General features: G+C 39.4%; 4 protein-coding genes across 4 annotated transcripts; 1 reads left to right on the top strand and 3 right to left on the bottom strand.

Annotated features, from left to right (window-relative positions):
- Positions 1-21,197: 21,197 nt before the first annotated feature.
- On the bottom strand, positions 21,198-26,877 carry vrtn (vertebrae development associated). The gene is made up of 3 exons (XM_041804469.1): positions 26,701-26,877; positions 24,050-24,381; positions 21,198-23,898 (listed from the first exon to the last, which is right to left on the bottom strand). The coding sequence occupies exons 2-3, from the start codon at positions 24,359-24,361 to the stop codon at positions 22,132-22,134; spliced, it is 2,079 nt and encodes a 692-aa protein (XP_041660403.1). The 5' UTR covers positions 24,362-24,381; positions 26,701-26,877; the 3' UTR covers positions 21,198-22,131.
- Positions 26,878-30,209: 3,332 nt separating this feature from the next.
- Positions 30,210-35,498, bottom strand: LOC121521652. The gene is made up of 7 exons (XM_041805776.1): positions 35,423-35,498; positions 35,066-35,335; positions 34,350-34,646; positions 34,207-34,266; positions 32,240-32,338; positions 31,828-31,874; positions 30,210-31,742 (listed from the first exon to the last, which is right to left on the bottom strand). Exons 1-7 carry the CDS (start codon positions 35,478-35,480, stop codon positions 31,629-31,631), a joined length of 945 nt encoding a protein of 314 aa, XP_041661710.1. The 5' UTR covers positions 35,481-35,498; the 3' UTR covers positions 30,210-31,628.
- A 1,922-nt stretch (positions 35,499-37,420) lies between these two features.
- On the bottom strand, positions 37,421-49,512 carry slc25a29 (solute carrier family 25 member 29). Its single transcript, XM_041805997.1, has 4 exons — positions 49,082-49,512; positions 43,659-43,702; positions 43,051-43,134; positions 37,421-41,051 (listed from the first exon to the last, which is right to left on the bottom strand). The coding sequence occupies exons 1-4, from the start codon at positions 49,107-49,109 to the stop codon at positions 40,281-40,283; spliced, it is 927 nt and encodes a 308-aa protein (XP_041661931.1). The 5' UTR covers positions 49,110-49,512; the 3' UTR covers positions 37,421-40,280.
- Positions 49,513-49,805: 293 nt separating this feature from the next.
- Positions 49,806-55,695, top strand: slc25a47a (solute carrier family 25 member 47a). Its single transcript, XM_041804644.1, has 6 exons — positions 49,806-50,087; positions 50,514-50,557; positions 50,652-50,723; positions 51,961-52,134; positions 52,308-52,572; positions 52,666-55,695. Exons 1-6 carry the CDS (start codon positions 50,051-50,053, stop codon positions 52,977-52,979), a joined length of 906 nt encoding a protein of 301 aa, XP_041660578.1. The 5' UTR covers positions 49,806-50,050; the 3' UTR covers positions 52,980-55,695.
- Positions 55,696-72,089: the final 16,394 nt, after the last annotated feature.

Below are 72,089 nucleotides of genomic sequence, written 5' to 3'. Positions count from 1 at the left end.
TTTTCAGTGAGCTCTCCACGTTTTACCATTTTCAACAGGAATGAGGAATTTCAAACTGAATTCACCTTTTTATACCCAAGGTATTTATTAAAAAAAACAGAAACTTGAAACCCATCCTTAATACTGACATATGCTGTGCAAGACATTTAATAGGATGGTGCTGTTTCAGCTTCCCCCTCAGTTGGTCCACATATTGGTGACATGGAAATGCAACTCCACTGTGGTGTTAGTAGTAACTAAGGGTGCACTCACACTAGGCCATCCGGCCCATTTCAACCTAAAGTCTGGTACGTTCGGCGTGGCACACTTCACGGCCCCGGCACAGATGGACTAGGTGGGCCTAGGCATGGCACGGATGCAAATGAAGGAGCACAAGCGTGGGAATGTGACGTAGCGGGAAGTAACAACAAGAGGACCCGCCTCAGAGAGCCCACCAGGCAGCAGCTGCATGCTAAAGACAGCAGGATCCCAGTCCAGTCCACATTTCTGACCAGTTTCGAGCAAAGTCAGGCTTTAATGACCCTAAGAGGGTTTTTGGTTTGTAAAATAAAGCTTCTTCCCTTGTTTTAGTCACAAACAGCAGCTCACAGGATAACAAACACCTTTCATCCTCCCTGCGTGAAGGAGAGTGCCAAATACTCGGACAAGTGTGTGCCGGGGTTAATCACACAGCTGATTTAACCTCTCTTATTAAAAAATTATTATGCCAAACTATCATCCACTGAATTAACTTACCTTTAATTCTATTTCATGTCACCAAGAAGTGAAAGTGGGATCTTGATTGCTGACATTTGAATGGAGCATCGTTTATCAATCCTAAGGCGTTTTCACCTCAAGCTCTCATCAGATGGTTAAAGTTGCTCTCGTCACGGTAAAAAAAACTTTTAACTGAACATTTAATCCTGCTCTGCACACATGAGGGCTTGTTTGGTGCATCAGGCATCCAGGATTACGCTGAGAAAAGGCACAGTTCATGTCACATAAAGGAATGCCAAGGGGATTCAGATAGTATAAGGACACGCAGAGGAATGACTGTAGGGGCTCATACGAGTTAAAAAGTCCGGGTTTCATTCAGCAGAGCTCTGATCAGGCTCCAGATTATATGCTGTGAGCGATAATTCTTTGCTATGAACTGCTTTCTCTCTCGCTCTCTCTCTCCTCACTGTACTCTGTACAGTTAACGCAGCTGCTGGTGCCTCAGCTGAAATAACTCCGGTGTATATAAATCTGTTGCTATGTTACAGCATAAAAGACAACACTTGTAAATACTGAGTCATCAACACGTATAAATTCATCAATGGTGGACACTTCTTGTGATGACGTCAGCGTGTGATGTATCCGTGCCCAGGCCTGGATGCGTTGAGCAGTGTGAGTGCGGGCCAAGGGGGGGACAAATGGGCTTCAGCACAGTTGGAATACGGCACGGTATGGATGGCCTAGTGTGAGTACACCCTAAGTTCAGAAACAACTCTTTCCTCCAACAAATATTGAAGGTTTGTGATTGAAAAGTTTTTTAAATTGCTTGGTTGCTTACCTTTCATCAGCAAAGCCAAAGTCAAACTTTGTATGTTTGTTGTATTTTTTGGTTTTGGAAAGGATGATTTTTTTTTTTATAGGGCTCTTTTGAGTGGTATGGCTCACAATAAAAGGCCAAGTACTCTGCTTTACCTTGGCAAGAAATCCAAGGATCACTTTGAAAAGGCATCGTAGAAAACTCGTCCTTTTTCTGCCGCCTTTTGGCAAAAATAAAATTCAAAATCTGAGCCAGAGTAGCAGACCCATCCTTCCCTCCCCAGAACACATCATCTAGTATGAGAGGCCTCATGAATATGTAGACATTTTTCCTACTCCTCACAATAATGTCTGCAATATGAGAACAGGAAATATGGCCAGATAATGATCATCTGGCATTTCTAACACAAATAGTTTTTCTGGGTGTCTTATCCAGGTGTTTTAACAGTCAATAGGAAACAACTCGATCAATTAGTGCACACTCTCTGCTGGTACAGCCTCTCCTGCTCTGTTCACTGTGACGGAAACACACTGCTGAAAAATTCTCTTTTCTATGTATCTCCTGTGAATATGCTGGTTATTTTTAGACCTCCGCTGTGTAATGTCAGCTTGGGCTGCTGTTTAGGAAGTGCAGCTTTGTGACATTAGCACATTGGTTTTGATTGTTTTTATATTCCCCTTAATTAACAGTAAGTGCCATCCTCACGCAACTTATCCACTGTCTCAACAGATCATGGTTGATAGCAGATTAAATCTGGAGCTGTGTTTTAAGGTGATTTAATGAAACAATTGAGGCATAGAGCCAGTGAACAGACACAAAGTAAAGAGTAAGCTTAATTTAGAATATAAGCTGTGGATCCTTAGCCTTGAACCTTTGCAGAAGCCTATGCACAAACCAACATGGACTTCCTCAAAAATGTCCTGTGACTGATTCAGTGGGCAGCACTTTGTCTGACCAGTTGGGCTTTACACCTAAGAGGTCTACACATCCAGGCACTTCAGGTCCTCACTCAAGAATTCAACAGAGGGTTGTTTACAGCCCATGTTGGCTTCAAGAATGTGTTTGACTCGGTGAGTAGAGATGTCTTCTGGAGGATTCTGGAGCTCCATGGGATCTCACATTCACTCATCCAGCTATCTGCCCTGTTTTCTATGCACTTCTACTGGCACCTGGAGTGCTTTCCTGAACCTGATCAAGCTCAATGCATACCAGGTGCCCAGGCCCGGCGAGCTGGTCTAGACGCCAGGGGCTTCAGTGTGGGTCATGGAGGTGCCAGCTGGGAAGACACCTGGAGAGACAGGGCATGGGCCTGGCTCAAGCTGGGAGGATGGCCATCAGGAGGCCAGAGCAGTGCAGCACCAAGGTCTCAGACCTGACCTGACAAGGTCCTACCAGTCTCGAATTTCCAGCTCCTCTAGTGTTTCCCTTTACCTGCTGTAAAAGCATCTATTCCCAGTAATTATCAACTCCAACATAATACACTGGGTTTTGGTTGCCATGGTTTCCTGTGCACAAACAGAAAAATGCTGCTGAGGAAACAGAAGTAACATAAAAATCATAGAACAAAGTAGGGTTTTGATGTAGGACTACAGGGCAATGTGGACATGCTCAAGAACATGGTGCTCACAATGGTGTAAGCCAGTGTTTCCTTACCATTTTTCCTTGAAGCCCCCCCCCCACACATGTACCTATGAAAAGCAGAGATCCCCCAGGACCCAAGAGAGAAGAAAAAGTGACACACTGCCTTCAAAAATCAACATAGTTTTGAAATGTTTCACTGATAAAACCCTAAAAAGGGAATATGCATGCTTTTCTTATTAAACAACCTTTATTGTATATGAACTACTTAATAACTGCTTTATCATGTTTTTTTGTCAATATTGCAAATCTAATTTTGGCAGCCCCAGAATAGACAAAGCCTCGTGCCACCCCTAAGATCTTTAGCGCCCAGGTTGGGAACCAATAGTGTAAGCCACAATGGTGTAGACTGGACACGGAGGGATAAACCTGGCATAACTCCCTTGTTTCCATTTTATAATGGTTATGGAGGTGAGTCAACTAGATGTCCATTCATTCCTATTAGAATCGTCATGATATTCAGACAGCCTGTGAAACTCCTCCCCTGTGTAATATTTATTTTTGTGCCTGGCCTCAACTCTCAAAACGCCAAACCTTGCATGGACTTTAAAGTGATGCCTCTAAAGGGTAAGGGGAAACAAAAAAACATCAGGGCAAGCTGGTGTATGAAGAGATGGAGGTTTGTGGGGAGTCAGGGGAGAGAGAGAACTGGAATAAGGTAAGCACATTATTTTTAATCCAGTGAAACAAACAACACTTAAAATAACCCACCAAATACAGTGATATACTTGCAAACATTTGGTAGATGTAACAAAGCAAAAAGGCAGAAAATCAAGCCACTAACAGTTTATTTATGAATTAATGTCAGAAAATGTACTTTTTTGTTTGTTTGAAGTTGCTTTTGTTGGAAGACACAGGAGTTTAGATTCTAATAGTAGGACTTTACAAGCCATCCAAGGCCGACTGTTGATAAGCATCCCCATAGCATGATGATGCCACCACCATGCTTTACAGCGGGGATGGTGTGTTTGTGGTTATATTGTGTGTTAAGTTGAAGAGACTGTTTCAGGTAAAGATTTTTTGTTGAAATCTTCTCGTTTGACTTACACTTTATGGACAAAAGTAGTCTGCAGTCTCTGTTCCAGTCTATCCCAAAGGTGCTCAATGGGGTTGAGGGCAGTTCTCTGTGTGGCAAGTCAAGTTCTTCCAAACTAAATTCCTCACAGCATGTCTTTACAGTCCTTGCTTCACTGTGGCACAGTCATGTTGGAATATAAAAGGGCCTTCCCTAAATGTTGCCACAAAGTTGGAAGTATAGCATTGACTAAAACTTCTTGGTATGCTGAAACAGACCAAACCAAGCCCAGACCAAACCCAAACCAGTGTTCTTCCGCTGAGTTGCTGTTGTTCCTAAACGCTTCCACTTTCTAATAACGTCACATAAGAGTCGACAATGGAATATCCAGCAGGGATAAAATTTCACAAACCGTCTTATTGCAAAGGTGGCATCCATCACAGCACCACTCTTGAAATCACTGAGCTTTTCAGAGCAACACATTCAGTATCACAAATGTTTGCAAATGGAAACTACTTTCATTGCAAATCAAAAGTAAAAAATGGGCTGTAAATTTTGTGTGCCTCTTGGACCGTTGCTAAGGGCCCCACTTTGGACAATGACAGCACTGCAGAATAGTTTCTTGAGAACTAAACTGTGCAAAAAAGGAGTATGACAACACTTTCAGGCTGAGTGACCATGACTTTTACCGTTTTATGCCAATACATAGTGTGCAGAGCATGCAGTTAATGGACCTCTGCTGCACTGATGCTGATGCAGCAAAACCAGGGCAGCCCCTGCATCTTTATCAGCTGCATACACCATCTTTCATCACTTATTCTCCTAATTTACACCATTATAGTTACAGAATGAAGTCAGATTAACTGGATTACCTTATAGACAGGAGCATGTGCTCAGCAGGAGATCTAACCAACAGGAATCTTTACTTTTATCTTTAATATATGGAGTTGTTGGCCCATAAGCACCTCTGAGCGCCTTGCTCTTCTTCCTTGAATGTGTTTGGAGTGAGCTCTGAGTCCCTAAGCAGATTTTTAATACATCAGAAGTATCACAAGCTCTCCTAAGGGTGAATTTTCTTTACCTGTATTACATAAAAAGTTTAAGTCTTTGTCTTCCTCCTTAGCGATTAGGAGAAACAATACAGCCCAATTCTCCAGATACAATCAAAGAGTTGTGCTTTAGAGCAGGAGGATGAACAAATGCTCCCAGATGGAGGGATTTGGGACTCCTCTGCATTCCTGTGAAATATTACACAGCTGATTGGAAGTGACACAGCTATAATTCAGCGTGGTGAGAGGGACCAGCCTTGGCTCTCGCACGCTCCAACTTCCTCTCTCTCTCTCTGACTCACACACGCACACACAACACACACTTGGACACTCATAAAGGTACAGCTAATCTCCTCACCTTCTCATCAATATATATCTACAAGCTTATTAGAGCTTCAAAACCACATGATGTCCTATTTTACAGCCTGTTGGCATAGTGAAAGTGAAATATTATGAGAAGTGACTTATGGCTCATGTTTTGAACAAATAATTGCACAAGGTTGTTTCTGTACATGTTTAGACATGGATCAGAGGTGATGGGAGATAGAAATATAGACTTAATGTGGAGAAATACATGATTAACTCATTGAGCTCCACTTGCATTAGTCTTCTTCACATCTATCCTTGTTGGTCCTTTGAAATCTGTCTCACCATACACTAAGTTTAGATACACTAATCCATTGATCACACTGATCCATTTAACTAGACATAACCTCCAGGCTTAACAGCTCATTTTGGAGTGCATAGTTCAAATGATAGTCTGTAGCAGTATGGCCTTCAGAGGATTCTAACCCCCCTTTATCCTTTGAGTACTGCCCTGTATCTTAGAAACCTATACATCTGCATCAGAACTAACTGATTTAGTATCAAATGTTTCATCCTCAAATTTAGATTTATGAAGAGCAGACTGCTTTGCATCTGCTGTTTAACCAACTCTATGTGTTAAATCTTCTATGTGATAACGGGAGCCACCACCTGTTTCAGACTTATGAAAATTTCATGCTCACGTATAAATCATAGGTCAAAATATTTCTTCAGTTTGGCTGATTTAATGAAGCCAAAACAAAACTATGAATGAATTCCCAGCACTACAGAGTGGAGATTATAGGGTATGCACAGCCCATCCACAGAGTTGGGTGGGCCCTGACAAACCCCAGAGAATGGGCCCGACCCAGTTGTGATTTATAGTATCAATGCAAATGTGTTGGATCAGTTTTGGTGCAAGCGTTCTGACTAAGTTACCTCATCCTGGAGCTGAAAACTGTCAAATTATTATAAGGTTGTGATGTTGGAATTATTTACTCATGCTACTTTTTAACACATTTCACCATTTTACTCAAATATTGCCAGATTTTTTTGCTACCCTCAACCCATTTTTGCTGTTTTCTTCCAGCACTTTCTTCCTTTAAACACTTTTGCCCTGTTTGCAGGCTTTTGGTCAAATTCTGCAACATCTTTGTGCCTAGCCACCTTTTGCCATTTTTGCACTTTTTTGTCTAAATGTCAGTATTTGCCTATTTTTTTTATTTTTTTTTTTTGCCATTTTAATGCTGCTTTTTGACCATTTTTGCCACTGTTTGCTAATTTTGTGCCACATCATGTCAATTTTTATGGCTTTTTTATGGCTATTTTTTGTGCCACTTTTAGCCTATTTTACCAGTTTTAATCCCTTTTGACACTTTTTACCCATTTTGGAAATTTCTTTTGTCACTTTTGCTTATTTCTGCAACTTCTTTTTGTCACTTTTCATGCATGTTTTCACTGTTTTACACTATTTTTATCCATTCAAGCCACTTTTTATCCTTTTTTGCCACTTTTACAACTTTTTGCCACTTGCCACCTATTGTTGCCACTTTTTATCCAATGTGTCCCACTCTCTTTTCACATTTATTCTATTCTTTTCCAAAAATGTTTTCTCAGTTTATCCTACTTTATTTTCTGGCATGCTGATGTTTGTGTACATTTTGGCCTAGCTATAAACTCTGACATTACTTTCCTAATAATTTAGTTCATTGTGCCAGTCCAGATTGTTAATATCACTAATTAAAAGTTCATTATGTTTTAAGAAAAGGGGTTTACACTTTGAAAAGGCTATCATACAACAGCATAAATAAATGACATTATTTTGTTTTGTTGCTTTGACAAGAGTGGCTATTATTCAGGTTAAAAATAAAATATGACTTTCCTGACCACCAGGGGCCCTCCATTTGGCTTGGCCCCAGATAGCTCCCCCCTTTATCCCCCCGTCCTGGTGTGTAAGCCAAACTTTGAAGAATTTGATTCAGCACAATTTCTGTCAGACAAATATGTTTTATGGATTCTAAAAGTCCAGTTGTTGGCATGCTATCATAATTAAGTCTCCAAGCTGTCTTTTAAGTGACTTCCAGCCAAGAGGAAACCTCACTGTACGGGGGTTGAATACTTTGTACCACGATCGTTTCAATTGAGGAAAAACCTCATTGTGGACTGATTGGCATGTCTCATTTGATTGAAAGATAGCTTGACAGGCAGAAGCTACGTTTCTGTCAACCAGAATGTTTTCAATGTGGAACCCACTGCAGATTGGCTTCAAGAGCTGTTTGAGTCCGCCTATGGTAAGCAGACAGCTGACGACACGGGGTTCATCCAGTTCTTTCTACTGATGTGTCCTCGGCCTGGACACTTAACCCCAAACTGCTCCCAGTGCTGCAGGATGAATGTTTATGGTTGCATATGAATGGGATCAGTTTAAGCTGATCTGTGAAACACAGTGGACATAATGTCATAGCTTCTTCTGGGACAGACTCATTAATCTATATTGATGATGTAACACATGATGGCAGCAGAAATGAACTCAGAAGTCAACAGAAACAGAGAGGAGAGGAGACTGAAGGGAGAAACCGCCCCCCAACATTAGGTCTGTCTGTTCCTATACTTTCACGTACTTCTGTGTATCAGATCCAGATGTAAATACCTGGAAATAAAAGCTGAAATGTTATGTCTCGTCTCCTATTCATCTTTTAATTTCAAACCCAGATTTTTTTAGTTCACAGCAAAAATAAAGGACTTGGCCTCACTATTCAAATACTTTTGGAAGAAGGTATGTAGACTGTTGTCAGTTCAGTTTGAGAACAATAATGGTGGACATGAGTTTTGTTTGGGCTTTGTAAACAATTCAGTCATACATTTTGAGCTGACACCCTAGCATGCCATTCTGACAGTCTTACAATGTACCCCAGCCTTAGGATTTACACTGTACAGTGCACAAATACGATGAACAAAAATTTGTGTATTTTTTTCCTCCTAAAAGGCTAATTTTACCTGTCTGACTGAATTCATGCATAGATTTAGACTAAATGAGAAAGTTCTTATTAAGAATTAAAAAGCTATAATTCTCTTGAATGCAGTGAACCTAATTTAAAGGCCTTTAGTTGCATAAAATATCACTTTATGTTTTTCAATGCAAGAAATTTTAACTGAACGTCCTTAATCTCCTTGGATTAATAAATAATTATATCTAATAAATGGACCAGTTATGGCTTTGTGATGGATTGTGCTTCAAGGACTGTAAAATAAGTCTTTTTTTCAGGGTATAAATAATCTATGACCTTGTAAGTGTGAAGAAACACCCCATACACTGTGCCTTGCACATACACATCACTTTGGGAGTAAAGCTCTCACAAGGGCAGCTGTGAAAAATGTTCAGCTTGTAAGTGAAATGAGTTTCTCCAAGTACAAATATAAGCTCCTCTTAGCGTATTATATGATTATTAAAATAATTAAGTCTTCTAATGACAAAAAAAGCTATAATAATTCAACAGAAAACGACCTGCAAAGGGCTCTTTATTTGTCTTGATTTATAGCACATTTTCTCTTATCTTAAATGTTGGTGCTGAAAATCCAGATAGTAATGAGTGAATCTTCAAACTTTACTATTCTGGTGTGACTGACTGATAGTAAAACATCACATTTTGCTCCTGGCAAAGATTGGTCATTTGAGGATTCACTCACAGGCTTGAAAATGATATAATAGTGTCTTATAATAGTTCTTTTTAAACCTTTATCTAGGCCATATCTACTCATACTCTCTGGCTGTTAAGAGCTGGAGGTTCAGCGAGGAGAGTTCAGGACCCTAACATGACCTCTTCTGACACACTGAGAGGAATGTATGCCATTCAGGATTATTTCACACACTTAAAAAGAAACCAGAGGAGTAATTTTAACAAGTTTAAAGTTGTGCCTACACTGGCAATCAAAAACTCTACAAAGCTCCAATTTAAAGTGTTTGCTGGCAGTTACTAATGCAGACAGGCACTTATTACCCAAACCCTAATTTCCATCCCTTACTTCATAGTTATCCCTCTGTTCGACGTTTTTCTTTACACCGCTGAAACAAAATCTAGCAATTAGTGCTTATCTTCTCTTTCTGCAGACAATAGCCGAGCTGAAATGAGTTCATGGTTCATGGTCATGCAGCTTTTAATCACAACCCCGGACATTAGCCATTAGCTGAAGCAACACCCACCCAACACACAATGGAGACGTCATTATGGGTGGTTCATTTGACAGGGTGGAGGTTTCTAATAAGGCTATCTCATTAACGTAGAGAAGGAATAAGGCATTAGCTAGGGTATTGGGGGATAGTATTTACATCCTTTTTGTATAAGCAGGGTTATCCAGATTTTGACCCGGGGTTCTGTTAAGATGCTACCTCATCATAAATTCAACCTCAGCTTAATGATAGGAGAGGCTATCTAGCTCACCCGTCAAATAATACTGCCGGTACATAACTTTACATTACACCCTCACTCACTCTATTTGTGTTGTCAGAGCATTAATATCTGCTAATAATAGAATCACTTGAAAACATCACTTGATGCGTAGCCCTTAAAGGAAAATTGAAGCATTTTTTTTACTCTTAATTAGGTTTTCATTCAGATTTCATAGAAAACATATGACTTTAGACACCCATAATGCTTCCAGCAATATACGGAGCTTAGTAGCAAATCCCAGTGAATAACTCTACTAGCGAAAACAACGGCAAGACACATTAAAGGGGTATTTCAGCATTTTTTAAGTTGTGCTGAATAATGTACATGGTAAGATACTGCAATGCAGTGCTACAGATGGTACAGTTGCTCCATGCAATTTAAAACGTTTCAGGTTAAAATGGGCCTAAAAACAATGCTGCATCAATTGTATGCTATATCAAAGTTTTTTGGAGCATTTTTTTTTTTTTTTTATCCAGAAAGCCTCTGTGTTTGGCACATTTTTGCAGTGCAAGCTTTGGCTACCATTGTGTCCTTCTGCCTCAGCATATCCTATCAGCCGGAGCTTTTATGACCTGCAGTACACAGAAGAACAATTTCTATAGATGGAGACTCAGAGAGAGGACAGAAACTTTAGTGGAGACTTAACAGGTGAGACCCCAAGTTACCTGCTGTTGTGGGTGTACAAGCTGTTAGCCCATGTTCATGAACACAGACAGCTACGTTGTCATGACTGGGACATTTCTGATCATGGATAGTGGTTCACAGATGTCTGCAGCCTGCATCACTCTTCATCCAGAGTTCCCTGCCTAGCTGAATGTTGAATGACCTGAAGTGCTGAATGGAGAATTTATCATTCAGGTAAGTTCATGGCTGTTGCTTTATTCTTCTAATGGCTGATAATTAGACAAGCTACAGTTGGCATGATATGTTCAATTCATTAAAACAATGTTTCCACTGAAAACTAAACTAAAATAAATAGTTTTAGTGGAGTTTGTCTGACAAAGCCTGCTGACCCAAACAACAGTTAAGCTATGCTGAGACGGAAGAGCACGTAGCCTGTATGTGAAGCTCATGTTGCAAAATAATGCCAATCACAGCAGCTTTCTGAGTGAAAAATGAAGGCCCAAGAAAACTTTCAATATACTGTACAACTGAGCTAATATTGTTTCTTGGCTCATTTTGACCTTAAACTTGCTAAATTAGGTAAAACAACTATACCTGTCTGTAGCACTGTATAGCCTAGCTTCCCTTAGAACGTCCTTTTGGAAGGGGCACCTCCATTCAATTACTCAGCAACTAGTCCAGATCCTCGCAGGTCTCCTGCTCATCTCATCCTGCAAAGCTTAGTCTCCTCCTCCAAGCAACCTTATTGGTTCCTGGGCAGCTTCTTAGAAGTCTACTCCTCATCTGATCATGCATCTCTCAACATCACCACCAGTATCTAGACTCCATAGGGGGGTATTCTCCGTTTGCGTCAGTATCCTTTCAAATACATGAAACATGAAATCGTGGAGTCTAATCACCAAGGACTTTATACAATTCTCTGTCATTCAATTTGTAAAATAAATACTTGTTAAACTAATATTAAGTCTCTCCTGATTGAAATGTAGTTCAAGCTCATAAAGTAGTTTGGCATTTAAAGAAATATTCTATCTTGCCAGAAGTTAGATAAATGCCAAGCAGTATTTGTAGCTATATCTGCAAGTTTAGGCTTAGCCTGTATTCTTGGCTTGTTAAATTAAATTATTATGGCTTAGCTTGGTTCAGCTTAGTTGATTAGCTTAGTGTTAGCTGCTTAGTGTTAATTATGCTAGGTCTTGTTTAGCATACATTTGCTTTGCTTAGCTTGGCAAGCAAAAAGAGTAAAAGACAATGTGTATTTTTTAGAGTGAGTTATTAGTCGGGTAATTTCCCCAACAGGTTCAGTAACTTTAAAACAATGTTGAAGTGGAGTCACTTCCCTTGTTTTTAAAAAGGCAACAATTAAGATATAAAATATTGCTCTTTGAATGTGCTGGACACTAGTTTTTCATCTTGCTCTCCCAGGGACTGAGCTATACAAGGATAAGCTAAGCTAAGCTAAGCTAAGCTAAGCAGGCATGCTGGCTGGAGCCTAACCCATCTTACTGAGAGCAAGTGTCATGTTTTACATTGTCCATATATCCTGATTTAACCAGGACTGTCCTGTTTCAAGCTGTGTCTCATGTCCAGACAGAAATCCACTGAACTCTCATTTTTGAACTGATTTTAGCAAATTCAAATACCAAAACAACAAGCCATGCCTGCAACACTTTATCTGTCATATGTCAATCATTGTCTTTGTCCAGACTGTTGCTTTTTAATCAATAGAAAAACACTTTGCATGACAAAGCTTAATACTGATTTGTCTGTACATGCATCAGTCTTGGAGTGCTTATCATACTGACAGGGCTTGCTATAACATTAGGAAGGTCAGCTGCCATACTATAAAAGAAGTCTGTTTTTTCCTTAGCACCCCAGGAAAAAAAACGTTCTTCAAAAAGTACAAGATAATGAATATGCTGTGTTTTGCACACACTTCAAATGTTTAAATTCTAAGTCATATCAAATAGCAAATACAAATGTTAGGGACATGATGAAATTAGCACTTTTTCAACTTACCGCAGGTGACATCTAATGTAAATGAGCTGCTCAGGAGGGCATTTTTGCAAAAAAATCTCAGTTTAAATAGTCTTATATTACACCTTATTTAGAGCAGGATTCTATATTGATGACTAAGGCTTAGATAAAGACTAAGTGTCCCGTTTGGAAGGTTAATAATAATATGGTCATCCTAACCATACAGTACAGGTCAGGTCAGGTCAGGTATGGGAGCATATGCCGGGTTGGCACTTAGCTGCGTCATCTTTGATCCTGTACTTTTCTGGCCTCCTAATGGCCATCCTCCTGGCCTGTTCCAGGCCCAAGCCCCATCTCTCCAGGTAACCTCCCAGCTGCCTCCTCCACAATGCTGGTTCAGTCTGGCATCTGGACTGGCTGGATCAGGCTGGGGAAAGCACGGCAGGTGCTCATAAAAGTGCAGCTGCCGTTCTTGTATAGTACAGAGGGAGAACTAAAAGGTAAACTCTTCAAGCTCTTGTGAGAGACCTTGTTTTTATGTTGATTTGTATGACCCCTGTGGACAAGGCCTTACTGTATTTCTTCGCAGATCTTGTCCTCTACATGTGTTAACAGGGTTCAGGACTAAAAAGAAACGTCTTTATGAAGCAGTCTTTTAACAGTTTTGTCAGACAACTACCTTGCAGCGCATTATAAATAACCCTGTAGAAATGAGTCCTGCTCCCGACCATTTTGATTTCTTTTGTTGCACATAAAAAATCAGTATTTGTTTCAATCTCTTTTATAACCTGCTAATAACACCTCTCAGGATTTTTGCAGGAATTCAAACTGGTAAATATTTCACCAAAAATGTGTCAGAGAAGAAAGCAGCCATGCCTGTCTTGCCTGAGATCCACTCAGGGTTTTCCCAGAAGCCCCTCTTACACTTGACATGGTTGGGTGGATGAACAGGTGGATATAGATGTTTCCCTCCACCTTCTTAGCTTCAGATCTTTCTTGTTATGGAGCTTCTCTGTCTGGCATCCCTGACTGTGGGATGTTTCGTTGAAGGGTCATGGCTCTGGCTTTAACCGGCCTGTGTTGAATCAAAATCGAACAGGTGGTGGAACTGTACAAGAGTAATGAAAACAAACAAACATAAAGGATTATGTGACTGCAAACATGGATTACCTATCAAGGACCTTATTTACCTGACCTTCAACCCTGATAATCATCTGTGGACATGTGGTCTGAGCAGCAGCTGAAACAATAACTGCTCTTGTTAATACACTCACAATCCCTCCAGTATATGTCTCTCATACAGACATATACTTTATTATTATCATCATAAGCAATAAGATTTAAAATAATTTATCCAGTGCAAATAAAAGGTGCAGGAAATATAAGTGGTTATGACTCATTGATTAACTTGTCAACGAGATTGTAAGTTTGTCTATGCAGGATAAGTAAATCCTTAACAAACATGAAAAATGAAATGGATTATAGCAATATGAGGCTGCAAAAAGAACAAAATACCCTTCTATGGCGGTCTTCTTCTGCAGGTTTTCATTAACAAAACCCCTTCATGCCGTGCCTTCAAGGTCTGTGCATGCTCTCTTGCCAACATTATACATAATTAAGCATGCAAATTGCACATTATTCATGGAAAAATTCACAAAAAGCTACTTGTCTTCTTAGCTGACATGAAGTATTCAAAACCCCATCTCACAAGCAGACACACCTTGAGTTAAATGAATGCACATCTACCTGATTCTGAGTCAAATAAAGTCGCATTGTCTCTGAGGAGCTGCCCCGCTTTAAAGGCTGCCAAACTTCTTTGTTATTGCAGTAAAATCTTGAAAAAGGTCTCATCTGTTTATGCGAACAAAACCCTGGATGCACTCTGTTTGGTTTTTGATGCTGAATCACATTAAGCCTTTCAGCTGGTGGTGATATGGATGCTGTTCGTCATGACTGGAACTGAGCACAGCTCTGTAGGAATTGTATGAATCAGTGAACAATGAGTGAAGGGCATTTTAAGAGAAAATGATAAATAAAATGACTTTCTCCTAAATAATAATGTTCCCAGCTTTGATTTATGCAAATAAGAATCGATGCACATGTTTGTTGTTAGTGCATGAATCAGTGCTGTAGTTGGGTTTAGCTGCTGTAGTAGCTAGAGGAATGCTAATACATATGACAGCATAATCAATACATGAAAAGTGAGTTTCACTGAGTCTGTATAAATATGCTGCTTGGTCCTCAGCTCTGTAACATTCATTGAGATAAATTTGGCACATATCTGTAGCATTGGTACCCAACCTGGGGTCTTGGACCCATCATAAGACCACCGAAGTTCTTACCCATACCAGTTTCATTCAAAATTACATAATTACTGTCAAATCCACATGATAACATACACTGGTATACAGTGCCATGAAAAAGTATTTGCCTCCTTTCTGATTCTGAGTTTTTTGCATATTTATCACACTTAAATGTTTGGATCATCAAACCAATTTTTATATATCACAAAGACAACCCAAGTAAATACAAAATGCAGTGTCTGAATGATTATTTCATTTTTTAAGGGGGGGGAAAAATCCAAACCAATCTGGTCCTGTGAAAAAGTAATATCCTCCCCTTGTTAAATCATGAGTGAAGTGTGATTAACCACCGTTTTTGGAAAGCTGAGTTTTATTTTCTCTGGCCACACCCAGGCCTGATTACTGCCAGATTTGTTGAATCAAGAAATCACCTAAATAGAAGCTGTCAGACAAAGTGACGTAGGCTACAAGATCTCAAAAAGAAACGCATCATGCCACGATCCAAAGAAATTCAAGAACAAATGATAAACAAAGTGATTGAAATCTATCAGTCTGGAAAAGGTTACAAGACCATTTCCAAGGCTTTTGGACTCCAGTGAACCACGGTCAGAGCCATTATCCACAAATGGAGAAAACTGGGTACAGTGGTGAACCTTGCCAGGAGTGTTCGGCAAACCAAAATGACTCCAAGAGTGCAATGACAACTCATCCGGGAGAACACAGATTACATCCAAAGAACTGCAGGCCTCACTGGCCTCAGTTAAGGTCAGAGTTTATGACTCAACCATAAGAAAGACACTGGGCAAAAACGGCATCATGGGAGAGTTCCAAGGCCAAAACCACTGCTGACAAAAAAGAACATAAAGACTTGTCTCACATTTGCCTAGAAACATCTAAATGATCCCCAACACTTGGAGAAATATTATGTGGACTGACGAGACCAAAGTTGAACTTTCTGAAAGGTGTGTGCCCCGCTACATCTGGAGTGAAAATAACAGCCTTTGATAAAAAGAACATCATGCCAACAGTCAAACATGGTGGTGGCAGTGTGATGGTCTGTGGCTGTTTTGCTGCTTCAGGACCTGGACCACTTGCTGTGATTGATGGAACAATGAATCCTGCTGTCTACCAAAAATATACCAGCAAGTCCACCTCTGAATGACTAAAAAAACAAAAATAAGATTTTGGAGTGGCCCAGTCAAAGTCTGGACTTAAATCCAATTGAGCTGCTGTGGTGTGACCTTAAACAGGCAATTCATGCTGGAAAACCCTCCAGTATGTCTGAATTAAAACAATTCTGTGAAGAAGAGCGGGTCAAAATTCATGTCAAATGTGGTTTTCACAGCTTTACTTTACAGTGGACCATAATTTTCTGACCTGCACAGACCCCCCATTTGGCTTTCCCCTTTGCTCCCCCCCCCCATGAGCGGCCCTGCCTGTATATAAGATGCAGCATGTTTTGGGGGGTCTTGCAGAAACAAAGGACTTAAATCCTCTCTTTCATGTGACTCTTTCCATTGCTTTCAGCAAAGTCCACAGCATGCTGTTTCTGTGCAGGTGGGTAGCTCTTTTTTTACCTCATGTTTTCACTGAGTGGAGTTGGCAATCCTACAAGGTAACACTAGTCCACTCCACTTGTCACTCTCAGTGTTTTTGAGATCTCTTTTCAATCAAACTAGCACTCCACAAGGTTTATTAATCTAACTGTGCACCACTTTTTTCTCTAAATGCACAATTCTGACCTGATGAAGTAGAAAAACTTTAAAAGAGTGGAGTGGCCCCCTGCCAGTCTGGTCTGCACCACAGTGTGTCCAAGCATGTTTTGAACAGTACAGCAGCCCTTGCAAAACACAATGAATGAGAGCAATGAGCAGACAGAGACAAGGGTGGATGGATTCAAAATGAAAGAGAAATTGTGCAAGAAAATGTGCAAATGAAAATAAATGGCATAGTTAAGCCAACAATTTACAATGGCGGTGGCAATGCTTGTGAAATTATTTATTTTGGCTTTACTTTGAAGGCAGCAAAACTTTAGCAAAAATTGAAAGATTTGGTATAGGTTTACTTTTTTGCTGAATTATATGATGGGCCTTGAAGAAATGCTGGCTTACCAGAAAATGGGCAATTCTTTACAGTAATCCAGCACTTTTTCATGTGGATCCTGGAGGAGGGCTCAGATTTTCTTTAATGTGGAGGGGCTGGCTTGGTTTGTACAAAGCACTGACCTAACATATCATCACTAGCTCTCAAAGAAATCCATCTGATCTGCATAAAATATTCAGGTGGATTTTAGGTTTGCATAATCTGCATTTACCCACCATAAATAAAACAAATGCAAGGAAACAGCTAGAAGTATTCTGGCATAAAGCAGTTAGAAGTATCTTTATCATCTTTTTCCATTTTTTTTTTTTTTTTTTTTTTTTTTCTTTTTTAAGATTTAATGGTTTTTCCCTGACATCTGGTTTATTGGATTTAGCCTGCAAAGTTTAAATAAATTCATTAACAGGTTATGATCTCAGAAATCTGCACTAAATGTCCTGAGTCCAGCAGTAAAACATTGATTTTGTGTTCAAATCTGAGAGTGAGTGCCTGAGGGGAGCGTTTTACAGAGGAAAACATGGACACTGTCTTACGAGGCGCAGCAATGCCACCTAGTGGACAAAGATATGCATACAGTGAGTGCTGAAAACTTTATCAGAGCCAATGTCTTGTTGATCATGTGTCAATAAGGAGATGCTACATTTTAGGTAAGAGCATGAAATCATTATCCATGTAGGGTCTAAGTTTTATTTCAGTTATTTTAGTCAGATATTTATCCTTTGTTTTGCTCTCTTTCTCCTTACTTGAGGCTGAGTTTCAGAGTTCTTCTGGGTTCACGTCTCGGGCCCTTACAGAGGATAACTGGCAGCAGACCTGAAGTCTAAAGAGTCCCACAGGTCTGTTTTGTTTACTGAGAAAATCTGGCATCCTTGAGACGCCCCTCTGCTTTCTCTCTCTCTTTCTGAAGCTGCAGTATGCTAATCCTCCAAGACTGCAGCTCCCACCTGCCAACCCTCATTATTTTCATGCTATTTTTGAGATAAACAATGTAGAGTAGCTCTGTGCCAGTGAGGGTTCCTCCTATCATACGGTAATGAAGACGGAGATGGCAAACAGACCCACAGGTAAAGAAAATCACTCCATCAAATGTTTGCTTATGCCAAGGTCACTTTTCTGCTAGATTCCTAAACAACTATTACATGAATCTGGGCAAAAAGTACTTTATAGTTGAATGTGAAAAAAGAAAAGGTTCTCTTTTGACAAATATCCACATGCTAAATCTTAAATTTTAGTCCTTTTGTTGTTTAAAGATATTAAAGGTTCACATTTTTTCAAGACTGTCTTAAAGCATGCACTTTTCAAAGGTTACCAGCAGCCTGAATATAGAAACAAGTCTTGCTCGCTCATTAAAGTATGGCTCGACTTTTTCAGTTTGGTTCAGAGTAATTTGGGATGTTAAACCCTGATCTTGCTTGTGTTTCCATAGCCAATCATGCATTCACTTGTTAAGCAAAGGAACAGGTTAATGGTGATAGCCGTGTAAGCTTAAGTATATCATTGCATGACTTCATGGAGGTATGGCACACTGTAGCCTGCCAAGAAATTCAATGAAGGAGAACACGAGGTCCTCCATGAGGCAATGCTACCCCGACATAACTCACAAGAATTCAACATTACTCTCTTAAAATCCAAGGGATATGTAAACAAGCCACGTTTTCTTTTTGTCTTTATTGTCACTCACACCGGAAATAACACCAGCAGTCCCCAACCTTTTCTTGCACCACAAACCACTGTCATGAAAATAATAATAATAATCTTTTCCCTTTATATCCCTACAGCTATTTAATCAACTTGAAAACAATCAATATTCTGACAGTTTTAGACTCATGTTTGACCCATTTTTACATAAATGCTTCTGTCAGCCATAATTAGTATATATGATGCATGATGAACACATACTTATCATTCAAGTCCAGATTAGATGTGCAGTTTTTGTGTCAACTTTCCACTTGTTTCTCACCAATCAGGACACAGCACTGTAGTGCCAAACCCAATGACAACATAGAAACCCCAGAAATATGGAGCAAAAACATCTAAATCACTTCCTTGTGACTGGCTGCAGTATAGATGACAGGAGCTGATCTCATTGTTAATGCTTAAAAACTGAAAGGAAAGCAAATAATAATAAAATATATTAATTAGAGCTAAATATTGATTTAATGTAGTTCATTTAATAGTCTATCCTGTACAGTGTCTGTCAAAACAAAACCTGTACATATGTAGCTGTTTTAGCCAAACGACTGGACTAAAAGTCATGGGCTGACACTTAACTGATGTGAGACATAATTTAGGAACTGGAATGTCCTCAGTGCTATTTGTTTTTATATCAGAAGAACTAAACGCAGACTACAAGATAGACTATTAGAGCATATATATGCCATAGAGACAAAATGGTGACTGTCCTCAGCTGGACATTACAAAGAAACACACACCAGTGAGGCATCTATCCTGAAAGATAAAGGCAGAGATTATATTCCAGAATCAGTCCACAGAGATGATAGATTTTAACAGCTAAACTAAGTAAGTGTAAGAGAAGTGAGAGAAACCCATTACCATGGCCCTGGTCATTTCTGCTGTCATGATGGATATCCTTTGTCTTGAAAGAGTGGCCATTGACTGTGCCATTGCTTTACCTCTAGGGAGACTGCCCCCTGCTGACCTTGTGTTTTTTTTTTGTGTGTGAAAAGTGATGGGACTGTTGAAATCTGACTCAGATGAATGAAGTCTGACAGTTTATTATTTGAATATATGAATCTCTCCACAGCGTGGACGTTATTTTCCCTACATATGCCTTCTGAAATTTCCTGATGAAGGCTGGACATTTTAACATGTGGATGTCTATGTTTTTAATCATGCACTATTTAAAGAACATGCCAGTACAATAAAGAGTTTTTAGAACGTTTCGTAAAGACAACTTTCTTTGATGTTTTTCTGGACTTGTTCATGCCTTTTACAAAAGAGTATGGTCTTTCTTTCCCTCATTTTTTATGGTTTCAAGATATCCAGAGTTAACTTTTCTACTTTATATAAAAATATCCTTATTACTGTTTCTAATCAGGCTTGCAGCTCTTAAAACTGGACCTATGGAAATAAACTGCCTTGGTTAATCCATGCAGAGGTGGAACCACATCAGGACTAAGTGTATGAAATCTCACCTATTCTTGATCATAGTAGATTTTTTTAATCTAAATAGAAACAACTGACATACAATCCAAACAGTTGAGAGCAGGCAGGCCTTCTCAATAAATTCTGCCTTCAGTGAAGCAGAGTACATTCACTCTTGTAGCTGGTCAAGACAAACCATTCACAACAGATTTTTAACACTGTAAAGTCTACATCAGCTCCCCCTTCCTCCTCATTACACTTCTTGCCCTCCCCCCAGACCCTTGGATGTTCTTGGCCTTATCTCCAACACCTCCATGGCCATGAATACAATTAACCCCTTCCCCCCCTGTCTCTCCAGGTTCCATTCCACCCACCCTTGACCATTACCTTCATTAGCATTGACACAATTGCTAAATAAAGAAAAGGCTGTGAGCAAAAACCACAAAAACAGACCCACAGCTCATTTCTATTCTCTTGCCAAAGGCTCAGTTTAACCTGCTTGTTTGCTCATTTGGATGCCTTTGTACTGAGTATATTGGTTCATTATTTTGTTTCAAATTTTGAACAGCAAACTAGCTGTCCCACCAACTCAGATAGCAACGCCTGCCTTGTCTTTAGGGTCCTGGCATACTGCAGACCTCTGCTGTTGTTAAAGTGTGTAAACTGTCTAATTTATCCCAGAGGAGAATCACATCAACATGCATCTGGTGGGGCAGAAGATTAGAAGTGCTTAGAAAAGGTTTATTGGTATCGCTTCAGCCAGACAAAGGCTAGAAGACTGATTAACTCAGAAAATTACTCAGAGCTTTTACTGCCGTCTGACTTATTGTTATGCTTTTGTGATAATGTGCTGCATAACTGAACAAGCTGAAGATTAGATCTCTTAAATGCCAATGCTTATGGTGAACTTCATTTAGGATGCAGCCTTAAAATACCATGAAATTAAGGCATTTTAAGCCATAATGAAGGCTGTGGATGATGCTGGTCAGTTGATTTGATAATTTAGGTTTCCTTGCCTGTTGTACAGCTATTGATACCCACAGTAACAGTTCCTGGCATGCACTGCTGAAGAAGTAATCATTACTTGTATAGAAAATACATCAAGACTTGAATTTTTGTGCAGAAAGAGGTTTGTTTACTGACAACAATTGCAGAGAAAATAGCTTATAAAAGGTGTTTAGTCCTCCTTACTACAAGTAAATAGGTAGTTTTTTGAAAAAGTCTTAGAAAAATAAAATATATTTCTTGTTCTTCAAGTAAAGATACCTTGTACACGTCTGGCAATGAATCTGCAAACTTAACAAAACAGGGTGCATGATGGTTAAGTAAATACATTTATCAGTGTGATTGGAATGGTTTTAGTGTGACTTAAATAAGACAAATATTACAGCGTACACTGTTCACTGCCAGTAGGGAAAAGCATTTTTAAAGATGGTTAGAAAAACCTTGAGACAGCCACCATGAACCTCTGTGCACAAAGTGAATCCCTGAGGTGTACACATTCATAAATCACAAGGAAATCAATAAAACATTGCATACAACCCTGTAGAGAAATAAGATGTAAACAATATAAAGAAAAATAAAATTTTGGCAGCTTTTTACATTCAAAGAATAAAAAAAAAAAAAAACAATCAACCAGAAATCGCAAAGATCATGCATCAACAATTAAGCCGTTTCAAAAATGTTTGTAAGAAAAACTGAAGGATCCTATGTACAATGCTTAGCTGGGATTAAAGAAATCAGAAGAGAAACTAGCTTTGAACTGCCTGTTGCCTGGAGGGCAGCATGCAGGGTTTAACAGACCCAGGACTCAGTTTCTTTTCACACATGTGCAAATGTCCAGGAGGGAGGAATGAGCTATGGTGGAGGGGTAGAGGAAGGGCTCAATGCATTTAGATGCTAAGCGAGTGTTTTCAACTGCCTTTGAAACATGAAAACATGTGGTCAACAAGTGTAGGTAGTGTGTTAAAAAAGAAGTTTAGGCAGATCAATGAGAGTTTTGGCTAAGTGAAAAGTTCTGTTCAAGGGTTTTACAAAGCCCATTCACAAGGGATCACATTTAGCCATGAACCAGGGACACACCATGGTACAAAGCTCGCTTCCACATGTAGTATGTTGAACGTGGAGTGAAGGGGAAGTAAGACCTGAATTCCTTGAACGTTGGGAAAGATTTCTCCTCGAAGCGCTGCTGCAGGAACAGCTTGGCTTTGGCCTTGAAGTTGGCCAGAGCGACGACATCCATCGTGAACATCTGCTCATCTATGATCCCTTTGCCATGAAGGCTGTGCTTTGAGTGCAGAGCCTCAAAGGAAGGCATCGAAGGACTTTCTAGAAATTTTGGACTCTCAACAATTGGGAGCCCTGGAGGATAATCCATCCTGCTCTCCATGATGTTGTTCGCAGCAACTACTGAGTTCTGCAGACCTTCTGAAAGTTGGATCTCTGGACTTGGTGTAACCATCTTCTTCTTGTGGTTCTGGCCGTTACGCCACAGCCAGTAGAAACATGGGGACAAGGATGGAAACTTCAGCTTAAACTTTGTCAGAGACCATTTTGACTTCTGGACGTGTAGCTTGGCAGCATCCCGAAGCTGTTTTTTGCTTAAATATGCTCTGCGGAAGCTTTTGTGTCGGCGCCTGCAGATTCTTGGTCTTGGTACGACTTGCTGGTTTAAGCTAGGTAGGACTGGAACAAGACTTTTTGGACTCTGGCTCTTGTCAGCATCTGAGCTGTCTTCGCTGCTGCTTGCACTCCCTTTGTACCCTCTGTTGAAGAGCAAAGCTTCCCGCCTCCAGTTGTAGTAGGTAGATCTGGAGATGCCTGGGAAATTTCTTTTGAAAACCCTGAAAGGGAGGGAGCCATTCATGGCAATACAGTTCTGCAGACAACGCTTGGCATCCTGCATATGGGCCAAATTCTGGGCTCGATCCACATCCAGCTTGTCCATGCTAAGGCCAAACATACTGGCCACACTGTCATGGTGGTCTGGCTCATCCTGCTTTGCTTCAGGGGAAGACCAAGCCTCTTGTTCTGTGCTCTCTCCGGGGCTGATCTCTCCAGTGGATGATGAAGCGGAGAAACTCCCTCCAGACTTCATGAGCTCATGCTTCCAGTTGTAGTAAGACGACCGTGAAATCTCAGGAAAAAACTCTTTGAACTGGTGCAGAGGGATGAGCTTGCCCTCCATGTAGCATGCTTGAAGGAAGTACTTTGCCTCATATCTGGCTGCTGACTTCTTGCAGTGCTCCTGTGTCTGCCTCTTCCAGCGGTAAAAGGTCCTCTTGGTGATGTTGTACTTGTCTTTCAGACTTGGGTAGGAAAGATGCGAGTCCTGATTTAACATCTCTTTGCTCTTCATTGGTGACTCTCTCTCTTCACTTTCAGGGCTTCCTAATGCATGGTCACTTGTTTGAACCAGGGCAACAAAGTGATTTGGCCTGAACAAGGACTCAGACTGCAGGTCGCCAGACCACATCACATGGAGGGTAAATGGATCAAAATCTTTGGGCCAGGTCCTTGGACGTATGACGCGGTTAAAGTAGGGTCGAATCTTGGGGTTGAACATGGGGTAAATGGAGTAGATGTTCAACTGTAGGACTGATGACAGGGCATACACATGCCACATGTTGGCATAGGACCCGGGGAAGCAGGATGCTTTGACGTCGGCATCAAAGATGGCCTCCAGGACTGAAGCAGGAAGGTTTAGCATGTCCTCAGACTCATCAGCACAGAGGCTGAAGCGAACTGCCTGAAGCATCATTTTTGAATCAATCATCCCTGACAGGTAGTACCTCTTCCAAAGCACCATTTCCACCACTGTCCGGACCTTTGGATACAACAAAACATGTAGTTATTATCATTAGAGTGTGCAAATGCATGTTAAGAAGACTGTCTGTGTGTTTTTTTTTGTTTTTGTTTTTGTTTTTTTACAATCACATGCTTTAAGACAGTAAAGGTAATGAAACATGTCTCTTCACCTGTAGCTCCAAGCTAAGTCCAGTGTTGCCTACTAGCAGCATGCTAACAGCATCGAACAGCAGGTTGCCTTCTCCCTTGCATTTCAGAGGCAGGAGACCCTTGGGTGCATCAGCTGGGTACAGGCCATGAGCTATGTCATCTACACCAGCCCAGTCAGGGAAGTCATGACAAGGGGTCATGGGTAGCTGGAAGGGAGTGAGGACCTGGTCCACCTCAAGAGCCACTGTGGTCAGAGCATCCAGGCCGGAGCTCTCCGTAGCCTCCTGGAGCTCCCTGAGAACGGATAGCACAACCTCCTTCCTCTGAATCATACCTGGGGATCTGATGAGAGCTGCAGAGAAGGGGGGAATAGTAAGCAAAAATTAAAGGTAAAGCAGGGGGGAGTGGGGCAGTTGTCAGTGACAAAGCAAATGATACTAGAAAGTTACAATATGCATTTAATACAACAGAAAAGGGTTTAAAGCCCTAACTTGATAAACTTATTCATGTAAAAAATATAAAGGTGTTTAATATTGCTGAAGCATTTTGGTGTGCATTGTAAGATGATGTTAAGAATGATTTTTAGGATACCTGTGTTATAGCCAGGCCTGCCCACAGAACTGGCTGGGCCCAAGGCTGTCTATAAGGGGGGATAAAGGGGAGAGCTTTTGAGGACCCAGCAAAACTGTGGAGCCCATGGAGGTCAGCAAAATCATGGTCCTTGTAAGGTTAAGCTGTGATAGGCATAAATTATATTTCAACCTGAATTGAAACGACTCTTATCAAAGATACGATTAATTTATTTATGTTGTGGTATAATTAACTATAGCATTTTTTCAAACTGTGAACCCTTTTTCCTTAAACAGAGGTAACTTTTATAGGTAATATTACCGATGTGGATGGGCACACTCAAGTAAACTATTAGGATAGTTATGTCAAACTTAGTAGCTAAAAGTTGGGGTGCCAGAAAATAAAGAAGACATTAGGAAAATTAAATTGGAAAACTAATGAATTAACAGCAAAAAACTGACAGTAATGGTTTAAAGTTGGCAGAAAACACAGCAAAAAATGTGTTACAAAATTCAAAAATGGTTGGAAATGGTGAAAAGTGGTTAAGAAGTGGGGGAAAATGATTAAACATGACCAAACTGGGTTACACAAGCAAAAGCCTAGTAAGTAGCAAAACCATTTAAAAAAAAGGCCAGATAAAGTGGGTAGTGGTAGTATGTAGGTAGTAAAATGTGTGGACACTGGTGAGAAGTGGTTAAAATTGATGTAGGAAGTTGTTCACTGGCAGTAAACATGGGCAAAAAAAGATTAAAAATGGCCAGACAAGGTAGTAAGAAAGGGTTAAAAAAAAAAAAAGTGGCAAACATTAATTAAACATGGAAAAAATGGGCTAAAAGTTTTTACTTTAGAGTGGCAAAAAAATGTAAACGATAGTGAAAAGCAGTTTAAAAGTGTCTTTTCAGGGGCCCAGCAAATTCTGTGGACAGGCCTGGCTTGGCCCCTGAAAGCCTGCCCCTTTATGTTCCCTTATGGACAGCCTTGGTTATAGGTATGGGTATGCAATTCATGTATAGTCTTAAATTTGATGCACTGGTTCGAGTGACTGGGGATGGTGACTTCCCAGTATGGCACAAAGACACACCCTTTTGGAGATTAAGGTCTTTCTCTAAAACAGATGTTTTTGAAACAAAAATTAACTCACTCACTGCTTATTTGACTGAGTTTGCAGAATATTTGTGATTCCGTGTATATTCTAATGTAATAGGAAATTAAAGGGTTTATCTTTTTGTAAATAGCCATATTTTAAATACATGCAGTTGTCTAGGGTGTCTGTCAGAGGGGGAGGCTCCACATGTTAGTATTTGTTATTGTTGGCTGCTCATCCATCCCATGCTTTCTTCTTTTAGTTATTTTTTTATTTCTCCCTTTTTAGACAATCCTGTGTGAGACGTTTCATTTAATTCCACTTTCACTCTGTTTGGGTGTACTTCTTCTGTATGTCTTTGGTTAAAATCGTGTCTTGGTAAGTTACCTATCTGTATTTTATTTCTGATTATGATACACCACATAATACTTACTTTAATCGCCAGGGAAACTAGCTAAAAGTTCGAGGCAAGTTTAGCTAACTTATGTGACAACTTGTGCTATTTAATCTATGCACGAATGAGCTTGAGCAGGCTGGTAAGTTAAATAATGGTTGTGTGTCTTATTTTATCAGAACACAGGTTTTGTCAATGAAAAAGAAAAATCCACAGCTTAAATACTGCCACTACATAAACATAACGGTTACACTACGCCATGTTTGTTTTACAATGCAGTGAATAATGAAGCTAAAGCGTTTCATGTTTTTATCTTTTATCATGCAAGAAATTATTATATTTCAGATCAAACAATCACATTCAGGTCGCACTCAAAGCCACAGCCAGAAACATTTTTGCCTAAGTTAGTTAGTCGTGATTTTTAGAAGCTCTTTTTATTTCGTGTTGAATTATAAACTTAGTATCAATGTTTGGACCAGATAACCACCGCGATTCAACAGCGTGTGCAGATTAATGCGCCCCTGTTTCAAAGAGGTACCAAACCACTTAAAATACACACACTCAAACGTACCAGTATTTCACCACAGCTTTTAACCTGACTTTTTAAACTATAAATTTCTCACCTGGACGTCCAGAGACTGAGCGATGTGACCCAAAGGAAAGTCTCTAGTTTGCGGCGGAGGTTTCACAGCTGATTCCGTTTATCTCCCTGAGAGTTTCAGTCCATTGTGCGCCTGCAACTCCTGTGTCCTCGGCGCTGGAGATTTGGAGAGTGATAACAGCACCTCCCTGCAGGAAATTGTTAATCGTCCATTCGCCCTTTTTTTGTCTGTGCGAGGAGGAACACCTCCTTTCCTCCCCCTCTCCTCCTCCCCCTCTTCTCTAGGCAGACTAGCCAGGGTCAATTTCAATGTGAAGTGTTAACAAAAGTTAATGTGTCACAGGGTACAAACAGACGTATTGTAGTTTTAAGAGTAGAGATGAGAGTGGAGTCTTTTTCTTCATAAAAAGACATCACCAGGTGTCAACAGGTCACTTTCAAGGTTATACATCAAGTTCTACCAGCATCACCATAAGTCAGTTAATATAGGCTATAAATATGAATTATTCTGATTTTTATACAGATGCACGATAATTTGTTCATATTTTCACTGCATACGGTATGCTTCATGTTTATTTTCAGTGCTGAAGCCTGAATCCTAATGTTCTATCTTCCTGTTTAAAAGTTTTAACCCTGGTGTTTGTTTATGTCTTAGATTTCTATTTAAGCCATTGGTTTCAGCTATTTCTTGCAGGAGTAACTTTAACACTTACACAGTGTAAAGTTTTGCTGTTAACCGTAGTTGCCTAAACAGAACATATGCAAAAACTGTCTCACTCTTTCTAGCAGCATAGCAAATTATTGATTGTTTATATTTTAATCATTACGTATCCAACAGACATTGTAAATAAAGTTTAGTTTTTGTGGATTAGAGCAGAAATGTGCAGACAGGGTGTGGACAGAAGCTGTATGAGTAGAAAAGAGGCCTCCAGCTCTGCTTGTTTTCTCCACTGTATCACTTTTAACACCTCCTCTTGCTGCCTTTTGCAGGATTTCAGTGATCAAGGCCTTTTGTTCCACACACACACACAACAATCCTGGTGACTGTCCCCCAGCCCCCAGCCGTTCCTACTGTAGACCCACACAAACACACACACTCCAGGGGACAGCGGCATTTGGCCCCCGCTGATGTGTCCACTCCAAGCACTTGGCAGACAAGCTGGTGCCTGAGTTCACCAGGGTTCAAGGCTTTGACCTGGAGCTTATCTGGACAATGTGTGAGTGTGAGTTAACAAAAGAAAAGGTACAGATTCACCACTTTGGTTTGTATTCCTGATACTGCAAGCTGAGATAGAGCATCTAGACACCCAATTATCAAAAGGTATGGTAATGTGTCTGAACAAAAACGAGGCAGTCTTGTTCAGGAGCTTCCTTTGATATAAAATCTTGAAAAGTTGCAGGCTGGAAAAATAACTGTTATACAATACTTATTCCCAATATCTTGGACTGTTTTTTTAATGAGTGATGTGATCTTTTTATAGATGGAAAGACCAATTTGTCAAAAATCTCATCTTAAGTAGTGAGTGTAAGAGAATCCAAATTCAGTCTGTGTAAATACTCTTTATTTGGTTTCTACACTATAAAATCAAGAGAATGGAGATATACTTAAACCCACTTCCTTCTTATGTGATACATAACCTATCCTGTTTGAGTCTCTTTACATTATTTAACTCCCCCGTTCTTGTCAATGATTGTCTTCATCATCTCTTCCACCCCCTCAGATGCCGGGCTGTAGCCAATCACACACCTTAGGTGTGTAGATTAGCTGTGCTGCACTGCACTGTGAACACAGTAGTGGGCTGGCTGTGAGTATTTAAAATGCAAATAGGGCAACACCGGGGCCGGCTCCGGCAGTCTGTCACCTGCTGTGGCTGACTATGTGCATGGAAGACTGTGTGTACTGGCAGAGAGAAAGTGGACAGAGCAAACTAAAATCAATCCAAACTAAATCTAATTACACATGATTGCATTGGAGTAAATACAAGGTTTGTATTAAAACAAAGCGTTAGATTTGGCTTTGCCACTTGGCAGTAACTAAAACAGCTCCTGTTTAACTGGAATCCCTAGTCCAGGTCTACCCTCTTTCTTGCCCACTACACTCAGTACCTCAGTGAAAGGTGCCTAGTACTTCCATCACAACAGGGCCTTAAGTCACTCGCTCGACTCCTCTCTTCTGTTGTCCCTCAATGGTGGAATAAGTAACGCAACTCCATTTGATCTACAGAGTCCCTATACTTTCAAGAGAAAGCTAAAAACCCAGCTCTTTATAGAAACCTTTGCACTCAGCTAGACTTCTCCCCGCTGTTGTCCCCAGTTGTAGAATGAGTCTCCCAGCTGCAGTTGGCTCGCACTGTCCTGCTTTACTTCTATTTGTCTACTTATTTGTTGGTGAAGACAATTCAGCCGATGGCAATAATATGAGGGCTTAAGATAATGATTGGTTGTTGTAACATTGTAATCAGTGCAATAACCAGGGTTCCTGCAGATACTTGAAAAGTCTTAAAAAGTCTAAAATTGCACATTTGAAATATAAGGCCATCTTTTTCCACAAATAGTTGCAAAAATTTTATACATAATTTAGGGAATTCAGTTTTGAATGCCTTAAATTTCCCCAGACCCCTTGCTGATTTTGTCTGACTCACTGTGATTTAATAAACTCTGTACTGTTGTGAAATTCCAGTCCAGTTCTCAAACCTCTTAGGTTGCCCACTTAAACGTCCTTGCAGCCCACCCTTATTTAACAGGTCTTACCTGAAAAAAAACATTATTTGGCTATTTAATAACTGTGTAGAATCAACTCAGCACACCTGCAAAAATGCATTATGAGAAATATAACCACACGACATGTTGATAGAATAGAGGCATTACATGTGCCAGAAATCATAATATTTGGTCATATAGTTCCCAGAAAATTCCTTTGCCCTTCACCATTTGATATTTCATAAACCATTCCATAAACTATATAAATTTAGCCCTGGTCCAGAGTACCAACACATCACACACCCCTTTTATGTTTAACTGTTCTTGTCCACAAAAAGTAGTATAAATTTTTCTCAGTTCAGGCCTTAAAAAGGTCTTAAAAAATTCAGTTAGATTTTTAAAAGCATGTAGGAACCCTGAATAACAGTTTATACACCATAGACTTTGTATGTAAATTCCACCACCAAGACACTCCAATTCAAAAAATAAAAGATGCAGACACACTGCTCAGCTTCACCCACCTCTGTTTATGGCTTGTTGAGACTTAAGAACTTTTCACAACTAACCAGTTAGTCACCACTTTGGTTTCATGGATGAATTTCATACAGTGAGGGAGAAAAGGTGTTAAAAGTTGCCTTTTTGTGCATAGTGCAAACTAGCCACTAAGTGTTTTGAAATCAGAAATCCTTGGGGTTACAATAGATAAAAAACAGCTGGAAATCTCACATTAAACATTTACAAAGAGTGTAAAGAAGCAGTGCAGTTTTAAACGCAGTAAAACAGGTGCTAGATAAAAAATCACAACACATTATTTACTGTTCACTGGTTTCACCCAATATTAACTACTGTGTTAATAATAATAATAATAATAATAATAATACATTTAAAATGGCAATAAATTTACTAAATATCCATAAAAAAGAGCAATATAGATTATTCACAATGTTTGTTATCACGATCATACTAACCCATTATTCCCTCAGTTAAAAGTATTAAAACTTTCAGATCTGGTTGAATTTCAAATCATGCTTAAAGCTAAAAAAAATAAGCAACTTCCTGCAAAATTACAAAATATGTTCTCTGAAAGAGAATATAACTGCAACTTAAGGGATCCATATAACTTCAAAACTGTTTGTGTGCATACAGTGAGGAAACATTTTGTGTTTCTGTTTGAGGGGTGAAACTGTAAAAATGACTGAACGTGGATCTCAATGATAGCACAGACGCAAACACTACATTAGAGCGTAGAGCATAATAATCAGGTATTATTGGCAATAAGTTCAATACTGAAACTAAATAATTGTTTGCCTGGGTAAGAGGGATGTTTAAAGAAATAAAACATCAAAAATGTTAGAATAAAAGTATTAAAAGATGAGACATACATGTTTGAAATTGAAGTATTTTTAAAATCTTTTTTTATGGGGGTGGGGGTCTATGACATAAATAATTTTCTCCTAGGGGAGGCTCTCTTTCCCACACTTTGAACACCAGTGATGTAGACATTTCAGAGAAATGTTCCCTAACAGTACCACTACACAGAGCTGTGGCTGGCTGTGATTTTTACTCAATTCACTTTGCAAGGTATGATGCAATTTTCCCAGCCTGACACACAATATTAAGTCATCTATTTGCAGTCAATTTACTACAATTGGTTTGCAAAACTGTACTAAGTTTCAGTCTTTCCAACTTTCTAAATAAACCTGAAATCTAATTTTGCTCATGGTTACTCCTGTCCAAAATTTACTGAAAAAGACATGCTCAAATGTAATTTTATTTTGTCTTTTACCTTCAGATCACACAAAAACATGGTACAGGTGAATAAAATCATATTATATAACAGAAATAACGCAACAAGGTGAATATCTGAAAATCGAACCCAAGTTTAAAGTAAAGTTCATTGTAAAATAGTTTGTCTACAACATCCAAAAGATTTTGTTTCATAGAAGGAGATAGTGGAGGTTTCTTTTCATATTTCTTGATTTTTTATAGACTTGAACTGCAAATACATTCTGTGTTTGATTCTTCATCGGACAGGGATCAAGTCAAATGTGAGTTAAAATACTGAGGTAGACTGTACAAGAACATTTTTTGGTTGTAATGCAAAACAACAGAGTCAAAGAGCTGTAGGGACATGTGGTTTTAACTACAGCTACAACACAATAAAGGGGTTTTGAGTGGAGAAAATCACAGCATCATAAAGCATAACAGAGAAATAAAGGAAACAACGCAGGTTATATTTCATTCGCGAGACTAGTTATACCGCACACAGGCATACTCAGTGGATTCACACTCATGGACCAGAACTCTTTCAGAACCAGCAGGGAGCATAATTTCAGCGTAGATCACATCGTCTGCATTTACAACCTAACAAGAAAACATACAAAGGCTTGTTGACTGGTTGAAAGCATAAACACTCAAATATGTGATCTTTTCAGAGCAGTTTACTTACATTGTTGCCACTGACTGTGTGAGAAGACTCCTTCAGAAGCTGCTGACCTAGAAAAGATACCAAAGTGTATAAAGTCTTGTCAGATATACTCTTTAGGATTTCTCAAATGCTGCGACTAAAATAACACATTAATCTGTGTATCAAAGCGACTGATTATTACATAAATGGTGACGACATAAGGTAGGTGTGACTCAACATTTCCGTCATGTGTAGAACAGTGAAAACAGAACTTGAAGATATTGGCACATCTTATTTGCCAATAAAGCGTTTGCTTCAGAGACCAGGAAGAACAGTTGTGTAAGGTGTTGTAAACATGTGGACGTATGTCTGGAAGTGATTGTACATGTAAAAATTTTCCATTGTTGTGGTTTCCACAGAGACTTTCTTGAGTTCAGAAAGTTTAGTAACTTACTTTTTCTTCTTTTGTTCACAGCAAACGCTGCTACCAACACTGACAAAACTGCACATCCAACCAACCCCACAGAGAGGCCTACTGTGTCCTGGCTGTCACCTGAAATTAAAAAAAGAAACTATTTAGTGTATAAAATCATGTTTTGTTAGGCTCCAGCCTCCTTAAATCTATACTTAACCTGTTAACTTTTTAAAGAAGTTTAGTAATCGCTTACGTAAATAGCTACAACAGCTAACAGTCAGTTAGCTCAGCTTGTATAAAGCAGTCAAAGGGGATTCTGTCTTAAGTAGCAAAAATGCCACCATTTCTAAATCATGCTGTATTAGAGAAGACTGAAAATATTAGAGTCTGAGCTTTTAAGTCTATAAATCAACTGAGAGGGGAGTTTTCCCTAACTGATTGTATAGAATTGAAGAGGACTAGACTAAAGCCCTATTCACACAGGACCAGGATTACTTAGGGATAGGGATCATTTGTGATAATCGTGCAGGATGTCTGTATTTTTAATCCCATGCAAATCGTCCATATCTGTAATTTGCAGGGTAAAAATTCCAGGGCAAATTACCTACCATATTTCAGCACATACGTAGGTGCACCGATAATACAAATTCCATGCGAGTGGAGGGGGGAAAAGTAACAAGTTACATTCAACTCAGTTACTGTAACTGTGTAGCTTTTTTGTGCCTGTACTTTTAAGTAGTTTTTAAAATCAGTAATTTGACTTTTACTGAACTTAATCTGGGCTATGTATTGTGCTTTACTACATTTCAAAAAGCAACAAGTGCTGAGTAAATAAATTAAGCTCTAAAAGCGAAAACAAGGGGGCTCAAGCTCTCTGCCAATAATGTGAAACTGGCCAGTAGTTCAGCTTTGAGAACACATGATGGTGAAAGGAATTATTCCAGATTTCATTCCAAAATAGCTCTTTCATTTTACTTCAGGTTAAGGCACACCTTGTAATAAACAACCTGGTTGGAGATAAAGATTCTTCTGTTGCACATTAAGGAAAGATCATATTGTTTTGTGCAAGCTGTACAATAGCAACTTAGTTCCTTGAGTTAAAATTGGATGGTCTTTTTTACTTTCTTTTACTTTCTCTTAAGTAGATTTATAAACTTTTACTCAAGTAAAATTGAAGTAAAGTAACACCACTTTTACTTGAGTATGATAGTCTTATACTTCCTCCACTTCTGCGGATAATAGATCTTTGATGATAATAACGCTCTTGAAAAGTAAGGCGAGGTTTATGGTCTATACTGCAGCCAGTCGGTTGGATGGAGTTCCAATTTTATTTAGCTTCATTCCTAGGCAACGGTCTTTCCATCTGCATTAATGTAGATGAGCTGTCAAAGGTCGGTTTCAACTCTCCAGAGTGACCATAATCCCATTCCCACAGTGGTATGTGTCTGTCCATAACAGATTCTTTAAACTGGCTTACACAGTAACATTTTAAAAGTTAAGATCAAACTCACTTAACATGATTAAGTACAGACATAAGGTATGTGATGTCAGTTGATGACATCTCTGGTTACAAATGGGGTTGTTGGAGACTCATATACTGTGTATCTAAAACTTTGTTTATTCTACAGTTGTATCAAGCCAATCTTAAAAATCATTTACTTCACTGGCCATGGGATTTGGGCTCCTGATGACCGTTGAGCTGAACATTTTTTGTAGTGGATGCTTTTAAACCTTCAAGTACACTGTCCCTCATCTACTGTCAAACATTTACATATGGTAAAAGGTTTTCGTCCTGAAAAAGGCAGTGCGTGCATCTTTGGGCAAAGCTCTGGTTTTACACAATCAGAATGGCCAGCAGAGGTCGCCCCTGTTGCTCATTCTACTCCAGCTTCATTTTTATAACCACAAGGCTAATAAATACCATTAAAACAACAATTTTCTCTGTACATAGGCAATCTTGAGGGACAATTGGCAGCTAGCTGGTCTGTAAGAATAATACTGTATACCTGGATTTTCCAGTTCTGATCCTTGTTCCTTAATGTATCCTCTTCCTCTCCCTCTAGGAGCTACAAAGAAAAGAATATTTGTCACCGATGAGTGCTTACATCAGACAAACATGTTGCTGCTGCTAAGGATCGCTTATACTGACCGAGGACTTGTACATGAAACTCCTGTGAAGTCAGGACTTGATCATCCACAGTCGCCTGGCACCTGAACTTCGTGTTTATGGGACTTAGACAGGTGACCGTCAGAGTGGTGTCGCAAGTAGACTCCTGTTTTATGTGATGTTGTGCGTCTTCTTGTATCTCTTTACCATCTTCATCCACCCACATCAGTTTGATATGTCGTTGTTGCTGTGTGTAGCAGAGTCCCTGCTGTATGTAGGTGAGGAGGACACACTGCAGGGACACTGTTTTTCCTGGTGTGAGGTTTAATTGTGGGCTGGCTGAGAAAGAGAGAGAAGAAAGAAAGAGGGATAAAATTATAGTTCTAATAGCACACATTTACCTCTTTATCTGTTAGTCTTCTTGTGATCAGGTAAAAAATTTCTGCACCAACCAACAAAGCAATGACACCTTATTCATCTATTCCCTTAGCAATCAGATTGTTCTTTTCTTCTTGGTTTATCACTTACAAGACTGAACCTTTAATCCTTTATGACACTGATAATTTATTGTTTTAATTTTGTCTGTTTGTGTGGACAAATTGGGAACATTTATCTTCTTACTGATCTTGTCCTGTGCACAGTTAAGCAGATTTCTGACATTTTTTAATTTTAGATGTCTCAAATTGAATCTTAGGCATAGAGATTGTCAAAGGGACTCTTCTTGCAGTTGTTTGATTGATAATTTTAGTGGTACTCACTATTGTAAGACAAGAAGTTCAACCTTCGTTTGCAGTAATGGCGTCCAACATCCTTTTCTGTGGGATTGTTGATTTTCAGCATGCATTGTGAGTCCTTGTTTTCCAACACTGAAGCTGCCTGGATCTCTCCGTCCCTGACTATGGCGATGTAATCATGTGTTGCCTCTGTGCTTAACTGCCAAACATGAAAGCAGACCACGACTTGTCCACATGGATGTTTAATCTTGTACCTGGGTAGGGCAACGGTTTGGCCATCCTCTTCACCTACACCTGCAGAAAGAAGATGAAGAAAAAACCTTACTGTTAGATGTTGAGATTAAAGTTTTAGTGGTAGGACTGGGCTGAGATTTCACTCACCTGTTCTGACTAAACTTAACAGCAGGAGTCTAATCACAGCGTGGACGATGTCAGCCATCCTGTGTGCTAATCTGTGAGGCACTCTGTGGTTCCCTTAGTTAACAGAAATGTTACTTCCTTTTTTCATCAACACCCTCAACCTGTCAAAGTGAAAAAACAGTCTGTGGCTCTGAGTACAGAATGTAATATAAAGATAAACCATCTGAACACCTTCAGTAGTGACAAGTCTTTCATATTCAGTTTATATATTCATTCACATATTGCTGTTTGTTGTGTAAAGTTTCAGTTTAAGCTTTGTTAAATAATCTCTCCCTGCTTACTTTTAACAGTAAAATGCTTTTTGAGAATTTTTAACAGTAGAGAATGTAAAGAAACAAAGGTGTTTCTGCAGCATGCATTTTATCAGTTTGTCTGGTACCAACCTCTGGTTTCTGACATTAGAAAAAACAGCCATCCTGCTTTAGATCTAATAGAGAAATCAGCATTTATTTTATTTTATTCAAACCCAGCTAAAACTCATCACAGGAGCTTTAAGCTTTTATGACTTTCAGCAATACTGATTTGTACTTTTTCTTTAGTTTCAGATTGACCACTGGTTGATTTCCAGTATTTGTAATGAGGTCTATTGATGAGGACAGACTGTGAGTCCTGTGGGGAGAGACAACAAAACCATAGAGGTAAATAGGAGGTAGACCAGTTGCTCCCAAAACTGGTGTGCCTTGAGGCAAGTCTGGGCATGCCATGGGAATTTGTACAACCATATTATATTATTACATATATACATCAACAAGAGATACTGCACTGATATTTTTTTTTTTTTTTTTTTTTTTTTTTGTAGATTAGCCAAATTAATATTTGTAAAAACTATTACTCTGTTTTGGTTCAAGAACAAAACAATCAAAGTTACTTAAATTTTCAAGTAGATTCAACAAGACTAATTAATGTTTAAGATAATATTTCCTTTGAAATACATGTAATTTCAATTAAAGAAAAATAATTTTAAGAATAATTGTGTAAGAACATGGTAATATCTAAAATGCATACAGAAAGATTGTCTCTTTAAAATTTTGTGTGCACTGATCCTTTACTATATTGCTGCAGTAACTACTGCTCATCAACAGATGGCAGCCAAACTCAGGCAACCACTCAATATGTTTCAACTCATTCCAGTACACCTTCAGTGGACTACTCACCGTCTTTTTGAATTCAGATAAATGCTGCTACACCAACAGTTGTTTTTAAATCTTTAGGAAAGCTGCTTTGAGATATTCTAGGGTTTTCAGCAGGCTGTATACCCACATCAATGTCTGTCTTCCGGCATCAGACCACAGCTGGATGGCAGAATTAAGTCCTAAAGGCTTATCTGATTGAGATCTGATTGCTCTGGCCACATGGAGGTTTCATGATCTTTTCACTGGGGGACTATGAATGTCAGCATTTACAACTACGGACATATGAAAATGTATATGTGAAATGTTGTAAGAAAGGGTGTGACAGACATCGATACATACATTCCTTGTTTGATGCTTTTGTCAACTTGCTAGTGACAATCTTATTAGAATAATTGCAGAACTTCGCAGATTTATCTGACAATTTAGCTCACAGTGTTGCTATGTATGACTTCTCAGAGCAGCACATAGGACACTGATAAAGGTACAGTGAATGGATAATCGTTCAAATGGTTGACAGCACAACAAAAGAAAACAATTGGTGGACAGTAAAATGAATAATTTGTGAGGGGAAGGAAATACAAAAATCCTGCAATTCATCATTTTTGGAACAACCTTTATGCCTGTGTTATTCATATTTCTCATGATGTATAATTACATGTTTATCTAGTAATGTATCAGTTGTTGCAGAGTTGCTGTATCATGATAATCTCATCAGCCATGTATGGTGTATCATATTATGAGCTACCCCGCGATTCCCAACCCTAGCTGTATACATTTAATGCCAGTGTAGATCAGTCTGGATTAAATACAACAACACAGCTTCCTGAATGAGTTTTATTGATCCATTTGTACAGATCCTTAGTGACAAATGTAGACAAATAGGTTATGTTTGACTATGTAACAAAAATATCAAGTCTGAGTTTATCATATATAATCTCTGCAGTTAAAGAGCTAATGCAAACTGCTCACACCAAGTCTTCAAAAACATTCGGGGCACCACACGACTACTTTGGACTGAAAATATATGTTATATATGTAAATATATTTACATAACCATTTCAATGCTCTATTGTATTAATATTTACATCCTGTACATATTGCATCTTTCACAACAGCTGGACTGAATATTTGTTATAAAACCACCAAGTCTGAGACATAATCTACATCATTGTAACATAGATAACAGTCGCTGTTTGAAGGTGGAGTTATTAAGTTTAAGTAACAGATAAAACAAATATCCCTTTTATATTTCCAACTTTGATTAATCATCACACAGCATCAAACCAGAATGCAGGTTTTCAAGTTTCTCAGCAGCATTTCAAAAAGGACTCCAACATTTAAACAGCAGGGCTTCAGAACTGATAGTGAGTGCATACATTCATGATACCCCAAAAGTTTCAGTGCATCTTTGACTTCATGCCCTCAAACACCCTTTCGGACACTAAATCGCCTAAAGTCAGAGGAGAGATTGTGGTCTTGGTCTCCTTAATGCAACCGGATTGAACAGTATTTCAGCTTTTACAGTTGAAATTTGACATTTAACTTTATATCAGTTGTCCACTGACTTTGGTCATAAAGTGTAGACCAGGGGTGTCCAAACTTTTTCGAAAGAGGGCCACATACAGAAATATATAAGAATGGTGGGGCCATTTTCACATTCCTCGCCTTGAGCGTATTTTAGTAGGACCAATCCACTGTAAGTTCATACATGCTTAGCGATCGATTTTATACACCTAAATGGCTTGTTTATGGCTGACAAGGCAAATAGACAGTCATTTTCAGGATTTGGGAGAGCCTGGGGGGTCCTGTTTGGCTCTGGCTACTACTGGCTCCACCCCTGAAGTGCTGCTGGTGTTGCTATTTGCTGCAATAATCCACCAGGACATTATTAATCAAGATATCTTCTTGTCAAAATGTTTGTTTACAAAATCAACATGGTAGTACCGCCGAGTACTGAAACTTAAAAGTACAAAACAGTTGAGCACAAGCTAAATTTTCTTATTTCATTTTATTTCTAGAATTTGCTGCAGCCAATCAAAAATGGACTGTGGGCTGCATTTGGCCCCCATGCCATAGTTTGGACACCTCTGGTGTAGACAAAATTTGGACATAAATGACAGCAGTTTGAAACTGCTGCTGGTTTTAGACCTGGGAAAAGCTGTCACAAATATAGACAATACATAGACTTTACAGCAAAAAAAAAAAAAAAATCTGACAAAAACACAAAAAAAACAACAGGAAACTAATCATGCAAATGCAAAAAGCAGACATTTCCCACTCAACACCTGCATTTTAAAAAGCAAACAAAGATACTTCAGTCAAATAAATAATTCAGATTAAAGCCAAAGGCTTGTTTAGGTACAGTACTAAGTATTGATGCACAAAAATACATATTTAGTCAAGTTTAGGGAGACAACAATTTTAAAATTCTCCACAGGTACACTCCATGCATGACTTTAAAGATGAAAAGGAAAGCTTCAGAAAAAAAGAACCCTTTCTGAAAGCCTTGAAGGAGCTTTTCTAGCAGACAGGGCCTCAGCCACTCCATCCTTCAGTACTCTTATAAATCACATGGTGCCAAAAAAGTCCTGGGGCTTTTTATGGGTACAAATGCGGGGGTTGTTGGAACTTTTTTTCCAACCAGAATGCACTTAAACGTACTGTGAAAAACTTATTTTAACGTTTGAGGCATTTGTTTGCCCCACATAGCAATAAATAGCCTGAAATAACCATATCATTTTTTATGTTTAAAAAAAGAGACATTTACAAAAAGAAGAGTAGTACAAGTACAGTACCAGATGTAGGGTTTTGTCTGTCTTCAGGACCATGCCATCTATGCAGGCAAGAATGACAAATCTTCACATTAACTGATGTGCTTCCAAGACAGATGGCTGAACAAAACTTGAACTTAAAAGCCAACAACAGTCCTCATTCAAACACAGAGGGTTTACCTTCAAACCAGTGGTTTTCTGTAAATAATAATGAAATGAGCAGTATGGACCATCAGTTCTTCAGTGATTATTAGATTACAGCTGCAGTATGATTTTTGGTTTGAAATACATGCGTGATAAGTAGTTCAAACTTATCAGATGCTACATTCCCTCTCACTTGCTTGGCTCTTCAGAGGAAACAGATCACATGAAGTTAGGTGCTTCAGCTTTCTATCACAAAAGTTTTCATTCATAAGGCAGGAGTAATGGTTCCAACATACAAAAAAATATCATAAAATCAGTCAAATATACAGGTGCAGTTCAATCTGCACTTTCAAGAAAAATGTACGCAATATCATCTTCAAACCTAGCCACACCATCAGTTTAGTGGCTCAGTAACAGGTCTGGATCTGTTTCATAAAATAGATTTATCAAAGATAAAAGCTGCTGTTAGAACTGTTATGAATCTCATAGCTTCAATTTCACCCTCTTATAAGAGGTAACACCATCCTTTTCAAAAGTCTGCTTCATCAGAGGCAAACACTTCATAAAATTCTTACTAAAAAAAAAATTTCACTTTGTTTCCTTTTTTAAATTAATGTAAAAACAGGAGTTTGTATAAACAAACCGGATGTTTTCTGACTCTGAAATGGGAATGACTGGTGAAATGAGGAACAGAGTCAGATGGTACAGCATGGTTTGCACGAATGAGTTGCTCTTTTAAGTTCCCATGTTGCAGGGATGACCTAAGTGCTGTCACAGGCTTGAGGGTTGGGCCTGCTGCTGGATCTGCGTGTGGTGGCTCGGCTGAGCTGCCTCACAGTCTTTAGGTCCCTCCTCCACCCCCCGAGCATACATGAGGACTAGGGTGACCGTGGCGAAGGTGGCTGCGTTCACAGGGAAGGCTCGTAACAGTGTGGAGGTGAGGCCTCGTGTGAACACCATGTAGCCCTCTTTCCTGACGCTCTGTCGCACGCAGTCAGCGATGCTACTGTACTGGTTAACGCCGCCCACCCCATCGGCCTGCAGGCGAGATTTGATCACATCCACTGGGTAGGTGGAGAGCCAGGAGGCGATGCCAGCCATGCCCCCAGCAAACAGCAGTTTTGGGATCATGTAGCGGTCGTCTGGCTCACAGCCGAGGCTGCGCGTCAGCACATCATAGGCCAGGAAATACACACCGAAGCCGGGTGTCTCTCGGATGAGCGTGGTCAACATGCCTCTGTTTACGCCCCACAGACCCTCCCGGTTGTAGATGCGAGCCAAGCAGTCGAGGGAGTTCTTGTACAGCTTCCTAGATGACTTTTTCTCTCCAGTTCCCTGCATTTGCATGCGTGTTTTAGCCAGCTCCATGGGGCAGCAGATGACGCACTGGATGGCACCTGCTGCTGCTCCAGCGAGGAACTGATTCATGGGAGTGTCCTGTCCCAATAGCCGCATGGTGTTTCCCTGAACACCAAACACTATAGCGTTGATGAATGTCAGGCCCATCATGGGGGATCCAATGCCTTTGTACAAACCAAATACCTGCAGATAGAGGATCAGAAAAGCCACATTAGGGTATATGCAGAAAATCTAAAAACAAATTTAATACTTTTAAATCCTTTTTCAAGACTCTCTTCATTTTTTTAGGAACCTATCTAACCATGTTCAATTTCTAAGCTGTTTCATTAGTGGCAGGATTTTGTATTATGTGTTGTACTGACAATAGGATAAAAATGTATCAATGTAAAAAGAAAATGCCAGTAGTATTTCCTATCGCAGCAGAAAAATAGAGCTTTCTCAGAGAATTTTGAAAATATGAGGAAAAATACCTCAGTTAGATGTCATAAGGTAGCTGAAAATTCAGGGGTTTTTTGTTAAATGACCTAATACCACATTCTTATAAGTACCTTTTTACAAATTTTGCACTTCAGCTCCAGTTAGAGACGCAGCAGAGCTTTGAGGACACAGGAGCTCAGCCATGCCAGACTGTCAGATCTGGCATGTTTCCAAAAGAATTTCAGGTGTGATTAAAATAAAATGTACACACAAACACAGAAAAACTAAGGTACAACCTGGTTATGAAAATGAAATTTTGGAAGCTTAACAATTTAAGACATCAAAGCCTTGCATTTAAGACTTTTTAATACATTTAAAAGCCTTTACTTCCATTAACTTGATTTATCCACTTTAAATACTTTTTAACACCCCACAGACACCTTGATTATGAACTCAACAAAACCTTTACTTGGACAGAGAACATAACTGTAGTTTAATCAATTTAATATAAAAGACGCGAAGTGTAGTAAAGTAATTTAATTTTGCGGTTTTAAGAGGAAGTTAAATAACTTGGAGGCAGAAATCTGGCTGCAGATGCTTTGGTTAATTTATAAATATGGTCAATTTTGGTAAATATTTGGATTGCAAATGTGTTACCTTAGACTGTATATCTTCTATTATCTTAGCTGTGTATACCTTTTCTTTGTCTGAAACACTATTAACTGCTTATGAGAAATGTAATCTTAACTAGGTTTTCCTGGTAAAATAGAAGTAAATTAAATAAATAAAATATATGTACCCTTTCAGTTGCATGGCATCAAATGTTTATCCACATATAGTCTTCATATTTTTAAGTTTGAATCCCCAAGTGTCAACATAACAATGAGAAACTCCTTTAAACTTTTCTAAAATCATCTACATTTAATGTGCATAGCTTTATATCCTCTGAAACCAACCTTGGAGAGACCTCCAGGCATTAAACAGTGTAACATATCCAGCATGTTGACTTTTCCTACAAGCAATAAAGGTGGAAGTTTCACAGTGTTAAGTTTTTCCTGTCTTTCTGGCACCCCCTTAATAATTCTATACACAAAATAGTGCTGGACGATTGATTGAAAAAAAAAAAAACAAAACAAAACATGCAGGTCATTTAGCCTGTTGGAAACCCAACAGAAGAAGAAGTCATGTGACCCTACCCCTACACTACTGCATTTCACTACAAATTATTTCATTTATATTATTTAGTAGACCTTGAGCTAAAACATAGTTATCCTTTCCAGTATGGATAAATGGACAATTTAATCCACTAACATGATTATTTAGGTCAAGGAGGACAACACACAATCAAATTTTAAAATAACCGAACAAGTCCAAGTTCAAGATTCAGGCGTATCCCAACCTAACATGTCCTTTACTTTTGCCCCACAACTTAAGGTGCCTCTTTCTGTCATGAGACCAGGAGTGACATAACTCTACTATCAGGTGACCCTGAGCTAACATAGTTGGAACAATCCAAGATGGCTGTGCACGCTAAAGATAGGCTCTGTCCAACATAAGTTCTGCATGGGTGTCAACCTGAGCAGCAGGCTCACAACTTCACAGCCAAGAAGGACTAATGTAAACAGCAACAAGCCACGGAGGAAAACACTCAACTCCACAGACTGGAACACTTACAGAGCACAAATACAGAACCCAACACAAGATAAATGAGGCATCCGTATTATGTCAGATGCATTTATAAGTAGAGGATCTGAATGACGCTTACCGACTCCTGCCGTATAATAGACTGGAAACAGTGAAAGGTCCCTCTGTACAGAGGCTTATCAATATTCTGGACCTGCAGCCGCACCTGCAAAAGAAGATGCTCATCAGTGATCAGTTAAACTCTGATGAATGTTAAAATCTGATTCCTACCCAACAGAGCAATCACATCAGATGAAAAACAGAAAGACTTGACATTGGTGGTTTCCACTGTGTTGAGGAGGCCAAGTGCCTCTGGTTCCCAGTAGCTTTCTGTGTGTCTATTTTATTTTAATATAACTCAATTTTTGTTTTTTTTTTTCTTTTGTTTTTTTAAACAATGCTTCAAATATATTGTATATTGTGATTTTGTTGATCGCTCTACCAGGCAACATCTGGATCATGCTCTTAGGATCAGTTGCTCTGAACAATCAATGCTCCATATGATGTGCAGATTATACAGCTGCCCCGGGCTGATTGTAATTTGTGGCAAAATGTCTGGACTGGATTCAGCTAAATCTTAATTTTGCTTTGATTTGTGTACAAATGTTAATTTAAACAGATAATAGCCTAACAAAGCCTTTGCATTTGTTCATTAATGATAGTGTGTTTCACAAAAAGACCTTTCCTCACCTTGACTGTGTCGAAAGGGTGTCCAACCAAGACTCCAGCAGCACCTGGACATAAACAAAACATTGATTAGGATGATTTATTATTGAGATTTACTACTTCTCTATAATTTATGTATTTCTCTTGTATTGTGACATTCATAAACAACATTGATTTGGATTTAGGTCATAAAACACAGCGTTTCATATTTGTCAATCTGTTTTTTAATAAAGAATATTTTAAGATATCTACACAGAAAATATTTTCCTGTGGTGGTCGTTATTTTAAGATGCACAATTTTAAAAATCCAGGCTGATACCAATGGCAGAGGGCTGTCAACATGGGCTAAACACTGCTAGTGCTGTGCAAATGGTGATCAGCACTGGTCTTTATTATAATAGGCCACATCAGAGAGTACAGTCTACACCTGCCCTCTTAGTAAAGTGTCTTGGGATAACTTTGGTTTTGAACTGACGCTATACAAACAGACTGATTGATTTAAAATAACAATTTAGCCATTGGCCAATACTGATGCTGTTTAGATTAAATCTTTTGGTGCAAGCAACACTCCCACAATAACATCATTTTCTCATGTTTAACCATGAACACAGACCAGAGTTTGCCAAATAGGTCACATCTTCTGCTCATTAATAACTCTCTCCTCTGAATCAGCAGAGCTGTTTCATTCCTTCCTGACTGCCAGTGGCAGTAAACAAAGTGGATGTGTCTCCTCGCACTCCGTGCAGGTCAAGATCTAATGTAGACAAAATCACATGGGTGACATGTAGGGTACTTGACCTCCCCTGCTATAAATAGCACGTGATAGCCAATTTCTGGCCTCTTTGAGCTCCTCGCTGTTAGCCTGGCGTCTAGCGCTGGTTAATCGTTCCATAAGGTCCATGTTGCAGTTCTTAATTCTGCAAGTCCAGGAAAGGTAAGCACGCTTTGTGTTGTTTGGTGTTTGACAGTCTGCCTGTGACATCTGGTTGGTGTAAATTATTGCCCTCTAAGGCGGGGCATGTCAAGCTATCCTTCCTTTCCTGTCAGGAGGTTTTAGCTCACTAGCTAGACGTACTGTTGTAAACACTTTGTTGTGGTAGCGAATTCCTCCAATGCTAGACCCGAGTGCGGTTAGTACGTCTCTTGTCTGGTGTCCTAGCATTGTTTGCTAGACAATCTTGTTAAGTGGCTGGAGGTTTTGATAGCGTTCAGTGGCTCATAGTCACAGCTTGTGTATGGATTACCTGGCTGCATGCATGCTTCGGTGGACGTGTTAGCAGCAGGCTACGTTATATTATATTAGCCTGTGTATCTATTTGTGTCCGACGGAGTGGTAATTAAAGGTCAGGGCTGGAAGTTCTGGTCACGTTTTGTGGCTAACAGTCACATTTCCCGCTCAGATTACCTGGCTGTATACACTTTTTTAGCTGGACAGGTTAGCAGCAGGCTACGTTAGCCTTCCTAGCTATATTTTTTTCTGACTGAGTGGTATTATACCACTATATATCTGATCATGTTCAGTGGCAGATAGTCACAGCTCCCGCTCAGATTTCCTAGTGTGACCCCATAATTTGTATGATGGCCTGTACTTCTTGTGAAGCTCAACTCCATGTTGAGGATGGCCATGATTTGTGCCCCAGGTGTCTGGGTGTGAGTCACCTGAGGGAGGCCCTTTCAAACCCATGTATCAACTGCAGCATTTTGCCTCTGGCAGTGAAAGAGGAGAGGCTGCGGCAGGTGGAGAGTCTCCTGTTTGGGGATGACCTCCCACCCTCTGGGGACACACACAAGAGCACTGGCCCCTGCAGTGAGTGGTAGGAGAAGCACAGAGGTGGGGCACAGGAGGATGGGAGCCCCACATGCAAGAAGGGGAAGGGGAAGGCTACTTCTCGCCAGGAAGTAGAGGTGCCAAGAGCTGAAATTGAACAGCTCAAAGCTCTGGTACGGGCTCCGCCTTCCCAACCAGCTCCTCAGCTGACAGCCTGGGATTCAGGTAACCAAAATGAGGATGCTATGTCAACAAGGTGTCAAAATCTCAGTTTCAGGGCAGATAGGAAAGCATGTTCAGCTCAAGGGGGACCCCTTCTCTGATCAGATCCAGGAGGTTGAACCAGTGAGTGTGGAGGCCAGGGATGGCTCTGAGACTTCCCAGAGGAGCTCTCTTAGCGCTGAGCCAGGGGAGGGAGCTGCTCGTTACAAGCAACACTGCATGCAGCCCTGGGCAGGATTGGGCTGGTTAATACACCAGCGGCTCAGAGCCTGGTTAGCAACCCATTCTTTCGGCAGACACCCGTGGCCTCACTCTTCGGAGTTCCACCCTCACCTGCATTCCTGGAGGAGCTCAGCTGATTGTTTGTACTGTAACAAATTATTCATCTACTTCTTAATTTAGGTAACCTGTGAAAAGATCGCTCTGTGGTTGCTGAATGTGCTCGTAAAACTTCAGGCTGCAGACTATCTTGAAACAAGATAAGCGCACCCAGGATTTTTGACAAATCTAGTTTGATTTTAACACCAGCTGAATTTTTACTTGATTTTTAATGTGAGGAATTCTCACAGTACAGCTCTAAACTTTCATATTTTGTCATATAAACTGTTCTAGACTAAATATATTCACATATTAACGTACCGTTACAATTCTAAGCGTTTCTATACACGTATTCCATCAGCTGATGATCTGTACTGACAGCGGTTAACATCATTAATATGTAGTTATTTTTTTAAAGCGCGCTTTCAGCTGAAATTAAGTTGTTTAATGTGTATTCCATACTGATTTCTTTCACTCATCCTTTCTATAACTCGGCAGCTTGACCAGCAGAGTCGCGCTGCATGTGACGTCACATTTACAGCCCGCCCACCAACAGGGGGCACAGGTGTCTGTGGAAAGCAAACGATATTGAGGTTTAGCGTACCAAACCATACTGAATCAAACCGGACCCCCTGATGCAAACAAGGCTTTTGTTTACTGTCACTGGCAGTCATCCAGAAATTCACAGAACCATAGTTACCTTTGTAAATTCTGTTAGGTGTGCTAAATGTAGAGATATAACACGACAGATACACATCTGCTTCTAATATCTTTCTATGCTGCATTATTTGCCGATGGCTGATGACCATTAAAACTGCCAATATCAGCTAATTCCAATGTTAAACCAAAACATCTCTACCCCCTGTTATGAGTAAATGATTGTAACTCACTTCACTTTTTCTGAATACTGTAAGTCCTGTAGATCCCCTGTCAAGCTTGATTTATCTAACTGTTGTTTTTGCTGGTTAGAGCAGGCTTTGAAGGCTGAAACATCTTCTGCTTGTAAAGTTTTGTGATTTAAGAGAATACTACTATCTATGCCAGAGTAACACCATCTTATTGAGCCAGAACTACTTTTCTGGTCATCATCACCCTGTGAAACTTTCTTTAGCACTCCTTTGAAAGTTACATAACCGCAGCTTGTGCAGCACATGCCCATGTTCTGATGCCAGTTTGGCCTTCACACCTGAGTTTGTGCTGAACCCTGAAAATAGATACAGGACTAAACATACAAAATTAAGAGCTAAAACAAAGAATTAGAAGTTACTAGAGAAAAATTAAATATAAAACTTAAGTCACTTTTCAGAGGCAATGTAACATTGTGAAACTGTTTACATAGAGGGGTAAATATTTCATTTTGGGCGATTGTACAGATTATTATAAGCATGGCTGCTGATGTATGAGAAACACAGGCAGACATGTTTTTTGTCCTTGTTATCTGCATCATTTTGATTTTTCATCTATTTTGTTTGCTATACTACTGGAAAAGGGGTGTCTGCCTGGCAATGTTATCAGTTTATATATATATATATATATATATATATATCAGTTAATGGTTTTAGAAAATTAATTTTTAAAGATCATTGGTAGCAATATGGCACGTTTTATATTTAGAGATGTGTTCTAATGAGTGAATTCAACAGTAATTGAATTATGGCCATATTAATATGAGAAAGAGCCTGATGGGGCATATTAAAATTGTTTTACAATCACTGAATGGATCCACAATATCTGTTATTAAAATCTGATGTTTTAGTTTTGTTACGAAACATAAGGGGAAGAATAAGTCAATAAATAAAAAGACCAAGCTCTGTTTCAATTTGTTTTTTTTTTTTTTAATTGTTACATGTGTTTAAACATTTTTTGATAAAAAATTACAGCTAATTAGACAGCCTGACTGTTATAATAATAAAGTCTTAATAATAAAGACATAATTGTATCATAAACATAAGCCATTTGCCCACCTCCCCACAGAAAACAAACCACAGACAGCTAATCCCACATAAGCACCTGTTGTGTCACCTGACCTATTTGTAAAAAGAGCCTATCAGGAATGAGCCCTCACTGTTCGCCAGGAAAAAACACAAGCAAGCGTGCGTTTGGCAGAATGATCAGCGGTCATTGACCTCAACACACTGGCATGATCTACGTACGGGGAAAACAAACAGTAGAGAATGTTGCATCATTGCTGAATTTCCTCCGTCATATTGGGTCTGAGGGAGGAAGCTTGATCACAAACTTCTCTGGTTTCAAAACTGTTTTTGCTGTACTGACCTCATTTCTAGTTTTGAACTGAGCACAAACTGGGCCGCAAACAGACTCTGATTTCACTGTAGCTGTTTCCCTAAAATCAAACTCACAGTGAGAGGGTGGGGATGTCCCTTACTGTTGGGAAGAGGAAGCATGGGATTGGTCTGTGAAGGGGTGTGCACTGATTCATGTCCTCTGCATGCTGTGTGTGGAAACCTTAAACAGTAAAGCCATCTTAGATAGGAGGCTCCGGTTGCAGGTTGTCTGGCGTTGGTGTGCCTTGTGTTCTCAGCAAGGTTGACAGCTGACACCAGGGAGAAATGCACAAGGTTGGCTCACCCTTTATGAGTAAGCAGTTCTCTGAATCTGACATAAATATTTCCCTCAAATGTAAACAGGGTGTTCTGAACATTGCATACGTGTGATGTGTGAAATTACCTCTAAATTAAGGCTGTTAATGAAATGGTTTTCTGTTAAACGTCCTGATGGATACCCTTTGGGACATTAAAACTAATATGGGAAGTCTATTTATTTCATCATTTTTATTTTAAGTCTTCAGATGACAACTTTGCAGTGATCAAAAGTGAAGGTCTGCCTCCAGGTCAAACACATTTCCCTATATCCCTGTATCTTTATCTAGAGGGCGGACCACAGTGTGCCAACAAGCGGTGGAATTAAGAAAAAGCACTTGTAATCTTGTCATCGAGTTGCATCACTTTTCAAAGAGCTGGGCTGTGCATTTTTGTGGCTTTGTCCTTTTCAAATAGGCAAACAAAGAGGTGTTTCATCTCAGCCTGACTGGGGTATCGTATCTCAAATCAAGGCTTTTCTCTGACAGCTGTTATCATCTATCATATTATCAGATAAAGAGCTATTGTCACTGACTTACCTCCGATGCATCCTGCAACGAAGTCCATCGCCCCTCTTTGCCGTCACCTTGTCGCACGATCACTTTGAATCGCCTAAGCTTAATAAAAACGACTTCAAACTAGTTTTATTAAAGCAATAGCTTCACAAAATCGCTAACTTCCTCGTTTAACGGAGTCTCACTCCCACCTGTTAAATACTAGCTAAATTGCCAATTTCACCTCAGTGAGCGTCTTTTTAAGCTAGCAGGGGTTAGCTATATAATAGTTCCTCTGTGTGCTATAAGAATTACTGACGCTTCCGCCTTCTCTTACTTGGTGTTAAGCTTTTCTTATATTTATTCTAAAAACAGCCACCGGTTGACCTACAGAAACTCAATGAACTGATGTGGCGTTTACAGTCAATGCGGACACCCTCTCTGCTGGCTGTCAAGGAGGTTTATTTCTGTAGCAAAGCAAGCTAGCAACGCAGGAAGTAACGAGGAGAGGGCGGGAATGACCGGCCTGGTAGAGTTTTAACCAATCACAGCGAAGAGGTGACGCGTCAAATTTAATCCTCTTCATTCATTGGCTGGACACTGAAGTCCGCCCAATGTTGAAATGCGTCACTTGTGTCGTGTGGTGTTTTGCTTTTGAGCTGCCTCGTGTTATTGAAATGATGGAGGCAGTTCTCTCTACAAACAAGTGTGGTATGTAACCAAAAGTTAAACTTACCACACCTATTCAAGTCCCTTTCTAAAGTGAAATACAATTTAGAAGTGCCTCGCTCTCCCACGGCTAACCCAGTTAATATGAGGAGAAACACTCGGCTATCTTCGGGAAAACTCGGCACAAGTGTTGTCAGTCGACGCTGTTTGGTTGGCAGCGTGACACGCCTCTTCTACACGTCACGTAACAGTTCCATTCAAGGTTACACGGCTGTACTGTCCATGTATGAGGAGGAATGGGCTCACATATGACCAATATATGCCGGTCACTTTCGATCTGACAGGATGCATTTAGCTGATTTTGTGTCCGGATCATTTGCAGGTAAGAGCTAAAGCTAATCTCAGTAAGCTTTGAGTTAGCATGAGGTTGCTTTACATCTAGCTATCATGTGTGCATGTATAACAACAACGGAGCATGCTAGAAAAGTAGATAACGCTTATATTAACATATGTGTATCTTGTGAATCTTTTTCAACAATCTTTAAAATGTACAGTTAATCTTAGTATGAATTAACTAGTAAAAGAGGTACTTAGGAAAGCTACTTTACCATTCCTTCCAAGATTCATAAGTGCAGATATAATAGCTTCAATATCTCAACTTAAAATTTTAGTAATGGGTGAGAATGCACTGATAATAGTAACTTGAGATTCTGGTGTAGTAAAATTATGAAGAATTTCATCGTTGACCATGATCATAACTGCATTTCTGTCATGCCCTTGATTCACTTTCTTATCTGGAAATCCACAGGAGCATGTGGGGTTGCTGTGGGCTACCCTCTTGACACTGTGAAGGTAGGTGATGTAGCATGCCATGTAGCTGAAACAAGTAAGATGACTGCACTGACACATGGATCACAACTATACATTTCAACACATCTCTTTGTAGGTCCGGATCCAAACCCAGAAGCAGTTCACTGGAATATGGCAGTGTGCAGCTGCAACATTTTCACAAGAAGGGGTAAGTAGAAATGAAGAGCAATTTAATACAAGGTTTCTCAGTATGACTGTTCTTTAAGTGAACTCTGCATATTAAGAAAATTTGATGTTGTTTAATTAACATTGTATTAACAGTTTACAGCTACTGTCTTCTTGATGTATGTGGTACACGAAGCACACTAATTCTAGGTTGTTTTTGTAATTTAAAGATGCCATTGTTTGTCAGAACACTTTGGGTAGTGGTGTCAAAAAGTATTGATGTCAGTGCCCCAGAGTAAGTTTGCCACCATCAATCCACTGTCCTAGAAAAAAAACATTTATGCTTTTTCAAAAGGAATCGAAATGATTTTTTTCTCAAAAAGCAGCATTTTTTTGGGCACATGTGACATAGTCGTTAGGTCACACCCATGTACAGGGATGGCTTGGGTTCAAGTTCAGTCTGCAGCTCCTTTCCCACATGTCTTTCTCCCACTCTTTGGTCCTTGTTTCTGGTTCTACCCACTATCTTCCTCAGTCAACAAAGGCATAAAAAGTACCCCAAAAATCTTCAATAGAAGCAGCATTTCTACGTAGAAGTGTTGATGTAATGTTTTAAGTGTCACAAAGAAAACCAACAATGAATGCTGTAAACCAAATTTTGTGTATCAATGATGTATGAATAAAGGATTTTTATTAGGTGTCAACTGCTGATCAGTCTGACCAATTATTGGCGCCGATATTTGGCATTTTGGCGATCATCAGTATCTGTGTTTTATTCTACTGATAACTGATATTAATTAATTAATTAAAAAGTCAGCTATTTTGGTTTTTCTGCATATGTTTCTTCTTCTCAGGCTCAGCTCCTCCTCACACTGTCTCTATTCTAATGTCCCACCCTCAACACTATTTGATTAGCTAAGACTTAGTTCTAACCAATCAATTCAGCAGCCTAGAGTGGGCAAAATATTAGGAATGCCTTTCAAAAAAGCACTCAAGTTCATTGCAACCACTCACTAAGACTTACGCAATAAATACAAATAAGACTTATCACATTACCAATCATGTCAACAATAACTGAAAATGTTGAAGCTTTGTAAAGGTAGAATCGGTTGACGTATGGTTGACATGTTGGATTGCATTGCTTTGGGGGTCATATTGTCATGGCTCATCATATGCCTGAATGTCTTGAGATTCCCATGAACCTTCATCAGGACTGATGAGACAGTACTGCTGGGTCTGCTGGGTTTTTTTTAATTGTGTTTTTTTGTTTGTGTCATCAGGTGCATGGCTTCTTCAAAGGCATGTCATTACCTCTCACCACAATCACTATGACTTCTTCTGTGGTGTTTGGAACGTACAGAAACTGCCTGCAATGTCTGAGCCAGGCACGAGGAGCCTGTCCAAACACCAAACTAGACGTCTTCCTGTCTGGTTTGGCAGGTGGTATAGCTCAGGTAAGAGGATACAGTTTTTAATATCCTGCAACATTTTCATTAATCATGAGCCTTTTTTTATTCTCCCCTACTTTTAACCCACAAAAATATCAAATATCTTTTTTGCACATGTTGATAGCTCAGGTTTTGGTGTCCACTTTTGTAAAATCAGTTACCCATTATCTCTCTGACAGATATCAGTGATGTCTCCAGGTGACATGGTGAAAGTACGTTTGCAGTGTCAGACTGAGTCCAAACGCGGGAGAGCCAACTCACCCAAACCCAAGTACAGTGGTCCAATTCACTGTCTGCTGAGCATCGTCAAAGAGGAGGGTATTAGGGGGCTTTATAGAGGAGCACTTCCTCTCATGCTGAGAGATGGGCCTTCATACGCCACTTACTTTTTGACTTACACAACCATCTGTGAATGGCTGACTGACAGCGGCAAGAAAAGGCCAGGTGAGCAACCAGTCTTCTGTCAGATTCCATCCTAGAGGATTAAAAAAAAATTTGTTTCAACCCTTCATGTCTGCAACTTTTTACTTCCTCCAGATTGGAGTGGTGTGATGCTGGCAGGTGGTGTAGCAGGAATGGCCGGGTGGACCATAGGCACGCCGATGGACGTGATCAAAGCTCGTCTGCAGATGGATGGAGCACGTGAGATGAGGCGATATAAGGGTTTTTTTCACTGCATCTCAGAGACGGTGAGGGTGGAAGGGTTTGGTGTCTTCTTCAGGAGTTTAGGCATCAACTGTCTGCGTGCTTTCCCCGTCAATATGGTGGTGTTTGTTACATATGAGAGTCTCACTGGTTTTCTCAAAGATGGACCTGGAGGTGTTGACCAGCCTCGTATAGGGCTGGAATAGTCTAGACTACCTCTAAACTTTGTCATGTGCATTTTAATGATGATGGCTGGTTTTACATACACGGTGTAAAAGAGTATTTGTAAAGTAAGAGTTTGATGAAAACAGTATTTTTTTTTTCATATTTTTATATGAAAGAATTTGAATAGTTTGAGCAGAATGTTACATTTATGATATTCAGTTAAGTTTGGTTAAGCTGGCTAAACACTAGACAATTTTAGGACCAGTTCTGGGCCAACCCAACCCCTGACGATTGCCAGATTTAAAGCAAGTAGTTATTTGTCCAAAGAACCTTCGAGTGTTAATTATTTTACTGCTCCTGATAAAGTTAAAGCATCTATTCATAAATATCTACTATTTTGGGCTTTGACTCAATACTTTCAACAGCCAAAGAAAGCAAGCAGACTAGAAAAGTCATTACATAAAGACAGCTGTACCATGAGCCAAGTGGAATATTAAATAGAAGGCCAACTTTGGGGATTATGGCACCAACACAAGCGTCTTTATAATTCCCTGTGTAAGACATAGATACAGTCAGCATCACATCACAGTCTTGGGCAGGTTGTTCCATAGGGGGAGGAATGTTATACCCCAGCCATCAAATAATACACAGAGTTTAAACTCCAATGCTAACGCCACTCAGGTTAATGTCTTATTTTAAGTCACTTCTGTCAACTGGCAAAGAGCAATACACTGATAACCTAGACAGATTCGGACTGGACCATTCAGGTCTTTCTTTGCAGAGTTTGCATGTTCTCGCAGTGCATGCATGGGTTCCCTCTGGGTACTCTGGCTTCCGCAGACCAAAAACATACTAATTGGGTTAATTGGAGACTCTAAATTGGCTGAAGTTGTTAGTGTTAGCATGCCTGGTTGTTTTTTCTGTGCCAGACCTGTGATTGACAGGCAGCCAGGGTGTACCCGGCCTCTCGCCATTGACAGCTAGGATAGGCTCCAGCCTCCGTGACCCCGAAAGGGATAAGCAGCAGAAAATGGATGGAAGGATTATATCAAATATCAACCAACATTCATTCTACCCCTGAAATAATGTAATACAATTTTGAGAGAGGGAACACAATGTTATATTTACATGTAATGAAGTGTTAGTTACATATGTTTGGGTTCTGGATCTCACTGAGTAAGCTCATCCTTCCGCTGGATGGCTTGCAGCTATAGTGCTCTCCTACTTGGCTCTGCGCTTCAATCAACATATTAAACTCAAATAAAAGAGTTTTTGCCATTATCTTATATGCTGGTATTTTTAAATTAATTTTAGCCAATACCGATAACGATATTGGAATAAATATATCAGACCTAAAACTTAAGCCCTTTTGAACAGATTTTATTATATAAGGATGAATAGAGAAAACAAACTTGAGGACTTAAAACATAATTTGAACTTTAAATATTAAGAATGACCAAAGAAAAATACCTTAACAGGCGTATGTCTGTTGGTCAAGCCTAAAACTTAAAATCTTATCAGAAAAAATGGCAAACATTTACAGTCAGTATATGCTGATATTGAGAGCCATAGTATCAATATCGGACTCCAATAATTGCCTTTTTAAGCCAGGGTGCAGAGGGACCCACAGTAGGTCTTTGGCTTCAGTGTAAATTGTTTATTTTTCCTCCTCTGACATTTCCTGGGTATTTACTTTAATCCTTTATGCTGACTCTCATGATGTAATTTATTGATCACTGTATTATTTTCCTTCTGAAGTCACATTTGATCATGCAAGCTTCAGTGAGATCTTGCATCTGTGCAATCACTACTACAAATGGCTGGTGTGTGGTCTCATGGTCCGGCCAAATCTTCTCATGCTTGGACAGCTATAATGCCAAAAATCATTATAATCTGTCCTTACATCTGTGGTCTCCCAGATGTTTAAATTTGGTAAAGATTTCAAATCATCTCGTGTGTAGCCAGCTTGGTGTTTGTCTCAGGAGTAATTCTCAGTAATGTTGGTTCCATGGATTGGACCTGGCCACTCTGACCACTAGATGGCCTCCTTGCCCAACATGCCACCTTTTCCTTTGTTCCTCTACAGTACAGTTTGTTTACAACATGGAAACAGCATGAATGAATGGTATGGTGTGATATCTGAAGAGCAGTGCACTGTGGATCTCAATAGATTTGAGATTACTTAACTTTAGCAATAGCTAACAACACTGAAGACCTTGGAGTTAGATTTATGAGCAAGCTGCAGAACGCACAATTTATATATGTATGTTGCCTGTCCATGTCCAGATATAGGGTTATTATTTTCAAGCCAGTAGCAAGGAGAGAGTTTGAATAAACCGTAATAAATGTATATTTTAAAACTTGATGAACTGGATTTGTAAGGGATTATTCTATAAACAATGTAGAGGGGAAGGCAGCCTCAGGAAGATCAGGGTTCTGAAATAATGCATGTATATCACTGTTACAGACTCCTTTCATGGACAATGCAGGAATTCAAAATAGGCTGTTAAAGATGGAGTATATCTATAAGCTCCTTTGCTTTATTCCCTCTTGCTACTAAGCATTTATAGAACTGTTTGTTCCCAAGAACTAAAGTGCATCAGCCGTGATGAGCGCCATAAGGGAACAAGATAGCTGTCAGGGTGGAGGACAGACTTCAGGGTTCTTTGACAAGGGAGAATATATGTGAATTACATCTCCTGTAATTTATTATTTATATGCATATCATGAAAATTCTATGTGCCTTCCATAATAAAGTCGTACAACACCATTTCTTAATGCTGTTTAAATCATTCAGTCACTTCATGAATGCAATTAACGAATATACTTGTATCGTTACTGAACACTTGAATAACAAAACTTTGACTACTGGCGTACGCCTCCGTGAGGTATACTACAATAAGCATATTGTGTTGGGTCAAGAACTGCTGGGTGGATTTCCTGGTTGTGTCATTCATAGAAGTGTCTTTTAAACTCAGTGACCTTGACCTTTGACCTCCAAAATTGAATCAGTTTATCCTTGGGTCAAAGAGGACGATTAGAAAAAGTCGCCCAAAGCCTTTTTGAGATGTTGCACTCACAATTAAGGGAAGAGCGTGGGGCCCAATGAGCTTGACTACAGGTGATGGTAACCCTCATGTATGGTTATGAACACTGGGTAATTTGACTTGAAGTCAAGGTTCCATCCTTCTTGTATTTACAGTTAAAAGTTACTGAGCCTCAAAAGGATCAGTACCCTTACCAACATCCAGTTCAGTAGTATGACCGTAACCCCAAATCCTAACCCTATCTTCCCCATTACTGTTATACTTAACCCTAAGCTTATAAGAACATCTAACCCTAAGCTAATTTAAAAATAACCCCAGCAGACAAAAGGGTTAACACATCATGCCCCCTTTAATAATGAGTAAATTCATTTACGTTAAATCTTAAAAAGAGACAATTTGAATGTAGTAAGTTAAAGATGACCCCCCTATAAAAATTCATACAAATAAAAAAGTTAAAAGCAGTGCCCCCTGAAAAATCAATACAAAACTCCCAGTTATAAAAGGCCTGCCTGCCACCTCAGGCATTCAGTTTGGTGCTGTCTAACGACAGGACAACATCTAAAAAGCTCACACATAGAAGGGTAAGGGGCATGATTATGAGGCTGAATGACTTTAACATCTGACAAATAAAGTCATTATATCTTTAGAGTGGACATTTTATCAAAGTTTAAGGAAAATCCCTCTAAACGTTCTTGAGATAGCGGCCCATACGGCTGGCCTTGACAAAAGAGCCAATGAGCATCTCCAAACATCATGCCTCCAGCCTTGACTATCCCTGATACTGAAGCATTAAAAGCAAACTTAAAGAGATTTATGCATAAGCAAGAATGAAGTGGTGGTGTCTTAGCACCACCTGAAGCCTTAGTGACATGGAATTAATATTTACATATGAAAGTACTATATTTACTAAATTTATTTACCATTTTTTTACTCCAAAAGTACTGTATTTCATCCATTATAAAGTAGAGGTGAAGATAATGGGATACATTTATATTCACACATACATGATAGTATTAAAATGAATAATGTGCCTGTGAAGGGAAAAAAATGTGTTTATTCTGCTGACTTTTTCATTTGAATGAATGTGTGAAAACCTCTATGACTGATGCAGTTTTATGCAAACATTCTGCTTATTTATTCACAATAAATTTTAAATTCAAGTCGAGTTCCCCAAGATGAAGAGAAAACTGATCTTCAATATTTATTATCATGTATTGAAAAAATAATCAATCCTCTGAGTTGTAGTTTTTGCTCTCTGTCCAGTGACCCCTGCTCCTACTGTTATTAATTTTGATTCAAAGATTATTTTTTGAGCTGCTCCAGAACAGGGGCTGAACTGTACCAACACCCCCTACTGTTGGATTGCCTTAATTCCAGTCACTCTGTCATCCCAATCAAAACTCTTGTTTTCATCTTCCTTTTGTAACTATTACAGCTTTTAAACTGAACAACAAATTTGCAAGATCACAATTATCAGCTTATTTTTACTTCTTTTTTTTAAGTAACATCAAGAGAAATGTGTTAGATGTGTTGCTCTTGAAAAATTAGTGACTATAGTCCTATTTTTATCCTTCTTTACAGGGATGCACAGATGCCACTACCAAGCCTAAGTACTCGTACTTACTCATGGAACACTGCAGATACAGGACTCTGTATCATTTGAAAGCATGAAGTTAGCTTCTTTTTATGTGAGTATGTCATCAAAGTTGGAGCCGTGTTTGCAGTTTGGTGAAATTTTTACATAAATGAGAAAGACAAAAGTAGAGGAAAGTGAAAACTGTACACTAATCAATAGTCAAGACAAGGAATTAATGACATTTGAAGAAAATAAAATCAGATTTCAAAAAATTTTATGAACAGCTGTGGTATTATTTAGTTGTCAAATTTCTACCTGGTACCAGTGAGTACCCATATGTTAAAACTTGTACTTGTTCCAATTAAAAATTTTTATTTTTGCATCCCTACTTGGCTATACTTTAGAAGCTTTTTGTATGATTACCATAGCCTGACATGCCAGATACACTGTTTAACACATCCTTTCCATGCAATATGTCTTAGCCAACTGGGCAACCACAGAACCTTTTAAAAAAATCTAAGCGTGGACTGGACAAACGTTCTGTTCATCAAATTCATAACTGGCCAATCAGAGCAACAAACCAAGTGGGAAGCGTTGTTCTTTGCTTTTCTTTTAATACAGAAATGTTGTCAACATCTAATAAATCTGATAAGATGCTAAAGCGACATCTGAGCTAACTGCCCCTCGGCAGCCATTGTTTAGTGGTCACCAGAATAACTTTGTGACTGTCGAGTTGTAATTAGAGGAACTCAGTGACTGTTAAGTGGTCATCAGAAGAACTCTGTGACTGTTGAGTGGTCATCAGAGTAACTCCAGATGTTGAGTGGTAATTAGAGTTATTCTGTGAAAGTTAAGTGGTCATCATTCATCATTAGCATTCATGTGATCCATTGTGATTTAAAGCTGCAGCTATGACTACGTCTGAGATAATTGTCACCAGCATTTACAGGCTTTTCAGAAGCAGCTCCCTGGCCTGTAGCTATCGCCTCACTTTCCTTAATGACACTGATTGGTCTTGTCCTTCTCAGACCAGGCACAGTCATTTCAGACTTCAGCTTTAAAAGATTGATCTTCCTGAGGACATGAAATCTGTTCCTTCCATCGCCTTTGCAATGTGATGTTACTAATAAACTGTCTTTTGAATGCAACTTTAGACTTAACTAACTTAAATAAAGATCCACAAAAAACAGTACAGTTTGCGTCTGTAAGGCCTGACACATTTCCAGCCAGCATACATAGGTTAAATGTGTTGTGTTGTCCTGAGTTTTTTACCATCTAGTGTATAAATAAAACACTCTCTTGGCAATTAAATCCCTACCAAACTCTAATCCTTTCTTTGTCTGCAGAAGCTTTGCCCCTAACTAGATCATGTCCACTTTGATTATAATCTTCCCAAAAACATGCTCCTTACAGTCCACGATACTTTTACAAATTAGACGGAATTATCTTCAGATTAGTTCAGTAGAAGTTTTAGTGGAGACTGTTGCTTCTTCTGAACAAACCAGTTCCTTGGTGAATTCAATAAAAGCTTGAATCAATCCCTCCTGTGTGCCAAAATATTGTTTTCATTTTGTACTAAGGTCAAGCTGAACTTTCCACAGCTGCAGACTGAGCTCAGTTATCAGTTTTATCTGGCTTGAGGGGGACCATGCAAGAACAATTTGTGGCTCTGTTTGTTCCCATGTAGCCTGAAACTTAACATGTTCCTGCTAAGCTGATTAACAATCAGTAACTAGTGATGAAAGTTTAATTATGAGAAGTGACTTTAGCGTTTTCATTTTTCCCTTGAACCTGTTATGTAAAATACTGACGCACTGCACGCCTTGAATAAATGCAGACATAAAGGTGATTTTTAGTTGGGTTTGTGTCAAAAAAGTTTTCCAATCTGCCCCAAATTCTCAGAAATGTCCCTGCAGTCATCCCTTGCAATGTCTTCTTGGATGTATCGGCCACTTCCTATGTTACCCATAAATTCTAAGTACCAGGAATAAACAGCGCTATTGTTCAGTGGAATAATTAACTGAATCAGAGTATCCCACAAGCAATATCAATTGGAATCCAGGAAATATTTGAGCTGATGGAGAGAACCACCAACGCTCTGAGCAACCCGCTGACATTATTTGTGCAACAACTCTACTACCCCCTCCTCCTTTATTTGGGCTGTGGATGAGCACTGTTAACGTGATATATAGCAGAATGTAAATAAAAAGGAAACCCATTACCATATGTATTAATTAGGTGCTGGGCCACCAAAAGCTGTGGAAACACTGTCAATGTGGCCTGTCATAAACTGACTACTAACAACTGGACGAACACATTTCTTCCCAAAAATATTCTCTCAAGTGGTGTTTTAATGGCTGTTGCGGAGAACACTGCATTAAGCCCTGTTAAAACCAATAAAAACATCACTATGTGGAAAAACAAAGCCCCCTCATTTATTTCAATGAGACCACTGAGTTGACGCAGTGGGAGTGCAAATGCCGAGGGCTCCAGGGGAAAAAAAAACACAGAGTTATCCAAAAAAGATGAACCTGTTTGAACTTTGGCCTTAACTCAACTCCAGTTTTAACTACTTCAAGTGTAACACATAATGGTCGCCTACTAACTATGACATGTTACCTGCATCTTACACATTACCCAGACCTCAAAATATGACATATTTGTGCTGTTTTTAAAACTGAAATCTCAGTAACACAACGGTCCAGCTATCTTCTATAGGTATTTAAAGGACACCAGAGTAATAACCAAATCATTTCTAACCTTGCAAAGCAGATAGATACGCCCGTTCCCTTGTTTTTCACTGGCCAATCTATCTTGTTAAGCTCCCATCTGAACCGTCTGGGCCTGGTTAGAAAGTGACAGGACCAATCAGCGACAAGGGGAAGTACTTTCAGGTGCAGCAGGGTCATGACGTAAACAAGCAGCAGCAAGAGCTGGTGCAGTTATGGAGGAAGAGATTAACGTAGATGCTGCTAAAGCACCAGTTTTATCAGAACTTGACAACATTTCTTTGTTAAAAGAAGAACAAAGAACAGCAGTGAGTTGTTTTCTTTTCAAAAACGACAAAAGTCAAGTACTTACATGTCTATAGTCGCCATGTTTCGCGTTATTCCTCAGTAGCTGTGCACGCGCAGCTTGATAGCGACTACATTACATGTTTTGTTGCTCTTATTAGCCCATAGAGATGTAACAGACAGGACGTTTAGCCAATCACACTCCAAGTTTTTTTCAAAGCCTCCACCTTTTTTCAAACGTTTCCTATTGAAGCTTTCCCCGATGGATGTGTGAAACACATCCATCTGGCTTATCAGGTTAAGTCATTTCCTGATTCATTAGATAATGAAGTGATCTTTAATGCCCCATGTCACTATTAGGACTGTGCGAAGTTAGCAAACTAATGATTAACTGTTAAATTCTGGTGGATTAGCTGTTGTTTGGAACACAGAGACTCCTATTAGTCACTTTGCCAGGTTGAGTTTTACATACATCTTTAATTGCAGTCGTCTCTTTTGAAACCATTAAATATTCTATGAATTAATCAAATTTACCACTGGATCTCTTTTTAATTTATAAAGAAGCTCGTGGCGACATCTAACTATACTATGGAGTACTATTATACAACATTATAAAGAGTTATTTGTCAAGAAAGTACCCTTTGGATGGTTGCTAAATTAAATGGCTATATGTTTAAATATATGATAGACTCCGCTAAACAGAAGTATGATTCAATATAGTTCCTCCATTTTTACGCTAAAATTGCAGTAATTGCTAGAAATCCTGAGCAAACAAAATCTGCCATGACATTTAGCATTACTGTTCATCTTTATAATGTGTAAGTTTCTTCAACTTATCATTGCCAGATATGATATTAGGGCCATTTGTTTGGGACCAAAAGAGATGTAAAACAGCATTTTGTGTGCTCTAGAAGAAACAGGAAGTTTTTTATGTTTTGGGCCACTGCTGATTGGTCAGATGGTGTGATGTCACTTTCAGCGACGTTGACTGATCTCCAGTGACTGCCTGAGAAAAATTATCCTGGTTCTTCTGTATCAGTGTTATTTTGGCAACTAAAACTATGACTAAAAATGTTCATCAACAGCCTTTTTTCCATGGGAAAAACTAGACTAAAACTAGCCAAAAATAGACCTTTGATCACTAAAACTGAGTAAAAGTAAGTTTTGTTTTCATGAAGATAACTAAAATGAGACTAAAATGTAATTTAGTTTCTGTTAGACATTCAAAATACAAGACATTTCTCCACTGCGGGTGAATTTGTCCAAATAAAATGCATAGCCTCTCACCTGTAGAAAGCAGGGATCCCAGGTTCGTCAGTGCATAGAACACACTACCATGTTTGGTACCAGATTCAGGCAAGAGAGTAAATGCTTTTGTCGACTAAAACTATAAAGGGTAGAAATGATTAAAATTTGACTAAAACTGAAAAGCATTTGATTGACTAAGGCTAAAATTAGAAATAGCCATCAAAATGAACACTGTTCTATCTCACTTAGAGTTGTGGGGAGGTCACGACGGAAATCGACCGAAGTAACCATACGGTTTCCTGCCCCATAAAGGGTTAATGCCACATTTCACTTTAAAAGTCTAACAGACTGCTGAGTGGACAAGTCAAAGTCAATTGCACCTTGTGATAAATATAAAAAATCCCGTTTACTTTTCTGCTATTTCTTTTCAATCCATAAAAAGTTTCTTTTTTCTGTAGTCCTAAAACCCAAAATGAAACAAACCAGTTTTAAATGCAAAATAGTATAAATTTGAAAAGGGGAAATTAATTGTGATTAACGAGAGAAATTTGGAGATGAATCACATAGAGAAATTTTAGTCATTTGACAGCCCTGATTAAAATCAGTTTTTCTGTACAGATATGCAGCCTTCCTGTCAATATGATAAACTGTAAAGTATGCTTAAACCTCTGAAATACTTTTCAAATAAAAAGCCTTATCTGTAGGTGAGACTAACCGTGTCTTCTCACAATGTTTTTACTCTCAATTAGTGATGCAGATATCTAGTTTTTAATGTGACTTGGAGAGTTTAGAATAAGACTGTCATAAATTTAGAAAGGCAGCATGCACACAATCAATAAATCAAACTTTGTATAGCACTTTTTATACTAAGTGTTGCATGTTGCACAAAGTGCTGTAAAAACAAACAAATAAAAGGAAACATGACCTTAAACTCACCCCACCAACCCACACAACCCACCCTGCAATCCATACACAACACTGGCAACATATATCATAAATGAAATATTCTGTAATACTGAGAAAAGTAATTGTTATATTACTGTTACCCACTAAATAAAGAAATAAAGTTAGGTGTTAGAGTACTTTTATGTTTCCTAAAATTAAAACCAATAAGCGAATGAAACAGCGTGCATCACAAAATTTGTCCATTTGTTATTTCTCCTGGATCGATCACTAAAAAAGAACACCGTTAGGGCATTGGTCATTTACATTTCAAAGGGTTGTAAATGTAGCACAAGCAAATTCTAGCCAACAAAAATGCAATTTTCTAGCAATAAATCTGTGGTTAGTTAAAATGCTCTATGGCTGGTTAAATTTGGAAAAATACTTGCCACGGTGGCTTGTGATCAAACATTTTTTATGTCAAATCCTGGTTTTCATACTTGCTAGTCAGACCAAAAATTACAAATCAGTTATAATATCTTTTTATTTTTGTCTTAATTCAGCCTTGCAATACCTGTGAAGTGTTGTGGCTGCTGCTGCGATGCTCTACTACCCAGATGTAAACCAGCTCAGTGGACAGATGGCATCTCATATGGAAAGGTCAGGCAGCACTATGATCCTGTAAATGGAGATAAAGTTGTATGTGGGCTTTGTCAGGTTACATTTGCATAAATAACTTTCCTCTAAAGCAATGTTCGTACAACTATGTTCAATACATGTTGATGGGTGGTCCAGAAGTGACATTTTTTTATCCACAGACTCTCTGTTTAGACGTTACATAATTTATGCTCAATTTTGACTCTTTTCTGAATGTTTTGTTATCTTTAGACTAGTCAACAAGGCTGATTTTGAGATTAATTGACTTTGAAATTAGTCACACAAGAACATCCCTTGTATTTAATTTATTCACAGTTGTATTTGTCTCCATTTGCCAAAGATATCTTTTCACTGTTCAACACGAGTAAATTGGCTCTTACTTAACCCGCCATAAGTTCAGAGAGACTTTTTATAGAGAAGTGATCCGTTTTAGTTGAACTGCCTTATAAGAAACAGGTTTATTCAGTAGACAAACAGGGGTCAACTCAGGTGAAACACTCCAGTGAATCTGTTTTGAGTCAATTCTGTGGCAGATAGTTGGACGATGCAAACACAATGCAGTTGTCTCAGAACATATTAATTATCTTTGCTGTAAGCCTCCAAATCCACCTTTATAACTGTCTTACTCCCACTCAAAAAGACATAAGTCGGTGTTAATAAACTTAAACTGATCTAATATAAAGATCATTAGAGGTCTGGTGTAGTTCACAGCTTTATATCCAAAGGGGCTAATGGCTTGGCCATACTTAAGACGGCCCAGGCTTTGCAGAATTTGTGCCTTTATTTGAGTTCCAAACCAGCACTGAGCTTCATAAACCAGGCTTTTATCACAAAGGGATACTTGCTGAATTCTTGGAATTAGAGTCGGTTCTGTGAAACTAGAAAACCCTTGAATGTTGCCTTTGTTAGCTGCTTTTAATTAAACCATGCATGTCTTTCCCCCTTATGCAACAACAGCCCACAATTATGAAAGCATCCAGTTCAGTAAAGTTACAGGCTGCTTCGTCATGAAATGCTTGAATTGAGTGACACCTTAAACAACGTGCAGTGTATTAAAAGTCTCTGTGTTTGCAATATAAAATGCCTGGATAAAGCAAAAGCAGGGCCTTGTAGTTTGGTTGATAATGAAGTTTTAACTGATCAGAAAATTTGGCAACAACATGGCATCACTCCTGCAAAAAACAAACAAAAAAAAAAGCGCATCATGCAACAGAGGATTATCTGAGTTTTGTGCCGGCAGAACTTTAGTAGGCTAATTGGTGGGATGACGTCTACATGCTTCACAGCAGCTGAGCCTTTTATGTCTTCCAACCATTGCAAAGTTCATGATGTTTGGTAATCATGCTCTGGCCTGGGCTGCCCTTGTTAAAAGTCCCTTGTGTGTTATTTGTGTGGACTGTTGTAAAAAGATAACCTTTAAATATCTTCACCCAAAGTCTTGGTAACTTTCCACATTGTCCAAAGACGTACGGAAACACACTGAGCAGGATTTGTGTAGGTGACTAATTAACTGATGGGTGTTCACATGATGTTCGGAGAGCTTTATTTTATTGTCAGATTCAGGCCTCAGTAACTACCACTTGGGCCCCTTTCACCAATTGCTGTTTGGGCTATTTTGGGAGCTCAGCGCTCCCCTGTTAGTGACGTGTGCTGCTGGGTAAATTTGCAGCTCCGGCGGCCTGGGCCTGCAACCTCAGATGGCATCAATTGGGAGAGGTGGGAGGGATGTGAAAGAAGGGCACACATCAGAGGATGCTGAGGGGAAAGGAACAGAGAGGGAGACCTGGACAGAAACATTAAAAATGCACTAATGGAAATGATGATCAACCTGGAGAAAAAAGAAACTACCCAAAATAAGACAAATCTAATTGATATAACGAGGCAAACAAAGGCCTTCTATGTAAGGAGGAAATAGTTTTTGCCTCAGATGAGCAAATCAGATGCATTCATGAGAAAAGGAACTCTTATTCTCACTGATGAGTGACAAATGTAGTCGAGAGTGATGACTGTAATGACAGAGGTGGAGGAATGGGGGCGCTATTGTACTTTAAACTCTAACTGTGGTGAAGAGAGGTGGAAAGAGCACACCAAATAAAATCTTTTTAAATCTCAGAGCAGATTAAGCCTTATATACTTAGCCTTATGGTTTTTCATTTGCATGGAACAATGCCTCCTGACGAGCACGTCCCTATAAACTGAATACTTTTCTTTCTTTGATTCACAATAAAAGAGCAACATTAATTCACCACAAACCAGCCCTGTTGCCTTGAGTTTCTTTCTCAGAGTTGCACTGAAGGTGATGATTTTAGAGATCTACTGAGATCATAAATCTAACACTCACGCTGAGCCACTGATTAATACCATCACAGATGTAATTCAGCAGTAACAATCAAAACTGTCCTCAGAGGAATGAGTTTCATGGTCGTTCCAGTTGTGGTTGCACATCAGTGAAAACCAGCTGAGTGTCAGTATGTTTCATCTGTTTTTATGAGCTGTTATATTAAACCCGTCATACAGGGTTGTATCTTTTAATTAAGTTAAAAGTAAGGCAACTAATTCAAGGACAGTAACTACAATGCATCATCCATCCAAATGAGACAGTCTTTTATTTAAGCCTGTGCTTTAATAAAATATTTGCTTATTTTTTCCTGTTAGATGGTGTAATAGCAAACCCAATGACCCTGTCCAGGCAGTGACAGCCACTCAGTGCTTCTACATGCAGTGAGCATAAGTCAAAATGTGTTAGTGCAACTAAAACTTGGTTTTTGAAATCCACAGAAACCTTTATCTATGAAATCCAAATAAACTGAATCTCTGACCTAGACACCTAAATAATGCAGTTTCAGTCAATAAACTCTATAATTAACATGTATACATCTCAAATGGACCTGACTGGGCTGTTCTGTGTATGCTCCACAGTCGCTGAGAGGGATTTAACTGCAGGCCGTACAGCTCTGATGGCCACTCTCACCAACTATTCATCTAAAACACCACAGACTGTATCTCAGAAAGGAAGTGCTGTAATTTGCCAGTACAACACATTTCTAGTTTTAGATTTTTTTTCTTTCATTCAGCTTTATTCATGAACAAGATCTGGCAGTTACATTAATGAAATAACACCACTGAAACAATACAGACTATCAAAACGTTTTATAAATAAAACAGAAAAAAGGTCTGAGGATTAATCTGGGATTAAATTATGTATAGATCCATTTTAGAAGTAGTAACACCATGGCTCGCTTTAGCTTTGTTGGTTTGAGCTAAAGGTAACATAGTTACGCTAGCTACGTAATTACTTTTCTCAATAAACCAGTGTAGCTAATTTAGCCTTAGCATTGGAGCTTTAGCAACATGGACTTTAGCAAATGCAGCTTAAGCTAATGCAGATACTTAGAAAACCCACCTAGTTAGCATAGCTGCTTCGTAAGCCTAGTGTTAGCTACATAATATTGACCAAAGTATTCACCTGCTTGCCTTGACTCACATATGAACTTAAGTGACATCCCATTCTTAATCCATAGGGTTTAATATGAGGTTGGTCCACCCTTTGCAGCAAGAACAGCTTCAACTCTTCTGGGAAGGCGTTCCACAAGGTTTAGGAGTGTGTTTATGCGTTTTTGACCATTCTTCCTGAAGCGCATTTGTAAGGTGACACACTGATGTTGGAGGAGAAGGCCTGGCTCTCAGTCTCCGCTCTAACTCATCCCAAAGGTGTTCTATCGGGTTGAGGTCAGGACTCTGTGCAGGCCAGTCAAGTTCTTCCACACCAAACTCTCTCATCCATGTCTTTATGGACCTTGCTTTGTGAACTGGAGCACAGTCATGTTGGAACAGGAAGAGGCCATCCCCAAACTGTTCCCACAAAGTTGGGAGCATGGTATTGTCCAAAATCTCTTGAAATGCTGAAGCATTCAGAGTTCCTTTCACTGAAACTAAGGGGCCACCCCAGCTCCTAAAAAACAACACCACACCATAATCCCCCCTCCACCAAACTTTACACTTGGCACAATGCAGTCAGACAAGTACTGTTCTCCTGGCAACCACCAAAGCCAGACTTGTCCATCAGATTGCCAGATGGAGAAACGTGATTCGTCACTCCAGAGAACGTGTCTCCACTGCTCTAGAGTCCAGTGGCGGCGTGGCGTGGCTTGGATGCAGCTGCTCGGCCATGGAAACCCATTCCATGAAGCTCTCTACGCACTGTTCTTGAGCTAATCTGAAGGCCACATGAAGTTTGGAGGTCTGTAGTGATTGACTCTGCAGAAAGTTTGTGACCTCTGCGCACTATGTGCCTCCGCTGACCCCGCTCCATCATTTTACCTGGCCTACCACTTCATGGCTGAGTTGCTGTCGTTCCCAATCGCTTCCACTTTGTTATAATACCACTGACAGTTTACTGTGGAATATTAAGGAGCGAGGAAATTTCCCAACTGGACTTGTTGCACAGGTGGCATCCTATCACAGCACCATGCTGGAATTCACTGAGCTCCTGAGAGCGACCCATTCTTTCAGAAAATATTTGTACAAACAGTCTGCATGCCTAGGTGCTTGATTTTATACACCTGTGGCCATGGAAGTGATTGGAACACCTGATTTCAATTATTTGGATGGGTGAGTGAATACTTTTGGCAATATAGTGTATGTTAGCGACATTATCTATGTAGCTCAGTTATCTACAACTAAGATACTTTTAGCAACGTAAGCTTAAGGTGAACGTGGCTAAAGCTTACTTAACTACACAGATAGCAGGGAAATGTGGTTTATGTAGCTGCTTTGTGAGCTCAGCGTTTGCTGTGTTAACTACATCACTGTGTTATCGCTTATGCAGCTAACAGAGCTATGTCACTGCTGGCTGTTTTACAATGTTTTGATGGAGGATTTTTTTTAAGGTTTCTTTTGGGCATTTTTGTGCCTAGATTGAGGAGGATAGTGGATAGAGTCACAAACAGGGACGAGAGCTGGGGAGAGACATGCGGTAAAGTGCCTCAGGCTGGATTCGAACCCGTGCCGTCTGTGTACATGGGGCACACCTTAACCACTCGGCCATTTGTGCCCCAGAAAATCTTTTTTCCTATAAACAGACTTTCTACATGGCTTTATTAAATGTTTTGTAATCAGGCTTTGCGGGTCAGATCTTTTAACTTTTAAATTCTGGTGTCCAAACCGTTACCTTAACGTTACCCTAAAGTTAAATGGAAGTTAAATCTGATTTTATTTTAAAAGTTTTAGAGTTTATTTCCGCTCTGAGAAGTACACTGCCTCAGATGAATGGTTGTCGAATGAGAGTGGCCGTTCGAATTGAACAGGCTGCAGCCAGGCTGTCTTGCTGTCTCCATGCCAGGCTTAGACCTGGAAGTTGATAAGCATGAATGTTGGTGCTAGCAGCATTGCAGTGTTGTCTGCTTTCAGAGCTAAAATTGCTGTTTTAGATTTTTAAAATTAATACAACTCATTTTTTAAGAACCTCTTACTGTTCAATCTTACAGTGTAGACATGCTCAATAAAATTGATCCTCCAGCTGTGCATGGATACTGGGACAAGGACAGTAGTCTAGAAATACCCTAATCAAGCAATAACCCTGGATCAACCTCACAATGCATGCAAACACACTGAGTAAAAAACTCATTTTTTGTTGACTAAGCAGCAAGCATCATCTACAACTCACCTGATCTAGCCACAGGACCCACCATGACCTCCTTAGAGGAATAGTGTCCCAGATAGCTCAAAATGTTCAACGCTTACGTTTATTTGTAAAATTGTTGTGGTTTGTACCTTGCATATGTTGTATTTTACTCCATTCCTGAGATAAAATTTAAAATTTGGTTGTTTCTTCAAGATTTGGGGGAATTAGAACATTATCCTGGGAAAACCAGCTTTGTTATCACAAAATAATTAAATAAACAAACAAAGGCCTTGAGGAAACAACAAAACTGTACTCTGTTTAATGGTAAAATTGATGTTGGATTAAATGTCTTGATGTATGTCCATTTTGGGTTTCCATACATCACAGACTTTGCTGTATTTTTTCCAGATACACATAGTTGATCCACTGAAATCAGCTCTGAGACCTACTTGTGGATCTCAACCCTTTAAGGCTTCACAAAGAATAAAAAGTATAGATTTTAAAAATCATGTTGCACATTTACTATTTACAAGACTAAAATTCAATTCCTAACCAGATCATTTTTCTTTGTTTCTTCTTTGCTATTTAGTGAGTATTTGTCATTATTGTACGTGTTTGTTATCTGTAATTACATAAATATGTCAATTTTTATGCTTTCTGTTTTGATGTCTTGAGGACTTTACCTGTGAGGGTTCCTGTAGTTTTAAAATCTGTTAATGTCTTATAAGTACCTGCCTTGGGTCCACTGTATTATTTCAATAGATTCAATATACTGAGATATATATACATAAATGGACAGAGAGCTTAAGAAATTCTAAGGACTGAAAGAACAGAAGATGTGAGGAGTGAAGGCAACTGTGGTACCAGTGGTGATCAGGGCGAATGCTGTAACTCCTAAACTGAGAGAGTGGCTCCAGCTGATTCCAGGAACAACATCTGTGATCTTTGTCCAGAAGTGCAGTCCTAGGAACAGCTAAGGAACAACACAGAACCCTCAGTCCCTCAGGCCTCTGGTAGAAGGAGCAAAATGCGAGGATGCTCAGGAAGCTAAGCAACGACTAACCATGCTTCTCTCTTCTCAAACCAGAGTCAGCACACAGAAACTAACAGCCACAGCTAACACAGCTGCATGAGTCAGACTACTGCTTTGCATTCAGTTAGGATTTGGTAACGGCAGCTCTTCTGTTTGCACTGACTCACACCTGCCCTTCCTGTTAACATTTTAAAAAATCAGCTTGAGATATCATGGAGTGCTAGTGTTTTGCTCTTCCACAGCTTCAGAAGTTGTTTGTTAGAAGTAATGTATGGTGACCCAGTGTGGTGCAACAAAGTGCTGTATTGTTTTTATTTATCACAGTCTTTTGACATATCTGCATTTGCTATTTAAGTTTGAGGAGTCTGGGGAAAATAATACTCAGTATAGTTTATATAGATGTCCCAGAGGCATACTGATGGAATGAAACTGAAGCACCCTTAGGGGTAGCGAGATAGGTAAGATGGTGGCAATGTACAGGCAGGGCAGAACAGCAATGTGTATGTTAAACTCCCACTGTAAGTCTATCCCCCCTGCACCGGCATTAACAGGATTTCATTTCATCTTTTAAAACAAAAAATTCAATGCTTTATAAACACTCTCTCACACGTTTTCTAGTCATTTGTTTTCTTTTTACCAATAATTGTGGTATTTTTGCAGCCTTCTCTTCTTCTTTTCTACTGGTGGAGTGGTCTCCACCACTCCAACAATCGTGTTTCTGCAGTATCTTGGCATTCACAGGGCAACAACACTAAAACCAATTTTCATTGGTTAATGAGAACAGGGATAGTTGAAACCTGATGCTTCTCAATGGGCAATGATTAGCACTGTACATTCCAGGTGAGACAGCACTGGCTGTGATTATTTCATAGAATAAAAACTATAAAGACAATAGGTCAAATATAAGGAACAAAAGGCATTCCTTATCAATTCTGTAAGGAACATGCACTTAAGCTTCCAAATAAGAAACAATTCCTTATTTTAAGGAACAGATTGGCAACCCTAAATCAGAGTGACAAGAAAAAATGACATATTAGACATGCAGGCTAGTGCTACCATAGTGTTTGAATGGCAAAGCTTTTCAGTGGCTGAAATTGCATCAGAAGACATGAAAAAAAACGTCTCTGCTAAGAGAAGCTTTCAGTGAGGTTTTTTGCTTTTGTTTTAATCAATAAATGTGGTCGAAGTCTGATTGAACTGCTGCTTTTCTACAGCTACATCCAAGCTAATTGCTACACCGGGGGCAGCAGTAGCTCAGTCTGGAAGGAATCGGGCTGGAATCGGAGGGTCGCCGGTCCGAGTCCTGGTCAAACCATGTCTGGACTTTGGTAGCTGGAGATGTTTTCAGATCACCTCCTGAGCACTGACAAAGTGCTCTTGAGCAAGGCACTGAACCCCCAACAGCTCACGGCAGCGCTTCAATGAGAGCAGCAAGGCCATCAGTCTGTCAATGTGTGTGTAGCATCTAAAACAATAGAGTGTAAACTGTGAATTTCCCTACAGGGATTAATAAAGTATGACTTTACTTTACTTTACACTGGCTTACAGTACAAATCAACCCATAACAATCGCAAACTCTTGCCAGCACAGTTTGACAGAGGAGTGAAAAAATCTTTTTTTGTTATGAAAAGATTTCAGTGCCATTCTTTCTCTTCTTTTAATAAAGAACTGTGATTCAGTTCTGCTAAAACTGCTGCTACACTATAGCTACATCCAAGCTAACCACTACATCAGAGGCTGCCATTGCTAACAGTAAAACTAAACCCCACCCGTAGCTACCGCCTTGTTCTCCTCAAATGACGTAGATTACAAAGGACAGCCTGACAGCTGAATGACAGTCTGGCAAATCTATCTGCTTTGCAAGGTTAAACTCCCATGGGATACTGTACTCCATATAGCCTGTTGAAGGCTGTCAGCACAGCATTTTACCAGCATAGTGGCCAACATACAAAAATCTTTGCATTTCTTTAAGCAACTAGTAATCCTGAGAGTGATGATTCTCAGCCAGCTAGTCACATATATTTCAATAAGGAGAGAATTAATACAAGTTTAACAATTTATTCTTGTACAT

Source organism: Cheilinus undulatus, linkage group 14, assembly GCF_018320785.1.
Source record: "Cheilinus undulatus linkage group 14, ASM1832078v1, whole genome shotgun sequence".
NCBI classification, from domain to species: Eukaryota; Metazoa; Chordata; class Actinopteri; order Labriformes; family Labridae; genus Cheilinus; species Cheilinus undulatus.
This window is presented reverse-complemented; position numbering and strand designations above follow the sequence as displayed.

Coding starts and splice junctions, on each gene's coding strand:
- vrtn (XM_041804469.1), bottom strand. CDS start 24,361: ATGATTCAGAGGAAGGAGGTTGTGCTATCCGTTCTCAGGGAGCTCCAG. Junction 23,899..24,049: donor GACTTAGCTTGGAGCTACAG/GTGAAGAGACAT, acceptor TTGTATCCAAAG/GTCCGGACAGTGGTGGAAAT.
- LOC121521652 (XM_041805776.1), bottom strand. CDS start 35,480: ATGGCTGACATCGTCCACGCTGTGATTAGACTCCTGCTGTTAAGTTTA. Junction 34,267..34,349: donor GTTTCATGTACAAGTCCTCG/GTCAGTATAAGC, acceptor TTTTCTTTGTAG/CTCCTAGAGGGAGAGGAAGA. Junction 31,743..31,827: donor ACACAGTCAGTGGCAACAAT/GTAAGTAAACTG, acceptor TTTTCTTGTTAG/GTTGTAAATGCAGACGATGT.
- slc25a29 (XM_041805997.1), bottom strand. CDS start 49,109: ATGGACTTCGTTGCAGGATGCATCGGAG. Junction 43,703..49,081: donor CGTTGCAGGATGCATCGGAG/GTAAGTCAGTGA, acceptor GTTTATGTCCAG/GTGCTGCTGGAGTCTTGGTT. Junction 43,135..43,658: donor ACCCTTTCGACACAGTCAAG/GTGAGGAAAGGT, acceptor CTTCTTTTGCAG/GTGCGGCTGCAGGTCCAGAA.
- slc25a47a (XM_041804644.1), top strand. CDS start 50,051: ATGCATTTAGCTGATTTTGTGTCCGGATCATTTGCAG. Junction 50,558..50,651: donor ACCCTCTTGACACTGTGAAG/GTAGGTGATGTA, acceptor ATCTCTTTGTAG/GTCCGGATCCAAACCCAGAA. Junction 52,135..52,307: donor TGGCAGGTGGTATAGCTCAG/GTAAGAGGATAC, acceptor TCTCTCTGACAG/ATATCAGTGATGTCTCCAGG.